The sequence below is a fragment of the Alosa alosa genome, chromosome 8 (assembly GCF_017589495.1).
Source record: "Alosa alosa isolate M-15738 ecotype Scorff River chromosome 8, AALO_Geno_1.1, whole genome shotgun sequence".
Lineage (NCBI taxonomy): Eukaryota > Metazoa > Chordata > Actinopteri > Clupeiformes > Clupeidae > Alosa > Alosa alosa.
Genome location: NC_063196.1, coordinates 6,590,723 through 6,661,640, shown reverse-complemented (window position 1 = coordinate 6,661,640; position 70,918 = coordinate 6,590,723). Strand labels below are relative to the sequence as shown.

Below are 70,918 nucleotides of genomic sequence, written 5' to 3'. Positions count from 1 at the left end.
CAGCAACAACAAAAAACATGTAAAACGTCTATTAAATTCATGAAGCCTTGAAAAATCCTACGGCTCTATGCATACACAATACTATCCGGATCTAATTAGTATAGTAATCAGACTTGGAATTTCACCATTCTGGGGGCAAGGCCACTTGGCCTTCAGTTGGGCATATTTGGTGGGGGGCACAAAGGCCACATGTCAGGGCACCAAGGCCAAAGTTAACTATACAGTAGTAGGCTATAAAAATGATCAAAGTTGTATTTAGCCTATTCACTGCAGTAGACCTGCATGCATCACTGTATGAAACATTACAAAAACATGAAACATGACATATTACATATAACTGTAAATCATCTGATCATCTAATAAAAACAGATATCTAGGCTATATATAAAATTTATTTTATATTTGGCCTGCTATGAAATCATGTATTGAACAATTTAAATTTAAGCACAGCTCAGCTTTAAGAAACTCAAATAGCCAAGATGCATGCTTAGCATTTTGTGATCATTAAGGCTACTTTCACAAACACTTAGTCAGCTGTCCTCTGATTTACCAATATCTAGGCGATATTTGTAACATTTATTTTGTATTTGGCCCGTTATGAAATCATCATGGAACAATTTAAACACATTGTAAAACTTAAAGCCCAAATTTGGAGACAGCCATGCATGTTGAAATTTACTGCAAATTCAAAACTGGATTACTCTGGAACGGCTAACTATACAGGGGACTGCTTTACACCTTTGTGTTCGGTAAGGTCTGCTGTTTATTCTGATATGTGGTTTGTCATGTGTTAAAAGAAGGGTTCGTGAAGTATTCCACCGAGATGAATGGGTAGGGATATCATGGACGCAAAACCTTCAGTAGAATGTATGATTAAATTGAATTATATTTTTTCTCGCGAACCGTTCAACACAGCAATTATCGGCTAACATCGTTTAAAAGCTGAGAAAAAGCTCTTTCATGTGATACTTGTGATGTCTGTGTGATGAATAGGCTACTTCGCAAATAGTAGTTCAACTGAGAAGAATGGGTGAATTTAGACGCACTTTCTTTCTTGCGCTGTCACTTTCTCCACTGCGTAAAAGACTAAATTAAGTTGCGCTGTGAATGCTAAGATTATTTTGACAGGCCACAGGCTAAATAAAAATTATATAGCTATTAGTAGGACTTTTGAGACAGAATATTGAAAGAAGGGGGCACCAAGGCCACCGTGGCCTGTAAACCTATGATTTTCAAAGGGGCTTCACGGCCAACGCAAGGGGCTACGGCCAACGCCATGGCCGTCGTGGCCGCCGTGAAATTCCTACCCTGATAGTAATGCATATTACGTTTTGAAGTTTGATTCTTTTCTTAATTTGTGCAATTGCCTAGTGAATTCTTAGCCAATTGCTTATTTTTCACTTGATTGGGTTGAAAATTGTACATGCAAGAAACCATAACGATGATTTGAAATATATAGCCTACATTCTCCTACAGTCTCCTAAATATTGACCCCTCAGCTTCAACACTGGGGGGAGCTATTCAGCCTGTTCAACTCTGAATCTGCATTGACCTTAGTTACAAAACATCAACTGGTCAACATATGCGTCAAAATATGCGTGGTCCCCTCATAAATAGGCTTGTGTTTAACTTGAGACTGAAACTGTTTAGTTTACCAACGCGCTAGCTGAAAGAAGCGTTTGATGTATCAACGTCTCAGGGCAGCTCACCTTGATAATCTCTTCACAGAAACTGTGAACTGACTTCAGGGACGCCAAATCCAAATGCTTGATGACAACCTCTCCTTGGTCAGGACCAGCCGTTTTCTTGATTTCCACTGCTGCTTCCTCTGCCTTTCCCAGATCCCGACACGCCATGATCACACGGGCCTGAAGTTTCAACAGTTCAGCGGCAGTGGCTTTCCCAATGCCACAGTTTGCTCCAGTCACAATAATGGTCTTTCCGCGCATCATTCCGGTTGGGAAACAAAGCAATTTCACCGATTTGCGCTTCGAAAATATCCTGCGGGCAATGAGTAAAACTCCGCCACCGAGCACAGCTGTTAAAATAATCGCGGCTGACATTAGGCCAGTGCTAAATTTCCTCGCCAGAGATATGAGACAGTCGCCGCGTGAAAGCTAGCAAGTTCTGTCACCGCTTTGTTTTGGTCGAGCAAGCGCATGTGTGGTTCGTCACTTCCTGCCTGTCACATGTTAACAGGCTAGCCGCAGAACAAAGCAGAGGATAAAACAACTATTTTGTGTACAATATGTATTTCTTCTTAAGTAGCTTACACATTATAGGCCTATGTAACAAATACAAAACAAGGAAGCACATATTTATAACAATTAAGAAAAAAATAAATATAGCTGTGAAAATTAGAATCTACTAGTAGCTCCAGGGGAGGCAGTAGTAACAAGGCTAGCCTATATCAGTATGTCCATGGAGATGGCCTAAATGCTGAGCAGTGCAAAGTGATTCAGTGTAAGCAGCTGTGGTGGTAAAATAAGATGTGGACTGTAGTGTGCTGTTGCCATTGTGCTGGTGTTTTGGCAGGCTTCCAAAAGTCGAGGTGCGTTGTTAAAAATGTATTGTAAAAATGTGAAGACAAAAAATCTTGTTCCTTAGACTCTATACTAGCAAAATATGCGAAAAAATACATTTTCACATGAAAATCCAATGGGAGCCTATTTTCCAAACACAGCGTACTGTACTATTTGGGGCCATGGCACTGGGCCCAGTTTCCTGAATGCATTGTTAGCAAAAGTAGTGGTGGTCCCTCTTAACCGAAACCATCCTAAGAACATCATGAAAACACTGGCAGATTTACTGCATTTGTGATCCAAAGTAGCCTAGTCATAGATTAACCTGACTCTCGGCAGATGAATTTCGTTCCGCCTAGCTCCACTCATCCATCTGGGATCGCTCCATTGGAGAGGTGTTTCAGAAGGCTTTATAGCTCCACTCATCCATCTGGGATCGCTCCATTGGAGAGGTGTTTCAGAAGGCCTTATCAAAAATCCTTGCATATGATTGGATAAGCCACTTGTCCGTCATCTTTATTGACGTGCTACTTCGACCACTCACATCGAAGCCAACCCGTGACGCTTGCTTCCTCGATGCGTTGTCTGAATCAAAACAGTCTCACAGTCGCTTCTCCGCTACGTCACATCTATGAAACTCCCGCCCTGCGTCCTGATTGGCTCTACCATAAAATCTGGTGCCGAAATCACTCTCAACGGAAGCGATCCCAGATGGATGTGAGTGAGCTAGGCGGAAAGAAATTCATCTGGCGAGAGTAAGGTTAGTCATAGATGGCTAAGAGAGTTTGAACTTGGAACTTCGCACACTTACAAATTATGTTTTGCAATGAATTAGCTTTTAGCTGAAAATATGCTCCTATATTTCATGCTCATAAAAATGTGATTTTGAATATGAAAGGTGACATTAGCAGAATCGTTTCGGATTTCAATTGTCTAGTCTATCTTTTTATCAAAAGCTTTTTGATTATTGATTATTGAATATTGAATTTGAATATTATTATGATTATTTGTGTCATACGCATACCAGGGGATGATTTATATTTATATAATGCAGAGGTCAAAGTTGTTCTAGTTTTAGTTTGTACATTTTAGGCAAAGTAAGAAGTAACGTTAGGAATCTCTGATCAATGTGATTGGTAAGGCCTGGGGACAGAGTGGTAATTTGGTAATGTCAGGGGACATCACGCCACAGCTTCCATTTGAAATTTGGACCTACATGACTAGAGATAAAAATAGAACTATGGTGTTCCAGACTAAATTTCTCTGAAAGAAGATCTAGTTGGGCGGGTCCAACCCTGCCAGCTTAAATGATTACCTCCCTATAGCCTTGACCTCATTGGTGATAAAATGTTTTGAGAGACTTGTGAAAGACATTATCTGTTCATCCACACCTGGCTTATTAGACCCCCCCAGTTTGCCAGACCAAATAGGAGTGCTAATGATGCCATATCCCATCCACACCACTTTCTCTCACCTGGATAAAGGAAAGGAAATTATGCATGCCTGTTGTTCATTGACTATAGCCAGAGCCTGTCTACGGAGAGCCTTGGCAGTTCCATTAGAATTCCACTGGGGATGATCGCGGGCGAGCGCAGATTGAATGGGGGTCTATGGAGCTATCTAGATGGCTAAATGTTTCTCTTTCACCTGCTTGTCGTGGAAGAATCACAGATTTTATTGTAGTTTATGCAAGTTCAATTTGGATTTTAGATCTAAAGTTAAATGAATGAGTACTTATGTCCTTTTCATTTCTTACAGGTTGGGTCGTTGTTGCCCATAGCACGCTAGCATTGTGCTAATGAATGACGTCATTGACACGTTTGAAAGGCTTTTTAGAACAATTACATGACTTTAAAAATATAGCAATCAACAGTGTGTTTTTTTGCCTCCCCTTTCGAGTGCAACATACAAATTACTAGACAAAAAAATATGTCCAGAGAAAAGTGGATATTGAGGGGTAAAGCTCCATAGACCTCCATGCATTCTGCGCTCGCCTGCGAGCGCCCTCACGTGGAATCTGAAGAGGAACTGCAACCAGTCCAGAAACCGGAAGTAACCAGACAGTGCCAATTCACTTCCTATTAGACATTCTCTGCTATAGCTTGGTATTTAACACCATTGCCACCACCAAACTATAGTCACAAAGATTAAATAACTTGGACTTAGCCCATCTCTTTGCTCCTGGGTTCTCAGCTCTCAGGATAAATGTCTCTGCACAGAGTGGTCAGATGTGCTGAGAGAGTTGTCAAGACTAAACTACCTGCAATCACATGGCATTTACACCAGGCATTACCAGTCAAGGGCAAAGAAAATATTAATGGACTGTCACCACCCTCCAGAACTGAAAGCTTCTTTCCCTAAGCCATATGGGCCATGAATGCATAACTGTCCCAGCATTTTTCCTTTATTTTATGCCCATTAAAGCATGTATTTAGTTGTACTTATGTACCCCCCCCCCCCACCACCTTTCTTATTTAGTGTTATTTTATTGTTATTTTATGTCTTGCTCTTCTACTTTTTCTACTATTTTTTACCCTTTGCATAGCGTGGAGTTGCTGTCACAATCCCTCATTTCACTGTTTTTATGTTTCTGTGCAAATATGTAAGGGATAATGGACGACACGGTGGTCTGTTCACAGAAGTTAATGCACGGTCGAGGTTGTAAAACGGCTCCGACGCGAAGCGGAGTGCCGTTTAAACCTCGTAAGTTCATTAACTTCTGTATATGCTACAATGTTGCCATGTTCTGAACGTCTGCATTTTACAGCTCGGATGCAACGTGACAGTTCATTTAAACTTAACGAGTTCAGCAAATTAATATACAAGTGTGATACGGCCAAAAAAAAGGATCTACATCATAGGTGTGCAAATAACATACGGTTAATGGTCGTTCTAATTTACGTAGGACAATGGGAAAATTAACCAAGCAGTGGAATAAGCAAGTGACAAATTAATCTCTTGAATCTTGAATTACGGCATAATTTAGCACTGTTAATATGGACAGCTCCCGTAAGGAACTTTTTTTAGTGCATGCATGTTGACGCTACTGTATGAGCATGTTCAGGAAGGGGAAAAAAAAATAAATGTTCGGAGGATCAATTTGATAAACATCCATAAGAGCATAGGTTTATTGTTATGGTGGAGAGTCTCTGCGAGGGACAGATTATGGCCAGATGTATATATATATTGTACCATTCATTATATAGTAAGTCATGGAAATTAATTTTTTTTTGTTAGGGAAAAATCATGGAATTTTACATTTGACTTTGACTGGGAACCCTGAGGAAGGCTTTGAAGACAAGATGGAGGATTTTATACTTTATACTGAATAAAGTATAAAAGAGATATACAATCTATGAGGGAATTGATGGGAGATGGTGGGTGAATCATATGTAAATGATAACCTGGTTTATAGGCCAAGTATACTTGCGTCGCCGTATAAAAGGAATTTTGACTCTGGTCTCTGTGTCACACGAAGTGTGAGTTTTAAACACCAGCCTAAATTAATTAATTAATTCCCACTGTTGGAGAAATGGAAGAGCCAGAATAAAATCCCTTTTTTCAAATTGTATTACTATTACAAAAAAAGATTAAAAATGCCCAGCAAAAACATGTAATAAAAGAGAACACTAATTATTTCCCTCGTAATAATAAATACCCCCAATTATACAACTAACCCACAGAGCCACCACCAAAAGTTCAGTCAACTTTGTCCATAAAAAGCATGCACGAGCCGCAGCAGTTTAAGGGCTAAAGGTTTCACGAGAGTCAATATAGTCCAGATCTGCAACACGCTATCCTATCTATTGTCTTTGAACCAGCGGGGCCTTATAAACCAGGGAGAGAGAGTCCACCCAACGCCAACCCAGCCGCCCTAGCTGAGCGTCAGGCCAAGCGGGTCATTAGTAGGCAACCGCTCCCACAAGCCGACTTCAATTTCCCAGGAGGCGGTCCACTGGTGTGCGTTGAGCCAGCTCCGCAGCCGCGTGCGTCTCTGGCAGGGGAGGCTTCCACTACGGCAGAAAACAACCCTTGATCAGTGGCATACCAAACTGACACACGCGCCAGCAATAGTGTTAAGGCAAGCAAGGGTTTGTACTCAACTTAGGAGGGTGCGTTAATTCACTCTGCCAACCACTTCGGTCCAGAACTTTTCGATCTCCGGCCCACTGCCTCGGTTTCGTTGTCGTTGCTGGAGTCAATGCCTTCCACCTGCACCTTGCTGCCGTGCTGCCTCATCTGCTGGCGTTCTGCCCACTTCGCCACACCTCCGCACCTATTTGTCAATTCAGTCAATCCGTTGTTGCAGCGCTGCGTCGCTCATTAGAGGGGAGAGTCAGCTGACGATAATAATCAGCTGATTGTGGTAATCAGCTGGCTGCACGCAACTGTAGACCCACAACTTAAAAAGTTCAGTGTCCCATTAATTATAATAGTCACAGCAAACAATGCTAAAGAACACAGAAAACACAGCAAAGGAATATCCACTGCAAACAAAAACACACCATATAAATAAATGAAAACACAGCACACAATTGGGGTCGACGGTCACATAGAACACAGCTGAGGGGAGCTTGCTTTTGACATTACCCCCCCTCTTTAACAGAGGTCGTCCCGACCATCTACTAACAGCGGTACCGGGCAGGTGGTAGGCCCGAGTTTGTTCTTTGGGAACGCCGCACACTGGGGGCGTCTAAGTCATTTGGTAGGGGGGCTTGTACCCCGGGGGAATCAGGTGGAGGAATCAGTGCTGGTACCCTGACATTCTCGGCCGGCTGTAGGTTGGTAACAGTTAGTCTTGGCAGCCACCATGTGGGAGGGGTAAGGTAGAAGGCTGATCAACAGTCCTGGGACCTGGATCGTCTGGTACCTGGCGGTCCTGCAACACATTCAAGGGACAAGGTCGAAGGTTATTGCGGTGTACGGTGCGGTTGGGACCATCTTTACCTTCGGGCCTGAGGACATAGATGGGGTGGTGTTCCCGCAGCTGGCTAACCACCACATACGGTTCAGGGGACCACTTGTAGTTCAACTTTCCTCTGGCCCTTCTGCGGAAGTTACGGACAAGTACCCGCTCTCCGGGCAACAAGGTTGCTGGCTTGGCCCGCCTGTTGTATCTTGTCTGGTCCAACTCTTGTCTATGCTGGGTCCGGGTCTGCACAGTTTGGTAAGCATGACTAAGGGCTTCCTGATGTTTCTTCACCCACCCCGACAAGGTGTGGGACCCTGCCACCGGCTGCAACCCAGTCGCCCAGTCAACAGGGAGTCTGGCATGCCGCCCAAAGACTACATAATGGGGAGTCATCCCGGTGGTGCTGTGAGTGGTGTTATTGTATGCTTGGACTAGGGCAGGTAGCCGATTTGGCCACTGGGATTGTTCGGTTTCGGTCAGAGAGTTAAGCAGTCCCAGCAGAGTCTGGTTGAGTCTCTCACATGCACCATTACCCTGGGGATGGTAAGCGGTAGTGCGACTCTTCTGACAGCCATACAGTTGGCAAAGTTCCTTCACCAGGGCCGACTCAAATGCTGCACCTCGGTCAGTGAGGACTCGTTCTGGACAGCCGAAGACTTGAATCAGGTGCTTATACATGGCTTGGGCAGTCGTACTGGCTGACTGGTCTCTGGTGGGTACTGCGAGAGCATATTTGGAAAATAGGTCGGTCATTACTAGAATGTACGGGTACCTGTCCTCTTGTCGCCCCAGTGAAAGGTAGTCCATGCCGACGACTTCAAACGGATAGGTAGTTGTGATCGGTACCAGGGGAGCTCTCACTTCTGGGCCAGTTTTGGTCAGGACACATTGGGGGCAGGCTGCGGTCCATTCCTTCACGTCCTGAGTCATCCCTGGCCAGTAGCAGCGCTGTCGTAGGATCGTCAGAGTCCTGTCAGCACTAGGATGGCCCATGCTCTGATGGTAGGCCTCCCACGTCTCTTTGGTAGCCTTCTCAGGGATGACGACTTGGAAGCTCTCCATTCCAGCACCAGTCGCCTTATACAGCCTTCCCAAGACCCCATCTCGGACTACCATCTGGTCCCATTCCCGGCGCAGCTGCTTTGCATACGGGGGCAACGGTTCGCTCGACTCAGCTGGTGGCACCTGCTGCTCCTTCCATTGCCGCATCTGGTTCAGCACTGGGTCCTGTTCCTGTTGTTCCGCCCAGGTCCGGTGGTCGTCCGCAGCTACCTGGTTGACATGGGCGGGGGTGGCGTTGTCACTGTGTTGCAGCCTAGACAAGGCGTCTGCATTCCGGTTCTGGGTCCCTGGGCGGTATTTCACGATGTACTTGAAATTGGCCAGCTGCGCCACCCAACGTTGTTCCACTGCGCCCAGGCGAGCAGTATCCAGGTGCACCAAAGGGTTGTTGTCTGTAAACACAGTAAATTCAGCGCCATACAGATAATCTTTAAATTTTTCTGTGACTGCCCATTTCAGGGCAAGTAATTCCAATTTAAACGAACTGTAATTTTGGTCATTACGCTCGGTTGGTTGTAGACTTCTACTGGCATATGCAATTACCCTTTCTTGGCCACCCTGCACTTGGGCTAACACCGCTCCAAGACCTTCAAAACTGGCATCCGTGTACAGTTTGAATGGTTGCGTAAAGTCCGCATAAGCCAGTATAGGGGTACTAAGCAAGGCTTCTTTAAGCTGTTCAAAAGCTTGCTGGCAAGATGGTGACCATTCGATGGAGGCAGTCTTGCTGTGTGTGGCAGTGCCACGGGTGAGGGCATTCAGAGGGGCAGCTATTTTTGAGAATGCAGGTATGAAGCGGCGATAATAGCCTGCAAAGCCAAGGAAAGATCTCACCTGCTTCACATTCCGAGGGGTTGGCCAGTCCTTCACGGCTTCAGTTTTAGCTGGATCCGTGGCTACCCCTTCCTCACTGATGACATGCCCCAGGTAGGTTACCTGGCGCTGGAAAAGGTGGCACTTCGTTGGCTGTAGTTTCAGGCCATACTGATGGAGACGCTGGAAGACCTCTTCTAGGTGCTGTAGGTGGCTACTGAAGTCAGGAGAGAAAATCACCACATCGTCCAAATAAATGAGCAAATAGTCATTCACTAGGTTGCCTGCATTAGTCTTTGAAAGGTGGCGGGAGCGTTACATAATCCAAATGGCATCCTATTGAACTCATACAAGCCACAAGGGGTCGTGAAGGCAGTCTTTTCTCTGTCTAAGGGGTGCATCTCTACCTGCCAATAGCCACTCGCTAAATCCAGCGTGGAGTACCATTTTGCAGCTTTAAGTCCCGTCAATGACTCCTCGATACGAGGCAATGGGTAAGCGTCTTTGTGGGTGAGTAAGTTTAACTTCCTATAATCAACACAAAATCGCCAGTTTCCATCTTTCTTTTTCACGAGCACAATTGGGGCGGCCCAAGGGCTTGCACTCTCACTCACCACACCGTTGTCCAGCATATTCTGCAGTAGGGCTCTCAGCTCTGTGTAAAGGCTTGGTGGAACTGGACGATACCTCTCCCGGCTTGGGGCTGCAGAGCCGGTCGGTATTTGGTGTTTAACAATGCCAGTACAGCCGAAGTCTTCATCATGGCGGGCGAACACGTTCACCCACTTCCGCAGTAGATCAGTCATCTCCCCTTGCTGTGCAGCGGTCAGCCCCTCTCCCTGTAAGGACAACACAGGATGCGAAGCAGTGACATCATCTTCCCCAGTGACCCCAATTTGCCTCACCTCTACCTCCACAACGTCAGTCGCCACACTGTGGAGGATCAACTCCCGCTCTCCTTGGATATCGGATGGTTCCACTTCAGTCACCTCTGCCAAAGGCTGCCGCTGCGGGACCTCCACCGGGTAGGGGTTGGGATTGCATACGCGACAGGCCACCTGTCCGCCCTGTAGCGTAGTCACGATGCGGGCCACACACCAGTCCAAGCCATTGTCAGGGAGGGGTTCTACAATCACTCTACAAGACTGGTTAAGGGGGTAGTCCGGTACCTGCGTCCACATGATCATTTCAGACTGGGGTGGGATAACAACTGGTGATTGTCTGGGCAACTTTGCTATGCCCTGAAAGCGGGGGGCCGGGGGCTTGGTGGTAATCCTGTGGCACTCGGTGAATGCCTTGGCCCATGCTTGGCCTTCGACTAGTGGCATGGTGGTCTTGAAGGCAGACAGTCCAGGATGGTTTCCCTGCGCAAGAGCAGACCACACAGGTTTAATAATGTTCATTCCAAGTACCCCCTGCTCTGGGCCCAGGCAATCATCATTCACTATAATTACCCCCTTATTGGGGACATGTATACTTCCCACCGTACAGTCAACCAGCACATAGCCCACGTAGGGAATTTTCAAGCCATTGGCCGCGCGAAGCGTCAACCAGGGGGTCTCATCAACATTTGTCAAGCAGGTGTTTTCGAGGTACTTCTTAAACAGGCGTTGGCTCAACAGGGTTACCTGCGAACCAGTGTCAAGCACAAAAGGTATACACTGTCCATTTATCTTTATATTAACATATGGGCACTCACCGATCAAAGCAGACTGGCGTTGCACTATGGGCTCTGTGTCCTGGATGACTACCCCCACTGCTTGGCCCTCAGCCGTAGGGGAACTTAAAAATCCCGTCTTCCTGATGGCCTTTGGGGGCAACGGCGCTGCACATGTCCTGCTTCGCCGCACACTCGGCAGGTGGGGCGGCCCTGCGCGTCCCACTGGTAGGAGGGTGCTGCTGCCTGCCGCTCCCGCATCTGCCCGGCTGGTGTTCGAGCCGTGTGTTCTCTGGAAGGGGCCCGAGGCGCTGGGGGCAATTCCCTAGTGGCCAACTGTGCCTTCATTTCTTCCATGAGGTTAGCCGATAGTGTCTTCATCTGCTCCTTCATTTCACCTATTAGCCCCTGTCGCAGTTCCTCACGTATCTGGTCCTTCAATGACTCTAGGTCTGCTTTAGTGTCTCTATGTGTGGGGGCTGTGACTCTATGAGAGAAGGTGCTGTCTTCGTCCTCCTGTAGCTCGCGTTCCAGGGCCCGTGCTTCGCTGCAAACGGTGGCGAAGGTCATGTGTGCATCTCTCCGAATCTGCCGGCTCAGTTCTTGCTTAATAGGCCCTGTGCGCAAGCCCACCATCAGCTGGTCTAGTAAGAAGTCATCCCTCTGTTCCGTGCCATCTGTGTCTTGTTCCCGCCATCTAGAGAAGAGTTCTCGTAATCTTAGTATAAATGCATTTACATTTTCATCACTTCGTTGTTTACAATTAAAAAAATTTGCTCTCAGCTTTGCCTTAGTAGTTGGTTTGGAATAAAGGTTTTTTAGTGCTTCTAGAACTTTCTGTCCAGTGTTCTTATTTTCAGATTCTACAAGATGTAACTCTCGCTTTGCCTCTCCTTCCAGGGCACCTAACAGGAAGTCCGCTTGTTGTTCAGGATTTAGTCCTTGGGCCCTTAGCATCACCTCCACCTGACCCCGCCATTCTTCAAATTTTGTCTTATTCCCATCAAATTTTGGAATCCAAGCAGCTCCCATAAACCAGGGCATAATAAACTGTGCTGTAATTGGTTGGTTACTACCACCTTGTGGGGCAGGTTGGCTACTACCGTCTTGTGACCCGTTCATTTTCCAACAGTGGGGCTGGTATCCTGCCGACTACGCCAGTAAAAATATGTCACACGAAGTGTGAGTTTTAAACACCAGCCTAAATTAATTAATTAATTCCCACTGTTGGAGAAATGGAAGAGCCAGAATAAAATCCCTTTTTTCAAATTTTATTACTATTACAAAAAAAGATTAAAAATGCCCAGCAAAAACATGTAATAAAAGAGAACACTAATTATTTCCCTCGTAATAATAAATACCCCCAATTATACAACTAACCCACAGAGCCACCACCAAAAGTTCAGTCAACTTTATCCATAAAAAGCATGCACGAGCCGCAGCAGTTTAAGGGCTAAAGGTTTCACGAGAGTCAATATAGTCCAGATCTGCAACACGCTATCCTATCTATTGTCTTTGAACCAGCGGGGCGCGCAAACCAGGGAGAGAGAGTCCACCCAACGCCAACCCAGCCGCCTAGCTGAGCGCCAGGCGGCGGGTCATTAGTAGGCAACCGCTCCCCACAAGCCGACTTCAATTTCCCAGGAGGCGGTCCACTGGTGTCGTTGAGCCAGCTCCGCGGCCAGCGTGCGTCTCTGGCAGGGGAGGCTTCCACTACGGCAGAAAACAACCCTTGATCAGTGGCATACCAAACTGACACATGCGCCAGCAATAGTGTTAAGGCAAGCAAGGGTTTGTACTCAACTTAGGAGGGTGCGTTAATTCACTCTGCCAACCACTTCGGGTCCAGAACTTTTCGATCTCCGCCCACTGCCTCCGGTTTTCGTTATCGTTGCTGGAGTCAATGCCTTCCACCTGCACCTTGCTGCCGTGCTGCCTCATCTGCCGGCGTTCTGCCCACTTCGCCACACCTCCGCACCTATTTGTCAATTCAGTCAATCCGTTGTTGCAGCGCTGCGTCGCTCATTAGAGGGGAGAGTCAGCTGACGATAATAATCAGCTGATTGTGGTAATCAGCTGGCTGCACGCAACTGTAGACCCACAACTTAAAAAGTTCAGTGTCCCATTAATTATAATAGTCACAGCAAACAATGCTAAAGAACACAGAAAACACAGCAAAGGAATATCCACTGCAAACAAAAACACACCATATAAATAAATGAAAACACAGCACACAATTGGGGTCGACGGTCACATAGAACACAGCTGAGGGGAGCTTGCTTTTGACATCTGCATTTATCCCATCCATGAATTAGTGATACACACGGAGCACGCAGTGAGGTGAAGTACACACTAACCCGGAGCAGTGAGCTACCTTGCTATGCTCAGGGAGCAGTGAGAGGTTAGGTGCCTTGCTCAAGGGCACTTCAGCTGTGGATGTGGGCATGGGAGAGCAGTGCCCAACCACTTCCCCCGCCCATATTTTTCCTACTGGTCGGGGATCGAACTAGCAACCCTTCGGTTACAAGCCTGAAGCCCTAATCAGTAGGCCAAGGCTGCCCCCATATGTTTGAAAACAAACGTAGAGTTGTATACACTTGTAATGCAAGCAGTCCAAGCAGAATTGTGCTGCAGTGGACTGGTCCTAATGATGGGGCAGCCGTGGCCTACCTAGGGTTGCCGGTTCGAACCCCGACCAGTAGGCACGGCTGAAGTGCCCTTGAGCAAGGCACCTAACCCCTCACTGCTCCCCGAGCGCCGCTGTTGTTGCAGGCAGCTCACTGTGCCGGGATTAGTGTGTGCTTCACCTCACTGTGTGCTCATTGTGTGCTGAGTGTGTTTCACTAATTCACAGATTGGGATAAATGCAGAGACCAAATTTCCCTCACGGGATCAAAAGAGTATATACTTATATTTAATAGCAGGGCCGAAGTCACCATAGACATTGAGGGGGACATGAGAGCGCCACTGACAGTAGAAAACTTTTTTCTACTTTCAAATCTCTTCTCAATCCTCCACCACCACCATCAACTATTTCACTGTCAGCAGATGACTTTGCAACATTTTTCACTGAAACTGGACTCTTTCTCTCCTCTTGATGAGGAAGCAGTCTCTCAATTGCTTCAGCGAAGCCCATTGGATCCTGTCCCGTCCACTCTTCTACAGTCTATCTCACCCGCTGTTCTACCAGCAGTCACACATGCTTCACTCAGTTCTGGAATAGTTCCTTATTCTTTTAAACAGGCTAGGGTTAATCCAACTGAGGTGAAGAACTACAGACCTGTCTCCCTCCTTCCTTTCTTGTCAAAGGTTTTGGAGAAAGGGGTCTTCAAGCAAGTTTGTGACTTTCTTCATCAGAATAATCTACTAGACCCTATGCAGTCTGGTTTCAAGAGTGGTCATTCTACTGAAACTGCTCTTCTGTCTGTGACTGAAGCTTTGAGAGTAGATAAGTCCTCTGCTCAGTCATCAGTATTAATTCTTAGAGATTCTCTAGATTTATCTGCAGCCTTTGATACTGTTAACCATGACATTCTCCTTTCTATACTATCTGAACTGGGAATTTCTGGAAAAGCTCTTGACTGGTTTGAATCTTACCTTAAATGGCGTTCTTTCAACGTGTCTTGGCAGGGACAGGTATCTAAGTCTCATGACCTCACCACAGGTGTGCCTCAGGGATCAGTATTAGGACCCTTGCTTTTCTCTATTTACACCACTTCCTTAGGTGAGACCATTCGCTCCCATTTGACTATCACTGTTATGCAGACGACACTCAACTTTACCTGTCTTTCCCACCTGATGACTCTAGCGTTTCCCGCCGGATTTCTGCATGCCTTAAGGATATTTCAGCCTGGATGAAAGATCGGCACCTTCAGCTTAATCTCTCAAAAACAGAGTTTTTGGTGTTTCCAGCTAAAACAGCTATTCCCCAACAGATTAACATCCATCTTGACTCAACTTCACTGACCCCAACTAGATTGGCACGTAACTTGGGCATTGTAATTGATGACTTAACTTCTCTGAGTATGTAGCTTCTATTGCAAAATCATGTCGGTTTATGCTTTACAACATTAGGAAGATCAGACCTTATCTGACACAAGATTCCACACAACTTCTTGTTCAGACCATGGTCATCTCTAAGATGGACTATTGCAATTCACTATTAGCTGGCTTACCCGCTTGTGTAATAAGGTCATTACAGCTGATTCAGAATGCTGGAGCATGACTGGTCTTCAATCAGCCAAAGAGGACACATGTAACTCGTCTCCTAGTTACTCTCCATTGGCTCCCTTTAGTAGCCAGAATTAAATTTAAATCTCTCACTTTGGCCTACAGGACACTGACTGGATCTGCTCCTAGTTATTTTAATTCAATAATCAAGCCTTACATCCATAACCGCCCACTGCGGTCTTCTGATGAGCGTCTGCTATGTCGACCAGTCATAAAAACTGGGTCTAATTCAAGACTCTATTCCTCAGTGGTTCCATGTTGGTGGAATGAGTTGCCCAGTGCTCTCCGTTCCTGTGGTAGTTTTGGGTCGTTTAAGAGGGGTCTAAAGACATTCCTGTTCAACGTGTACTTAGTTGTTTAAGCGCTTATGTGTTATGGTTTGTAAAATATTGTTTTATTTTCATTAGGCTGTTGATTAATTTGACATTATTGTTTATTATTGATATTCTCCTTAATGTAGTCTTACCATGTCATTGTTTTATATTATTGATTTGAATGGACATTATTGTTTTATTATTGCTTTTCCCCTCATTTTCATTGCTTATTTTATTAGGCTACTGATTGAATTGATATTGTTGTTTAATTTTACTATTCTCCTTATTATATTTGACCAACATTCTAATCTGTTCCCTGTTCAATTTTAAATATTATGTTGTTTTGTATTTGTGTATCACTTTGGACAAAGGCGTCTGCCAAATCCATAACCATAACTATAACCATAACGTGCCCCCAATATACGGGACATAAAAAAAAAAGAAAGAAAGAAAGAAAACGCTATACTGCAGGAAACCAACAAGCACCACAATCTGAAATGTAGTCAAACGTAAATAACGCACAATTTAGTGACCTACTGTATGGTTCCAGAGAGAGTGCCCTGGTGGTTTTTCGTTAGTGGCGTGCACTATCAAAAGCTTCCATTTACTGTACCATGATGCGGTAGGGCTGTCAACAATATCGCTGAAGCTACTGGTCCAATTCTCACAAATCTTGTTGGAAAGGTGTAGCACAGGCTAAGGAAAGCCCGTTATTTTTTTCGGAGCCGATAAGACTCAAAGGGAACTTTGAAGCATTTTCCATATTGTAGGCTATCCTTAGCCTAGAAATCTAGACACACCCTAGCGGCGGCAAATTAATTTGCTCAGCCTGTACGTCTAGTAGCAAACCATAGGGATTTCTATTGGCTGACGCCGTGGACGTCATCCAATCACAGCGCTCTATTTTGTTAGAGAGTCTTAAGGCGGGCTTAACAGGATGACGACAGTCCTGCAATGGTGAACAACAAGGAAGGTGGCTATGGCGAACGAAGAGCGGTTGTTTGAACCGGCCTTGGCATCAACTTTGGAGGAGTTGGACTTGTGCTTTTCTTTGAAAGTTGAGCAACACAATGCACTTTCGAAGTGGATGTATTTGCCGTCTTGCCGACAGGATAAGGTAAAAGTTTGATATATCAACGTCATCCTGCTCTTTGTTCTGATTGGTCGTAGCGCTGGCCTATGGCATGCCTATAGGCCCCTTGGATTAAGCGAGGTGAATGGGTCGATTCCAGACTATACATTTCAATGATATAGGATGGCCCGCCCGGCTAGGCTATCCTCGCAATGATAGCGAAAATGAAACTTAATGCCCATTTATTTTAAATGATGAATTTGTGCGTGCATATGTCACTGATTTTTTTCACGTCTTACAACATGTAATGCATTCATTTGCTAGTAGTAATGTCAGAAATTATCCAGTTTATAGGCCTCTTAGAAATAGTTGAAGAGTTCAGATGCAAAACCCTCTAAATCCGTCTGACCACATTTCTTTTAAATGAGCATTTAAAATCCGGTTCCTATAGGTTTTTGCATAGAAATCGATATTTCAGACCAGGAAGATTCAAATGTGGCGACGGCACACAATTTGTAAAAAAAAAACGTTTACAATGCACTGGCGGTGATAGCCTACACTTAATGTGAATCGCGGACAATAACCAAAGAAAGGAATTTGCACCTCCATTCACCAAGTAAGGGCTGTAGTAGGCCTAGTGTTTCTACATGTTGGCACAAAACGTCATTTCTGTCAGAAAGGAGCCTATAATGCTCAGGGTAACATGAGGTGATGCAGGCAGAAGAGGGGCCTTAAGGCCCATTCACACCAAAAACGATAACTATAACTATAAATAAATATCGTTCTCGTTAATATGAATGACGACGTTCACACATAAACTATAACGATAACGACATGAAGAACGATATCGTTGGGGATCACTTTCAGAGCGATTTTCACAACGATAAAATGCTAATAGCCAATCAGAACCCATCGAATTTTAGCCCTCACATTTATTAACACAAACAGAGACTTTGTTTATCGTTGTTCAGTGTGAACGCTTTTATCGTTATGGTTATAGTTATAGTTATCGTTATCGTTCTTGGTGTGAATGGGCCTTTAGCCTATTCCTGAATCCTGTCCCTTTCAACGTTAAAATTGTGTGATTAGCCACCAGCATAATATAATCAAAATACAAAATCTTATTATGCTTTAGGTCCAAACCTGTGAGTCTAAGCCCTAGTTTTAAAAAAATATCTTCAGGTGTAAGTAATTAGTCAAAGAGCCATTGTATTCTGTGTAATATAGAGGTTAATAAAGATACTCTAGTTTGTAATGTTTTTTAAAATATTAATTTGGTAGACAAATGGAGTCATACCATAGGTCTATGTCCAGGAATGGATTAAAGGTCTCATCTCATGGTTTTTTCATTAATGTTGCAGTGGTCTGTAGTATTGATGAATGCCCTGTGAGCCGGTTTTGGTGAAAAAAATGCTGTCCTGCGTCTGTTTCATGCTGTTCTAGTTTGGTGGGGAAGGTGGGCGGGAGGAACGACTGGATTTCTCTAGTCATGAATATTAATGACATGCTAATGAATTCACCTCTGATTGGCTAACAGTACTGTGACGCTTCCTCCAGTGCGTCCTCATCCGATTCTGCCTGTGCTATACGTTAGACCGGCACATCCGGGAACTTGACTCGTGACAAACGTTCCCGCCCCTTTCGGGGGGAAAACAAACAACCCCTCTCATTAACTCCAACGCAAATTAGGGTCAATAAACGTAATTGCAGAAATCGCAGGGAGTAAATAATAACAAAAAAATACCACAAATCAATATGACCACTCAATACATAACCACTTTGCGGTCGTTGACCGTGAAAGATACCTACAAAAGCTTAATTCAATTAATATAAAACATGTCCCTTCAGTCTCCCGAGTAGGCTACGAAGTGGTGCAACAACCCCACTCAGTGACCAGAAGTGTCATACGGTCTTCTCTTCTTATGGCTTGTAGCCATAATTTTCTTCTGTCAGGATTTTTTTTGAGGACATGGTAGGCAAAAGAAACTCAGGGAGGGGTTCTTAACTGTGTGGTTGGTACATGTCTACCGGTTCACTCTGGCTTGTTCTGAGGGAATGTTTTCCCCTCAAAAGGGGCATGGCGCAAACAACCTGCTCTGTGTGACACGGGTCCGGTTGTAAGTATGCTCCATATTCAACTTTACAGTGCTAAAACCTGGCTAAAACTCGAGTCAAAACTGTTGCACAAAATGTCTTCGGAGATACAACTTCATGTGTTTGATCCTAGTGTTCGAGTAGGAAGAAGAACCGCTTCCTGATCGTTTGTTGGTGAACGTTGGTTTAATAGAATGGTAACAATTGCCTGTCAGCTTAAAATTTCTCCTAAAAGAGGTAAACGTTTGTGACAATCGTCATCTTGCTTTCAAGTAATAAACAGTTGGAAACGTTTTAAAATAAAGACCTATTTCTTTACACAGTCAAAAGTCTTTGCAATCTTCCTAGTAGATATTTTACTTCACAACACAGGTAAGCACCCTAAATGCAGTTCAGCCACTGACCTAGCTTGCTAATGCTATCGGAATAGCTAGATAGTTATGGTTTGAATTCCATGATACTATCATTGAAAGACCACTTGGTCATAGCCCAATATATATATAGATCTAAATGCAAACACGCCTACCTAGCTATATTTTGCCGGAATTGTACCAGAATGCCTACAGAAGCAGAGAATGTGTGCTGCAAGACTTCTCCGGTAATGAGAACTATGATAGCCTGACATTGGCAGAGGTTAGCCTACTCAAGTTGTTTTCTGTCACATATGACAGAAAAAGTAGCCTACTATAGGAATCTTATAGTATTTTGGGACTAAATATTACAGTAATCTTATAGCAATACTATAGTATTTGGACATACTATAGGTACTATAAGACTACTATAGAAAAACTATAGCGGTTACAGGATATTATAGTTATTAGTAGTACTTCTAAAGTATGTCCCAATTATTCCTATAAGATTACTATAAGATTCCTATACTACTTTTTCGTAAGGGGATTGCTCATGTGGTTAGAAAAATGGGCAACACCAGTACCCCTGTTGTCTGTATGACCCTGTACCCAGGATTAGAACCAGTCTGCCTTAGCATAATGTACTCCCTTCAAAATGCACTAAACATTCGACTATGACGACTATGGCCCTCTGTGAGACAGAAGATATGAAAGGTAAGATAAACCTTTAGCTTAAAAGGGACAAAAACTGATGAAACTTCTAAAACAAATATACAAAACAGGTCAATTTTCTATAAACAACTTTATTATATTTACATACAGCAGTGGTACTCAAAGTGTGGTCCACAAGCTATCTCAAGTGTTCCACAAGTAGATGTGGTAAAATATAATAGATGAGTTGTTTGCAATATTGAACCAACTTGTATGTAAATCCAAACAGTTCTGCAACACTGATGTAACCTATGCCAGTTTAAATCATATGAATCCTCTGACACCATAAGCAAGGTGCAAAGACAATAAGCAAGGTGGTTCAGTAAGAAGGCCTATTGTGTAATATACTGTTGAAGTAGGTCTACTGTTTTTTTTTGCTAGGTGGTCCGTGAAACACTGACAAATAGTAATATTGCAGTCTATTAAAATAATGCAAACACAAAACAAGAACATCCAAACTATGCACAGAATTAACAATGTCCTCTTTTTGCCAGACGATGCAGACATCTGGCCTACAGATCCTTTGTAAGATGGTGCTGGGATTATTTAGGGAAAAGTTTGTCTGAGTTGGTCTGAGTTGTTGTTTCGGCTTGTATTGTCCTGGGGATCCGAAGGGACAACACACAAAACACATTCGTTGGCTGTGATGATTTTATTACATTGCTCTTTAATTGCGCTGGGCCATAGGTGGAGCCATCAGGTGTTATTGTGGAGATGTCGCTTTCATCCTCCTCCTCCTCTTGATCAACCCGAGGTCTTCTAGCTGGCCTTGGATGAACAGGCTTGATGGCAGTAGAGGTAGCAGGCCCCCATGCCCATGGTGTATCTGAAGTGCTTGTATCAATACTCATACCTTTCATGAAGTATTCTGTTTGGGTACCTAAAGTAAATAAATGTGTATTACTGTCAAGTTACAAGATACTAATAGTACACAGGACATTCACTATCTCACAAAACTGTACTGGCACAATGGAAACAAAAATATTTTAGTGACTGTGGTAAGGTGTATGATGTACTAAGTAGCATACCCACAAGAAGACATTTGGTAATATCAATTCTATCTGTTATGCAATTCATGGGTTTCATCAGGTCCATTTACACAGGTGTATTAATCAAGCATCATGCAGTCTGCATTCATAATCGAGGTGCTTGATTTTATACACCTGTGGAAAGTGACCTGAAGAAACCCATGAATTGACTTTCCAAAACATTGACGAGCACATAAGAACCTGTATTAGCCTACTAGAAAAAGACTTCTAGAAACTAACTAGCACAACAATAAAAGTTAGATCACAAACCTTTGCTTCTAACGTGATGACCTAATGTTGGCTAGAAAGCTGTGTAGCCTGACATGAGGATGTGCTCTGGAAGACATACAAAACACTAAGTAAACAGCAAGTAATCAAACAAAACATCATTGTATGTCAATGTAATAATGGCAAGAAGACATAAATTAGACTGAAGTGTATATACCTGAGCTCTAGTGATAGCAACTTAGCCTAATAGTGCAGGGGTATTGTGTTTTTGATTTTCCCTGTTTAGACTAGAACAATACCCGTACTTAGTTGAGCATAAAATATTGTTGCTAATATTATTATTTGTGGTTTAACGCTTAGGTTAGAAGATTATAGGTTCAACAAGCTAAATCTCTGGGTAGTGTGGTCAGTTTCTTATGAGTGTAGCTACACCAGGCTGCACGAACTGAAGCATTCTGTTAGCGTTATGTACTGCAACAATTAGCTTCCAATAGGCCTAATCAATGGAAGTAGCTACACCTGGTGTGTTAGTGGCCTGTAGAGGCTACGTTCGGGAAAATAGACCATTCCTCTAATGGATTTTACCAGAGCCCTTCCTATTAGGCATTCTCTGATTTTACACGTCGCGAACAGAACACTTCAGTTACGTGCCTGGTGTAGCTTCCTGTAATATAGGCTAGCCTAAGCCTAGCTTGTACCCTTTTCATGCATGCTAACGTGAAGAATATGAACATGCTATTTTGTAACAGACGTTAGGTGGAAAAGTTTGTTTGTACTTACAGCCTGTGAGCTGGTGGTCGATCGTCATGACGGTACAGAACCAGGTTTTCAGAACATCGATGCAAAACCACTTTCTAAGGCAGTGAGTGTTGTCGAAATGATTGGAACACAGAACTAATGTTGCACTACTTCGGTGGTGGTGTTCCAACGATAAATCCAAACCATTTCTTCCTCAACTCATGTTTCTAAGGCAAGACATGCAACGTTGATGTGTTATTGCCAGAAATAAAACAGGCACGATTTGTTTTCTGCCATGTTGGCAACTTGCTGTTAGCTCCTACTAGCTGCAGAGAGACAATCCCCTAGCAGCAAAATCTTCCAGTCTTCCTGTAGGCGGTCACAAGCCAAGGTGGGCGAGGCCATGAATAGTCAGTTTCCCTTCGGCGTCATTGGGAAGGGCTTTTTCTGATTTGCTTGTTTTTCCGGGTATTTTCTTTCATTGGCTAATGCGGGCAATGGGGGTAGAAGATCATTTTCACGTGCAGCATGCATATGCAACTTGGAGTGAGCTATAGTATTTCGAAAGTAACAAATATTAAACGGTTTCTCAGTGAATGTGACCTTTAAGGCCTATTCACACCAAGAACGATAACGATAACTATAACCACAACGATAAAAGCGTTCACACTGAACAACGATAAACAAAGTCTCTCCTTGTGTTAATGAATGTGACGGTTAAAATTCAATGGGTTCTGATTGGCTATTAGCTTTTTATCGTTCTGAAAATCGCTCTGAAAGTGATCCCCAACGATATCATTTTTCATGTCGTTATCATTATAGTTTATGTGTGAACGTCGTCATTCATATTAACGAGAACGATATTTATTTATAGCTATCGTTATCGTTATCGTTCTGAACTGAATGGGCCTACTGAATGGGCCTACTGGGCCGAAGAGCTCAGGGGGCCCTGAAGCCCAAGCCTCTGTGTGAAGCTGCTTCTTCTCCACCTTTCAAGCAAGCCCCCGGACCCCCTATCTTATGCCCCCTATGCATGTCCGTCAACAGTTTGGAATACCCTAATTGACTAAGTGAACTAATTACTTGTTTGTGATTTTTAATAATATTTTTGCATGCAAGGAAATGTATTGAAATTCTGTTTGGGGGTCCCCCAAACCCCGCCACAGATTTGGTCCCCCCCAATGTTGACATCATGACTACGGCCTTGCTTAATAGAATGTGCAGACTGGTCCAAATAGCAAAGCTGAATGATCTGACTGGTTCAACAGGTGAAAGAGGACCTTGCAAATTTTGTGAAAGGCAAATTTTGTAAATGTGACAGTAGGATTTAAAGACAAAATTAATTTAGAAGATATCAAACCATGTGAGAGAAACATGCTGGAACCTGTTGTAGCAACATCTTATGGGTTATTAGTTTAAAATTGGTATAGCATCTGTATGCTATATGCTAGCATCTATATTATGAATTAGCCTACATAATTTCATTACTGGCCGTTCATTGGCAATTTGCTTGGCTGTAAGTGGACACTCTGTTGACTGACCCAAATTGAACTAATGGCGATGTGAGCACACCTAAGCAGTTGTAGTCTCGACGGCTTTCCAGGATTAGAAGGATTTGAAGGGTTAAATCCTGTTGACAGAGTATAAAGGGCAGTTTAAGAGTACGATTTATCTGACTTTTATCCCCTGTGTTATCCCCAGGAGCAAAGATTTTGTAAGGCAGATGAGTAATAACACCTAACCAGATTGTCAAGCAGCATAAACACCTTTCCTTACATTTTGTCAGTGTTTTTTTTCTAATGAAGATGGATGGTTAGATATCAATGCTTTATGATACATCCAGAAATAAGCAGAATGAAAATTAAGAAGACCTGCATAAGTAGTCTGAAGTCTTTGCAGATACCACAAGGTTATGGCTGGTTCCTTCAGGAACAAGTTACATCTAGGGATTTCTTTGACGTAATCAGACTCCAAATTCTGCAAACAACTGAGTACCCTCCACCACCACCACCACCACACACACACACACACACCACACACACACACACACACACACACACACACATTAACTCTTTGCTTTTGACAAAACCATTTCCATCAATTGTAAGATGAAATAATAGTCAATTAAAGACCTCTTGTATTCTATTGAACCCAACTGACAATGGACTGCTTTCCTAAACTACGTGAATTGTTCCTTCCTATAAGAGTAGGACTCCGTAAACACAGAGTAAAATGTAAATGTCCTTCAAGAACTGGCGTCAGGTTTGCCCAAGTTGTTTTGTGGCCGTTTTTGGAGCCTGGGATGTCCACAGAGATCACATTTTTTACAGTGTATTCAGGACACAGGCAGATAGCAGATGGTGAGGTGAAGTTTGCTGGAAGTGACAAAAACTGTTTTAGCCTAAAAAATGTATGACATCACTTAGTGCACCTTTAAGGAATAAGGTGGATACGAATACAACTGGAAAATGGTGTACGTAAATACTAGTGGAGAGCTACCACCAATGCAGCCATACCATTTATTTTCCAACTCTAGGGTTGTATATCTTACCAAAACTCATTATCAGACTTGTCTGGCACTACACAAAAGTCTGTTCAGACACACACACAAATAAACCTAGGTGTGCACACAAACACACATACTGTAGACATTGGCACACTACAGTAAAATTCTAGACAAAACACAAAAAGCAGTGTATGACCACTTTATAATAAAAGTAATATGTGGATACAGACATGCATTTGGGTGTCATCAAAGAGTAGGCCTACTGTCTGTTGTTGCAGATTTGTCTTTCTAGAAAGGTAGTGCGCACATGTTTGTGACTTTGTAAAGACTATGAGGATGGCTTTAAAACACAGTTTTTGTACAACAAATTTTGCAGGAGCTACAGGGGTAAGGTTGATTCAGATAGTACATGACATCAACATGTATGTGGCCATATTATGTATCTGTTAGTTTTTAACATTTCAGTCTGAGTCAGGTAAAGCGCTATGGGACCTTTTATTATATATATAGGCATTGATGCTTTGCTGAGGTACAAGATCAATGAAAACAGACAGGGTTGAGTATGCTGTGACCATAATTGTCTTTCTTAGTGTATTTTCATTTTCTTCTGAACACAAATGATAAACAGAGAGAATGTGATCACAGATGTGATCACTTTTATTTTACTGCTGTACTCATATGTTGGTGACCATCCTTTCTATCACATTTTTTTATGTTTCACAGCATTACGCAAACCCTGCAAAACAAATACGTTTTAGGACATACTGTGGATTCATCTTATCCTCTCCTTCCCCTTTCTCAACTAACTGGATTAGTCAGGTGTAGGTAAGACCAGAGAGTTACAAGCATTCCTTAATCCAAACATTTGCTGTGGAAAGATAATCAGGATTTAGAAGATCTTTGCTGCATTTCTCTGTATACAGCGTATAAGCAGTTTATAGCTCTACAGTATATATGCAGAATCCCCTCACATGGATCACTTCTTCTGGCCAGCAAGTGACAGGAAGACACTGCAGTAAAGATGGCGAAGGACTTCTACCTGTACGAGAACATCTCCAAAGTCAGTCCCTTTGAGGGCCCACAGTATCATATCGCTCCAAAATGGGCGTTTTATCTACAAGCGGCATTCATGGGCATGGTGTTTTTCTTGGGAACGCCACTCAATGCCACCGTGCTTTTCGTCACTGCTAAATACAAGAAGCTGCGGACGCCTCTGAACTACATCTTGGTGAACATCTCCCTTGGGGGATTCATCTTCGATGTGTTTTCTGTCAGCCAAGTGTTTTTGTCCAGCCTACAAGGATATTACTTTCTAGGTCACACAATGTGTGCACTGGAATCTTCAATGGGCTCAGTAGCAGGTATATTGGACGAGCTTCTTTTTGTATGCTTCATTTGTATATTTGTATGTTTTTAATGCATGTTTTTAAAATATCTGCATTGCACTAGCTAAAATATAGTTTAGCTATTTATCATCTCTAACAGTGCTTTTTGAGTGTAGAATCTAAAATAAAAACAAAAAAACAATGTGTTTCTTTGCAGGCTTGGTAACAGCATGGTCGCTTGCAGTCTTGGCAATTGAGAGATATATTGTCATCTGCAAGCCACTTGGGTCTTTCAAATTTGGAACGGGTCATGCAATGGGTGGAGTGGCCTTCACCTGGTTTATGGGGATTGGATGTGCAGCACCACCCTTCTTCGGCTGGAGCAGGTTGAGTATAAAATAATTAATCGATCTAATTTGTGTTCATTTGTGTAATCATTCTTTTCCCGGGGCGTTCAGAATCAAAAGGATACCTATGCAAAATGCAAAATCCTATATACGGCTGTTTAAATATTGTTACATGGCTTTTCAACAAGACAGTTTTTCACCTCATTGTTGTTTTTTGTAGGTACATCCCTGAAGGCTTGGGCTGTTCCTGTGGTCCTGACTGGTACACGACCGGCACAGAATATAACTCGGAGAGTTACACATATTTCCTGATGGTCACTTGCTTCATCGCCCCTCTCACCTGCATTATCTTTTCATACTCACAGCTTCTGTCCGCCTTGAGAGCCGTGGGTTCTTTCTCTTGATCATCATATTTCAGAAAAGGGAAATATTCTTGACCTCTGTTGTACAGTTTTCTCCAGTTTACACTATTCAGTTTGCAGTATTCTACATTCTGTTCTACAGTTTTTACCTTGATCCTCCAGGCTTAAAATGGGAATAGTACAGCTTCAAAAAATTTTACCCACCTCTGTTATAGGTTGCAGCTCAACAGTCTGAATCGGCATCGACACAGAAGGCAGAGAAGGAGGTGACCCGGATGATCATCATGATGGTGTTGTCCTTCATCGTGTGTTACACGCCTTATGCTCTAGCTGCGCTGTACTACACCCTTGACCATGAGTCAGAGAAGGATTACCGTCTTGTTACTATTCCTGCACTTTTCTCCAAGAGCTCCTCTGTTTACAATCCATTGATTTACTGTTTCATGAACAAGCAGGTATGGATCCTATCAATAAATACATATAATCCCTCGCCCAGACAATAATGACTTGCCATTGTTAACTTCAACAATTTCTTAACAACAGCACAAGCAGATGATCTTGCCAGCTTTTGTTAAGCTATCATTGTATACTTTTTACTTTTTATTTCAGTTCAATGCATGCATTATGGAGACTTTCTTTGGAAAGAACATTGATGAGGCTTCAGAGGTGTCCAAAACTGAGGTCTCGTCTGTGTCTGCTGCTTAGGACACCATTTCAATCTCCCTTGACTGACTTGACTCACTTGAAGAAACCAGACATTTAGTACAACGTGGAAACTGATTCAGCTGTTTGGTATCTATTTAGAGCAGTCACATGATTCAAAAACCTGACCCTCAAAAGCCACAGTCAGGATGCTGCCTGATATTTTTGGATGCAGGCTTTATGCCCATAGAATTACTTTGATGACGAAGTTTGAGTGATGTTTGGACTTTAAGTTTGAACGATGGTTTCTCCAGTAAATACCTGATCTTTTTGTATATGTATATAGTATGCTGCAATAAGAAAATGAATTAAAAAATATATTAGATACTAGTATGTAAAAGTAATACTGCAAAAAGAAAATGAATAAAAACATATTTTAGATGCTAGTAAAACCACAAGAAAGCAAGTGTTCAACTTGCATAAGCAAATTGTTCAGATGGTTTTGTAAAATACTGAGCATCTGTCAATTAAACAGTGTTGAGCACTAGTGTTATGTGTTCATGTGTGTCTGTTTGCTTGTTTGGTTATTTATTTGTTATTTTGTTTGTCAATGGGATTATGCATACTGGTCTAAATGTCCTGAAACATGTAACATGGCCCAAGGAAGAACCTCTTTTATTTTGGAAAGTGTAACTACATTGCACAGGCGTCCATGATCTGCCAAATCCATTTTTCCTTGGCCCAGGGTTGATTAATCCTGTTAACAAGCGAACAAACCAACTAGCAAACATGGGACATCTGTGTCCAGTCAACTTGGTGGAGCAATGCACTCTACTAAACAAGTGCTTACTTATTTTATATTATTTATTTGGCTAATGCTTTCATCCAAAGCAAACTAACTATGTTGATTATTACAAGGGCCAGCCTCCCCAGAGCATTTCGGGGCTAAGTGCTTAGCTCAAGGGCACAAAGGTGGCAGCCGGGAATAGCATCCTCAGTATCAAAACGCACTGACTGTGCATTGAGGGGCACAATTAACACAATCAACTATTAAAAAATTAATTTGTTGAAAAAGAATGCTCACTCTGATTGTGACAGTAACGGGCAATCGATGCTTAAAAATAATTCAATTTACTCCTTGCTGTCTTTATAAAAGAATCTATCTAAGAAGGTTTTATAACTACATTGTAGTAGTCACTCCAACTGGTCAGATTTGAACAGGTGAACCATCTAAATGTGTTCTGTAAGGATTTAAAAACAAAATGTAGTTTGAAGATAAACCAAACCATGTCAGGCTGATTTCTTTGAAACATCTACATGCTACAAAAGCACAAAAACTACTGACCATAGTCTCAACATGACGATTGAATTACTCAGTGTCACAAGATCGATGGCTCCAATGTCACTCCCACCACCCACGTCTGTAACCTTCGACCCCACACTTTTCTGTTTATGTAAATGTGTCCATGTACCTTGTTTGTTTGTTAACTTGTTGTTTGTGTGTAACTTTTGTATCTATGTGAAATTGTGAAGAGTCTTGAAAAGCGCTATCATTTTTTTTTTGATTATTGAAAATTATTTATTATTTTATAATTATTATCATCATTGTTAACATTACGATTTAAGGGTTAATTTCAGCAGATTTCAACTGAAGTTGTACTGCACTTAGACATGATATGCGATCAAGCTTTGCAAGGCTATAAGTAGTTGAGGATAACATTTAGGAAAATGCTGATCTAGTTACCTAACCCAGAGAGCTGGTGAGGACAAACATCACTGATTACATTCACCGGTTTCCCACAGCCAGTCTGGTATGTTCTAGTGGTATGTGACAATAGGGCCTTTCCCCCCACTGTTGTTGTGTAAATCTTGTCAGCTATGCCAATGGCTCTCCCTGGTGGCAGAACATGGGCATTACCAAAAAAACCAAGAAGCCTTTTGTCACACATTCACATCTTTATGTAAAAAATTCTGTGTCAAATCAATTCTTCTATGAAACAGGTGCTCAAGAAAATGAACAATAGAAAGTATATGTCTAAACAGTTGTTAGTAATAACAAATACAAACATACTATAGAATCTGACTCCTAAACCTTAGCAGGTAAAAAAACACTTGGGAGTTGTCTCAAATCTCTATATGTGAATTTCAAATCATCTAGTTCTATTCTAGAGAGGTATTTCTTACCGAACGTGAAGCCTTTGCCACACTAACACTCAGAGACTTAACACATCCCACTGACCCATGTCCGTGTCCTTATCATATCGTTGGCAGATTACTCACATGGCACTTTGCATATAAGGTTTTCAAAAAAAGTAACACCATATATTAACACAAGGGCAAAGAATCTTACAAAAAATATATCCAAATAATGTAGAAATACATTAACAGGTTATTCTCAAAATGCACACATCTACGTTCATGCCTTTGGAAGGGCACATACGGTTATTTTTTTTCCATTTCTCTAGAAAAGCAGACAGCAGCAGACTAGCTAGTGGTTGATGGACTACAAGTCCCCCCCCACACACACACACACACACACACACACACACATACACACACCAACAAATATGGCTACAGGAAAGAGAAGACGGAGAGTATTAAAAGAAGTGGTCAAATGGCTATGGAGCGAAGTTAGAGATGGAGATCCACAGTTGCACATCATCGGAAGAGAAGAGCTGGGTAGCCTGGTGTGTGGTGCTGGTGGCCGGGAGGCTGAGAGTTAAAAGACTCAAGGTTGGGGCTCAGCGTTGGGCTCATCATAAATATAACTTCCCACTCCTCCAGTGTTTACACCTGTTATGAGAAAAATAAATAATTACAAATTCAAACCAGTTACGCAGTTAAGACACTTGAGATGTACCTGTTTAAATTTATCCATAAAAAATCTTAATGATGTACATTATGTTTTGTTGTTGGTTGTATATCTGATAGGAATTCACTGAAGTGTGATGTTCTGAGGTACCTTTGGGTCCAAACAGGACAGCATAGCATGGTTTGTGACAGTAGGGCTGGCCATCATGCTGTGAAATACATCAAGTAGAATAAATTTCATTAGTTTCCACTGCATTGCAGACACAAAACACACACACACACACACTCACACACATACAAACTCACCTCTGCATGGCCCCCTGGTGCCAGAGTCTTGCTACACCTCTCACAGCGCAAGCAGGGACGGTGCCAATCCTTACCAAGGGATGTCACCTTTTCAGCTAACACACACACACACACAGAGAGAGCGAGAGAGAGAGAGAATACTCAAACTGGGTTTCAACTACAACCAAATCTGACAAATCCAGCTCCAAAGTTTATGACTGTGAGGTGTCGGGAACCTTCAAGTAAAATGTTGTTGACTACATCTGGCTTGTAGAGAAATGTGACCTTAGATTTTTTATCACGCCAAATAAGCAGCTAAAACAGGTTACTGTTAAACTACTGTGTGAATCCAGCATCGAAACTTCCACATGACAGTCATTACATTTATAAATTATGATCCAAAGAAAGGATCATAGGGACATTCAAAGTAGGCCCATCAATATGTCTCTTAACAAAAGAGAAAAAATGCAAAAAATATTTTGGTATTTATGGGTCTCCTAGCAAAAAAGGTTCCCGACCCCTGGTCTTTGATAGGTTTTGTACAGAACTTTTACATGACCTGCATTGAAAGAATAAAGTTGTTTAGACTCACCAAAATACACTGTCTTGCTGCATCGTGGGCAGACGTTTGGCTGTCCAGCGAAGGATGTGAAACTTGCAGCTGGGGAGAAATCATCCAGATTATGAACCCCTTCATCTTAATTGCAGCAAACTTACACAATTGCAATAATATTGAGGTGTATGTATGTATGTATATATATATATACTGGAATGTTTTTAGAAGATTAGATTCAGAATAATCAGATTGGTCTTTTTTCTGAGTGAGTGAATATTTGAAAATGGTTGTCAGTGGTGATGTCATAAAAAATACTGTGGACGATAGTTTAATGTGAAAAAGTTTTGAGGGGAAATTATTTTACTAATCTTCTCCCATTTTTATTCATGTTCTACCAACACAGATTTGTCCCTCGATCAGGCATTTCCTCCCAAATTGCATGTCAAAGCAAGTTGCCTACAATAACATAGCAGCAAAGAGTCATAGACTTCATTCAGATCAGAGATGAAATATGTTGGCTTGAGATAAAACTGTGTGACACTCCATGACATTGTGCTAAGGGAAATCCACAGGTGGTCTAGACTGTCATCAAGCTCCTTTTGCCTTTCCTACCTTTCACTGGGCCTTTGGGGGGGGCGGATGCTTTCTTCTCTGCCGGCTTCGGCTCAGTTTCCGTGGGAACGCTGGCAGCATCCTCGGTGACAGGGGTATCATAGACATAGGAGCCAGCTCCTCCAATGTTCACACCTTCACAGACAAAGAAATGTGTGAAATTGGCACAAAGAAATTTAATTTACATTAGTACATAAAAATCAATAACAAATGGTGATATTACATGCTAAACTGACAATTTACATTTTATATCAAATCACATGGTAAATGAAATGTTAACAGTAATTCAACTAATTTTAAGTAAATAAAAATTTTAATTTTGTTGTCATCATCTAATTATTGACCTCATCAATGCAGTAATCCAGCGTTAACTTAGAGAGCCACTATGAGCCATCATAGAGATCGACCTGATAAAAAGCTGTTAAGGGTACTGTAAAACTGCAAAACTATACTGGCTGAGTGAATCCAGTAAAATGGTATGAACTAAATATTTAAATCCATTTTAAATTCATTACACTCCCTGCTCTAAGCGATGCTGGGTAACGTCACTTCTGTTATTATTCAAACAAAACAGAGAGCTAGCTCGCTACTTCCTCCCCCTCCCTCCCGTGCAATTGAAACTCTCCTAAATGAGCATCTTGTCTGTGATTTGCTGGAACAGTTTGTTATGTTTTTATGGGCTAGGTTTGCCCAGGTTGTTTTTGTTGCCGTTTTTGGAGCCTGGGCTGTTAACAGTGATCACATTTTTTTACAGTGTATTTAGGACACAGGCAGCTAGCGAATGGTGAGGTGATGTTTGCTGTAAGTAACAAAAATTGTTATAGCCTAAAAAGCGTGTGGCATCGCTTAAAGCACCTTTAAGCACAATTATTTTAAGGCCTCGTTATACAAGATATGAGACAATAATCATGAAAGAAAATGTTAGCGTTCTTTTGTGTTTACATTGCAGACGTATCACACAGGTACATAATAACCTTCTGACACCAATGAGTAATTACTGTAAAATAGATTGATGTACTGCACCTTTTGGTCCATAGAGGGCAGCATAGCATGGCTTGTGGCAGTAAGGTTTCCCATCATGCTGTGTGCAGAGAGAAGCATAATGTCTAGTGAGACAAAGCATTTCACAACATGTGGGGGAATTGCAGATATAGTTCACTCAATTTCTTGACGAAAATAAACTATGGTGATGTAAAAGGTAAAAATATAACAAATAACAAAAACATATTTGATCTTTAAATTACCATTATAAGGTGCTATTGTTGTCATTACATTATCGTTGTCATTATATATACATGTACCCAGTGATTAAACTAGCATTAGCATAAGTTTATGGCATTAATGAGAGTGAATAGCAGTAGCAGTGTGGGTTATTTGAGTTATTGCACTGCTTCTCTGTCTCTGTTTGTTTTATAAATCCCTTGGCTTCTCTCCCCCTGGCTCCAGGACTTGCAGTGTGTATTCACCAGAGCTGGAACTCATCCTGGAGGGGATGACTCAAGCAGCTAAATGGAACACACTAGCCCAGTCCCTCATTGGGTGACGGGTTTCCATGGGCACGCTGGTGTTACTGATATGACAGTGAGGGCTGATCCTGGGGGCTGACTGGGCCGTCACGGCGCCTGGTCGCCGCCCGTCTCTATTACCCACCTCTGCATGACCTCCAGGGATCAGCGTCTTGCTGCAGCGCTCACACTTCAGGCAAAACTTATGCCAGTCTTTCCCCAGGGATGTCACCTTCTCCGCTGGAGAGAGAGAGGGAGAGAGAGAGAGAGAAGGAGAGAGTATTTTGGGGGACAGACAGAGAGAAGATAAAGGAGAAGCGATAGGGAGTGCAAGCAAAAGAGTGAAATTTGATATCAGCGTATCAGCTTGAAGACCATTTTCATTCGCCATCTGCCCATTGCAATGCATGGATAGTTTCTGGACCATTTAACAGTCTCGGTTTTCATTTCATTTAATGGATGCTAAAAGAGTTAGTGATACAATAGAATACAAAGCTAAATGAACGGGCTTCACTTGCTTTGACTATGTTTAATGTAAAATACATTGTGTCGTCCAAGACAAAAAATGTTTTTGTTATCATTATCGTGTACACAATTACAGGTTAATTTAATAGATTTACTCCACAATGCCACAACCCATTGTTTTAGTGCCTTTTAGTCTGATGAGTTCTGCATGCTTGTGTGACTTGAAGATGTGTCAAATGAAGATGTAATTTAGGAATTGGCTTGATCAACTTATCTGGGATGTTTTCACTCTAGGGACACACCCAATAAATCAACTACTGGTATCTGTGTTTTCTGCTGATTTTTACCTAATCTTTCCCTAATTCTTCTGAATAAGTACAAGATGTTTAGTGACAGTAAACACAATGGTTTAGACAAGGAATGTTAACAGTGAGTGACTCATCAGACTCATCATTTGTTCAAATAAAACCTGCTTTAAAAAAAAATATATGGCCTTGTTTAAACTCAGACATCCACATGTATGCTCCTCCTAAATGCAGCAGCATCAACATAAGCATGCTTTCCTTTAGCTATTACAAATAAGTAAAGCTAAATTCTTATGCAATGGCCCATTTGAAGGGAAAAAAGAAGATGTGGTGCATAAATTAGGGTGGTTTTAAGACTTAACACTCAAATCAAATGGAAATGGCATGATATGCAATCAGAGAATTGAACCCATATAGGACTAGGCTACTAGCATCCTCTCATGAAACTGCCACTACCATTCAGTCTCAGGGAAAGGATTGCAGATGCACAGAGTACAGTAAGGCATCCCATCAGTTTAAGTGTTTTGCTGAATCCGTTCCAAAGGAAGACTCGACTGTAGTGCACATCAATTCACGCGCACGCTCGTGAGACATTCCAGTCCACCTAAATTCTGCCTACTTCTTTAAGCAGTTGAGTTGCCTATGCGATGTTTAGCCCATTCAGTCTGGTAGGCTAATGATCTAAATGCAAATGCCTTCAACACCAAAACAATGCAGATTTAGGCTCCTCATTTATCATTATACTGTACATAGTTCTATGAAAGGGAATGCTTTTCCATTAGCAGGTCTTTTAATGTCACAAGCGATGAAAGTTGCTCCTTCGCCGCTTAGGGAGCTGTCCGTAGTCACTGGTACTGAAATTATCCTCGTCTCTAGGATTTTTACTTCACCAAACCCTACTGCAAACCTGGTGTCGCTGAATGCTTCCTCTAAACACGGTGCTAGGTTCGTTTCGATAAATAACATGGCGCTCCTCTTCGTTAGTTAACTGGATTTGCTTTCGTGCATAGTTAAGATAGCTCGGTTAACGTGATTGTCAGTGGGGGGTTGTAGTTTAATCTGTCTAACAATTAAACAAACACATGGTGTCCATATTGCTCTAAACCAGCATCCGCTCATTTGGTTTCCTTAACTGACCCCAAAGCGCACGACTTCGGCAGAAAATGAGCAGTGTCGGAGTTAGCCTACCACGTCGATAAACGTCGTTGCCTAGATAGCCTACTGGTTCGGTCGCATGGTTCAGATGAACTAACCTTACCTTACCTCGACTGCATAAACTGCACCTTTGAATTCTCCCCACAGTTCGTCTTGTTTTTTTTTTTTTTTGGTCAAATTAGCTAGATCTTGCCATATTCGACTCTAGCCAGGCTTTCCCATGGGCTAAGGTCCATTTAGTAATTTCGCTTTAAGCAATGTCCACTACAATGGTCGGTTGCATCCGACCCCATGCGAAACGATGATAAAGAACGTGCATGGCTGTCACTTACCAAAGTAGACCGTTTTATCACATTTAGGACATTTTGACGCCATCGTTGTCCCGTTGAAATGGACTCCTTGTTTTTATGAGTGGCTGAGTGTTAGCTTAAATTGCGAGTCTCATGGGCGGTTTCACTTACTCCAGCAAGAGATGTTCACGTGAAGAGAGACTGGGATGCAAATGCATGCCTCATCAAAGACAGAGCTTTTTTCTGCGACCGGGGCCACGCCCTACCGTTGACGTAATGTTGGCTAGCAATTTTGTGGCCATGCGCCAAAATGATAAAATGGCTCTTTAATAAAACATCATAGGTAGGCCTATATTACAATATTCATCCATCATTGTGGGACAGCAGTGTGCAGATTAATATCCTTCATAGTCTATTATGAAACCACTGTGACACCTATACCCTGTGATCTTTTCAGCAATAACTTAGAAAAAGGTAGTCAAAAGCAGCACGCCTATGTCTTAAAAACACACTAGGCCTACTGCTTGTAATTCAGCCTCGTATCATGGCCAAATTACGGCGATATCCTTTACCAACCCCACTCTCACTCGTGTCATATTGCTTAAATATTCAGGTTTTATATGCTATATGTTCCAGTATTACAAGTGGCTTAATGTGCCTATGATGCAACATCTGGCCACTTTAACTGTTATAGGCCTATTTTCAAAAAAATAAAATACACAGCAATAAGACCTGCTGCATTCTTTAAGAAATATGCAAAATCTTAGCATGTCTGTTTTCTTGATATCTCTGTCTGAACACAGCTTCCCCCACATTCTTTTTTTGGTGTGTGTGTGTGTGTGTGATCAGTTTTGGAAGGGTATAACCACCTCATTACCCTCAACCCTGAAAACCAAGAGCTTATAAACATGATGTCATCTCAAATCCTTATCACATTCCCCTTCATCTCATTATCTGTCATTGCCTATATAAGCCTTTATTTCTAGGTGATTAGCCTTACTGAATGCAGGGCCTATACGACGGACCACCAGCCTTTCAGCACCCGGGGTCTGTTTATTTCCACTTTGCGTGGTTGTTAGGTTACGGGATTGGCCGCTCCTGTGGAATGTTAAGTGACGTTGCACAGGACCCGAGCCAGCGCCACTCCTGAGGGGAACACTCGGACTGTGATAAATGCACGCTCTTGTACTACAAATATTCTACATCTCACAAGAGCCTCAGATCTGTCACTCTCCTCCATTTATGGTGTGAGTTATGGTGGCTGGGCTCGTTTGAACCGGACAAACTGTTGGAGTTGTTGCACTAAAAAGGTGACATGAGAAAAATTATTAGGGCCTACTGTTTTGCAACGCAGGGTCTTGACATATATTTCTGTCATCCTTGAGGTGAAAAGAGGTGACTTGGGAATAGAACTGTATAATGGTGTTCATGACTGAAGAAAACAATTTGTCTCCCTCACAAACAGGTGTTTTCAATATATTCAGTACAAAAATAGCCCAATCTTTAAACATGGGCTTGCAAATGGCAAAAGGTTGACCCACAATTTGCTGTTGACTTTTAATTTCTGTCCAGCAAAAGGTTAACATCCACCAGAAAATTCCATTTATGCATGTAGTATTTTTATCTTTGTTTAAGCAACACACATAAACAGTAGCGATATTGATGGAAACAATGTCCATTTCCCTTCCACAGAGGCACTCTTGTGGTCCCAGTGGACAGGAAGAATGCAATAAGCCTAAAATAAACATTAACAATTTACGTCTGTTCCTTGCTTTTTGGCAGACTTGAGAGAAAAGGAGAGAAGAGAATGGAGATTCAGAGAGAACAGTAGGGAAGACAAGGTTAAAACTCTGCACCCTTGAAAAGAGTTTGAACTAAAAACTTTTTTACTTTTGACACCACATCATTTCCCTTACATTTCCGTTTCTTAATTTTCATCATGAGTGTCTGTCGCACCCTTTCAACCTGTTCACTTCCCTCCTCCTCCATATCAAGCTGGGTGGATGCCAGTTTTCCATGCCGCATTGCTGGCTCTTTAGTCAGCAGTGGACATTGAGAATGCATGAGCTCTGACAATGACAATAGCCTTTATCTCCTAATTCTACTCCGCTAGCACCCCTCAGCCCATCCCCCCCTTTCTATTTTAACAGAACTCCCAAGACACACACACACACACACACACACACACACACACACACACACACACACACACATACACACGCACACCTGTTTGGTGGAGTGAAAGAAGGAAAGTGACATTCTGACCCAAACATCCACACACACTCACACACACACACACACATGCACACACACACACACACAACGGTGTGAGAAGGAGAAACTGGACATACCCAGCCCTTCAGTACAGCGTAGGTACTTATCTCTCTCCCACTCTGATAAGAGGTGACAGACACTGCATGCCAACCATACATGGCTCTCACAGTCTCTCTGATTCTCTGTCCCTGCAGACTGATACTCTAACACACTGACATGCCTCATGGCAAGCCCACAGAGAGAGGGGGCCAAGGTCCACAGCCTGGGGGACAGCTATCGTTTGAGGGATGGACTTGCTGATGCATTTAGAGCACCAGGGCCCAATTTTAATTGCATGTGTTATTTCAACAACAATTTCTCTGCACCACTGTACATTAGACTTTATTTATTTACTGTACATAGATACAAGTAAATCATTTACAGTTTAAAGATGAAAGCATATTAATTCTGCCTTTTGTATATCACACTCAATAGTAGTTGTAGCCACAGAAGAAAAAAATCCTTAATTTTAAATCTGAGAATACATTTCTTACTCTGTGATATCACGGCCTGAACGTAAGGAAATGACCACACTGAACGTAAGGAAATGACAGCAATAGTTTAGAAGTTAGGTGAACACATTGATACCAGTTGCCTCACTGACCATAGTGAAATCCTTCCTAAGATGATTGTTGAACATTGTTTATTGTTTATGTAACTATGTTGTCTGACCCTATACATTCCTCACCCTAGGTGAGGACATATACTCATTAAACATGTATCTTTCTAAAACCGGTCCAGCAGGTTCACCATGTTCATTTGGGCTCATTTTTAAACATGCAGGGCCCCCTAGTGTGTGGAAAATGTTCAGTGTATGAAAAACCGTCAATGCATTTTCATCACATTAACATTAAAATCTAATTATTTTCAAAGTAAACCATGCCACATTGTTGTAGTTATAGTCTGTAAAACTACGTTTTGTTTTCTAGAAATTACATAAAACTTATGATCAAAAAGTAGTTAGAGTCTCATTAACTTGGGGCTGTCATCTTGCATGGGTTCACTCGACTGGGAGCTTCAGTATCATTAGCAAGTGTTCTACTGTGCCAATCCTTTCTCCTGCCAATAGACACGACAAGGACGTTTTGTGCAAAGTTATGCAACTCTTCCCTTTGGCTGCTTGTTGTTTTGTGGCGGACAGGAAGCCCTGCGAGGAATGAAGGTGGTGGAAGGTTCACAAAGAGAAACGGATGAAAGAAATGTTGTGGTTTACATTCTTTATTTGTCACCCATCCATTTCTGCATCCACCCCCACCCCCAAAAAATAACATTTTATACATAATTCACCAATTTCTTTTTTTTTAACCATTTGCAATTACATAACAACAATACCAGTGCAGAAAATATACATCATATTCCCAAAACTACATTCAAACCTTTTTTTCCTGGACACTAAGAAGACCAAAGGATAAAACACACAACGGAATAAAACACCCTTTCATCTGTTTGGACATTCAATTTGTTTTCAAAACACAAAAAGTAGCAAAAAGGTGTGCACCTTTGGACGAGACTCCCAGAACAGATTTCCTAAGCCTTTGCCTTCCAGGGCTAAAATCCAGTTTTTTTTTTTAACCCAGTTTTGAAGTCAGTCCTTCAAGAGTAGGCAGTCACAAAAAGAGGTCGGGACTAACCCTAGATCTAGTGCTTTGGTGGAGAATGAGAAAATTAAGAGAGAATCAAGAAAGAAAGAAAGAAAGAAAGAAAGAAAGAAAGAAAGGGAGAGAGAAAGAGAGGGAGAAAGAAATAAAGAAAGAAAGAAAGAAAGAAAGAAAGAAAGAAAGAAAGAGGGAGAGAAAGAGAGGTGAAGACACAGACTCTAACGATTTGTGAGATCTGAGTTGATGATGTGCTCAATAGAAAGACAACTTCCTCCTCCTCATTCACTCTGATTAAGTGTTCAACACACCCGAGGTTCATTTGCTCTCCGAGTGCAGAAGAGTAGAGACAGCCCAAGGGGCCCAGAGGAAGTAGAGAAGGATCCGTATTCCTCATCTGAATCATTACAGTGGAAAAGTGAGGCTTTGAGATTAAGACACACAGAGGCATATGGGCTTCAGATTTAAATTCCTTGACTGACAAGAAGATAGTGATTTGACAATTTTCGTACTTCAAATGTACACAGCATTATTTATAAATACAAATTTATGTATAAATTAGACAAATAAACAAAAGACTTGAAAAAAAATCCAACAATCCTGCATATCATACTAGTTCATTTAAATTGACAGGCTGATTATTCTCTAGATATTTGGTGAAAGGAGAGAAAGGGGGAAAAAGGCACAGCAAAATTGAATTTCAGGAAATAATAACCATCCCTGCGCATAATCTATCCACAGCCAAGCCTAGTGAGAAACAGACCTACTTGAATATAAATTAACAAACTGTATTGAAAGTAAGATTCAACTCTTTAAAATGTGTGCGCCTAGTACCTAGCATATCAAGACTTACATTTTAAATAAATTAAGGCTTAAAACATTTCTTCCCACAAAGGTGAAAGCAAAATGTTTCACCATTTTATGTCTGTTCAGACCTCATAGAGCAAGTGTACCCTGTACACCTCACAATAATAAATATATCTGTAGTGTATTTAGGAGATGTACACCCTTCTCACTCTGTTAACATTAAAAAAGGTTTCACCGGGAGAAGACCTTTGCTCTTTTGTTCATTAAGGCGCTATAAACCAAGGTAAAATGTCCCAGGTCCAAAGTCCTGCCCCCAAAACAGGCAATATTCAGACAAAGACTAAATACATACCCTCTCCACATATATGTTCCTTGAGAACTGTGGCCTTTAAAACCATATTAGGTTTAAAAAAATGACAAAAGAAAAACAAACGAATGAAAAGAAGAAAAAAAAAAAAAACACAAGTGGCCGTTGCCTTCTCTCTACCCTGCTGTTGCAGTGAGTTGTCACAGAGCAGTCCATATAAGGCAAAGTGAGGCGCAAGAGACGTGGAATGCTGTGGCAAGACTGGATCAATCACGACGTGCCGCTACTCTACACGTACACTAGGTCCCGCCCCGGCACAGCCTGCGCCACAACTTCCTGTTCGGTGGCCTCGGCGTCCCCCTCCTCCCCCTCGTCGCCCTCCTCCTCGTACTCGATGGGCTTGGGGCAGCTGTACGGGTAGCCGTTGTCGTCGAAGAAGCGGCGGAAGGTGAACTCGTAGAAGGCGTGCTCGGGGTGCTTGCCGTTGCGGAACCAGCCGTTGAGCGTGTCGTCGTTGCGGTTGCCGTCGGCGTCGGTCCCGTCGCCGCCGCCGGTGCTGCTCCACAGCTTGTCTGGGTCTACCGGGTCGAAGTTGGACGTGTCGGTGCTGTGCGTGATCTTGGGCACGTAGGGCGCCGGCTGCTGCTGCTGCCGCAGGTCTGTGGAGAAGTCCACCGAGCGGAAGAAGGGGTGCGCCTTGATCTCGTCGGCGCCGTTCTTGCCCAGGCGGTCTTCGGGCCCGCGGCACAGCTTGACGATCAGGTCCGACGCCTCGGGGCTCAGCTTGGCCTGAGGGGGGATGTGCAGTGTGGTCTGCCAGTTTATGACCTACGGAGCAGAAGCACAGCAAAGGGGACAAATCACAGAGCGTATGAGCATAAACAGACTTACTACGGAGTGGACAGGACGCTTGACTGCTAAAAATCAGACATACTTTGACCAGTCAAGTATAAAGGCAAATATGGTTTGTTTGGGCATTCTCAAAAATGCATTGAACACCCCTTGTTTAATAGTATCGCCATGAAGCTCAGCAATGCCTACCAACAAAACGTATTAGAAAATGCTGCTTTACCTTGACCTGAGTTTCCAGTGGTGTGGTGGCCAGGAAGGGCGGCTGACCCACTAACATCTCATAGAGGATCACGCCCACACTCCACCAGTCACACAGCTGGGTGTAGCCTGCGGAGAAGAGAAGCACTCGTGAAACACATAGCCGCTACTCATCAAACGCATAGCAGTCACCAACATCCACTGCTTTTGGACACGTTTGCATCCGGTCAGATTCCTACAGACAGGATGGAAAGGAGATGTACCGGCGCTGGACACAAGAAAAGGACACAGATGACATTTCAAACCCTGGGACAATGGCTGGGGCCTTGGTAACAAAAACAAACAAGTGGTTCGAGAGGAAATGTGTCTAAAGCTTCCACCGTATAAATAAGTGGACAAAAACTCATGTGACGTCACCCATAGGTTTTCAGAAGAGCAGGTATGAAGCTCGAAATAGGAGCCTATGGACGCCACCATGTTTATTATGCTTGCTGACGTAAGCTAACAGGCAGACAGACAGACAACACATAAATCACAGCAGACATTATTGTTTGTCGTAATAATTATTGGATAGTAGGGCAGGTTTAGAAACTTCTGTGGTGGCTTCATTGTTTGTTATCGAATATTGCCGCTTGGTCTGAACTCACACTTACATACCAAAAACCAGGAAAAACGGGCTCTGGGAAGCATAACATAGGACAGAAGGCAAAACTCAGTGACAGAGACTGCATGTTATTTAATAGGGTGTTTCCTATCTTTTGTCCAACCCTGCAGTGTCTGGGATTGTCTTACCAGTGCGTAGCAGCACTTCTGGGGCAATGTAGTTGGGCGTCCCCACCAATGAATGGGCCAGACATCGCTGGTGTTGCCGAGCAGCGCGGCGCTCCAGGGGCTTGAGCCGGTCGCCGCAGCGACAGTTGGCGGAGTCCTCCCACTCCTTGCTGAAGTCCATGCTGTCCTGACGAACGTGATCGCCTGCCGAGATGCCAACGACACAGCATCAGAAGTGTGAGGACAGTATTCCAGCACTTTAGAAATGCAGAACGTGCATCTACTTAAGCTATATAATCTAGTCCACTTAGAGAATGCTTTTGAATGCCTATGGCATGCTATATGTTGCTAGATTACATGGAATTCCATGCAAAACAAAACAAAAAAATTCATGTAATTTTTTTTGTCTCTCTCTCCCACCTGCTTCCTGTCATACTTCACTGTCCTATCAAATAAAGGCGAAAAGCCCAATATATATATATATATATATATATATATATATATATATATATATATATATATAACAATACTCAAAACCAATTATGAAAAACCTTAGTCTGCCATCCCTCTTAGCATACCTAACTGCTTTGGACTTACATATGCAAACTGACCAAATTAAGTAGTCTCCCCCGTCTCCCCCGCGTCCACTCACCGCTCTGGTAGTACTTGGAGTCATGGGTCCAGCGAAAGCCAGTGCACAGGCCGAAGTCGGTGAGCTTGATGTGTCCGTCGCGGTCGATGAGGATGTTGTCGGGCTTGATGTCGCGGTGGATGAAGCCCATCTTGTGCACGCTCTCCACGGCGCAGGTGAGCTCGGCGATGTAGAAGCGCGCCAGCTCCTCCTCGAAGATGCCCAGCCGGATGAGCAGGCTCATCATGTCACCGCCGGGGATGTAGTCCATCACGAAGTACAGGCTGTCCTTGTCCTGGAAGGAGTAGTATAGACGCACCACCCACTCGTTGTCCGCCTCGGCCAGGATGTCCCGCTCGGCCTTCACGTGGGCCACCTGGTTGCGGAGGAGCACGTCCTTCTTGCGGAGGGTCTTCATGGCGTAGAGGGCACCTGTGTCCACCTTGCGTGCCAGGCAGACCTCGCCGAAGGCGCCCACGCCCAGGGTCTTGATCTTGACGAACATGGACTTGTCCATCTTGGCGCGCTTCAGGCGGATGTAGTTGGACTCCTTCTGGCTCAGCATCATACGCATCTGTTCCTGGGCGTCACCGGATAGGCCCACCTGGGACACACACACAAACACACACACACACACAAAGACAGACAGACAGACAGAGAGGGGATTGTTAACCAAAAATAGGGTACTAGTGAAGATTTCACATGCAGGTGTTATAACAAAAGGATTTGCTTGGACACAAACACACGTTACATAAATAATGATAGACTGAATTCACTCGCACGCACACACACCCTTCATTCCAGGTGACTCATCACATTCTTAGATCATCTGGTTAAACACACGATGCCATGCAGTCACATGTGGATTCTTAAAATACCATGCAGAACTGACGTGTCAACCACTAACAAATGACACACACACAGAAGAGGTTATATGATGGGAAAACGCATCCAAAGGCTACAGAGATTTGTCATTGAAATGGGGAACAAAACATATATTTGCGTTGCATGCATTAATTATTTGTAACTCATCTTAATGAGAAAACATGAAATTCAAAATGCATGTAATTTAATAGCCATACATTAACTATGCAATGTTGGGAAACTATTACATTGCCCTGTATGTCTTGTGCCAAACTCATACATTAGTATATTAAATGTTAAATATATTACTATTTCATTACAACATTTTAGGACATTAATTGATTAAAATGTTGTCAAACAAAAGTAGCAAATACGCCTGACGAACATGTGGCTTACTTGCACAGTGGTGCATGTGGACTATTCAGGTGACAGCGAGGAAGAAAGCTTTTTACCTGCTACACCAGAGGTTAGTGACAGGACTGAGAGAGAAATAAAGAGAGAGATGAGAAGTAAGAAAGGTACAGCGGACTACATATGGCCTGTGGAGAGTTCCAGAAAGGAGAACTGCCTCCACCGACACAGAATGCCAGTAAGAGAAACAGGTAGGGGTGTAACGGTACACAAAAATTATGATTTGGTATGTACCTCTGTGTTGCAGTCACGGTTCGGTTAATTTTCAGTAAAGTAATCCTGTAAGTGCTGCTCGCCTAACATTCACTGACAATACTGCAGATGCATAACACATATAAGCTGGAATAGCATTTTGAAAAGGTGTGAAATGTTTTTTTGCCATTAATTAACTAAACTGACATATGGTCTGTCACTTAATATGCTTTTGTGGGAAATTGCTCTTTTTGACTGCATTCGGTACACATCTGTTCTGAACCCAACTTCCTGTTCTGTACCTAAACGGTTCGCTATGGATACATGTACCTTTACACCCCTAGAAACAGGAATAAACAGAAGAAAAATAGCAGAGGTACTACAGATGGACTACGGGAGCATAAAGAAGGTCTTTCAAAGGACCAAAAGAGTACTGACAAAAACTAGATCAGCATGTTTTAGGCTAAAATACAGCCAAGGACATCGGAAGCCTTCTGTGTTCTCACCCTTTGCATCTCGCTCTCCAGCTGTTTCTTCCTGCGGATCCTGTGCTGGTAGTTCTTGAGGATGTTCTCCACGTGCTGCTCCATGAAGAACTTGAAGGCCTGCGGCGAGTAGATGGGCACGCGCACCTCGCCCCGCCGCTCCTCATCTCGCTTGTTCCGCCGCACCGGCACCGGCGACGTGGTGATCTGCTTCTTCTCGCCCTCACCACCGCCACCACCGCCGCCGCCGCCGGGCGCCTCCGCCGTCTCCCGCTCCCTCTCCGCGGAGCTGCTGCTGCCCTGGTCATCGTCCGCTGCTGCCGTGGCCTCCTCAGGACCGGCAGCGCCTTGCTTGGAGCCGGGCTCGCAGGTTGGACACGGAGCTGATGGCTGCTGCTGGAGGAGGTGTTTGGGGTACGGTGGTGGGGGGCCTTGGTAGCTGGGCGCCTCGGCCACCATGGTCATCTGAGGCGGTCCTCCTCCACCCGAGGCGGAGGTCTCCTGGTAGGGGCTCGGCGGTGGCGGAGGGAGAGGCTGCTGCTGCTGCTGCTGCTGGATCCAGGGCGGGTGTGTGGGCGCCACGGCCGTGTGCAGCTCGGGCTTCTGCACGCGCATGCTCTTGACGGGCTGCAGGATGGGCGCCTGGGTGATGGCCGTGACCGTGGTGGCCGAGGGCTGGGAGCTGGAGGGGGCGCCCTGCCCGCGGCTGCCCACCATCTGGGGGCTGGTGAAGGAGTTGGAGCGGACTGGGACGTTGTGGCTCGCCCACGAGGGAGGGGGCGCCAGGTCCTGGCCACTGCCCCCCGCCGAGGACGCCTGCTGCTGGCCGGAGCTGTGTGGCGGCGCCTGGGCCCACGGCTGCAGGTTGTACATGTCCAGGTTGTGGCTGTTGCGGTTGGGGACCAGCATGGACTGGGGGAGGTTGCCACCGTTGACGTAGGGCGGCGACGGGGCAGGGCCACCACCACCGGCTTGCATCTGCAGCGCCGTGGGGCTCTGGCGGTTGCTGGGGTTCATGGGATACGGCGGCGGGGGCTGACGGTTGCCGCTGCTCATGGCCATGTTCTGGTGCCCCATGTAGTCAGACTGCGCAGGGTTGCCATTCTGGGGCCAGCAAGGGGGGAAGGTGAACTTGTTGCCCGCCGAGGAGGGCATGATGATGGGCTGCCACCCGACGGGCACCGGGCTGATGCCCCGCTGGTTCTGGGAGGGAGGCGGCGGCGCTGCCGGGTAGCCCTCGGACCAGCCGCTCTGGGGCACGGGGGAGATGCGCGGCCCCAGGTAGTCCATGTTCCCCGAGAAGCGCTTGGTGGAGGGGTTGGCGTCCCAGGAGGACGGGGGCGGTGTGGTGCCCCGGTTGGGCGGCGGCGTGACGCTACGCATCTGCGGAGGCAGCGGCGGGTTGACCCGCTGGCCGCCGCCCATGTGGGCCTGCTGGAAACCGCTCGGCGTCGGCGGCGGGCGTCCGGACATGTCCCCGCCTTGCGGACCGGGGCTGCTGGAGCGGTACATCATGCCGGCGTCCACCATGACCGGGCCGTGCCTGTGGGGGGCCAGGGACTCCTTGGAGCCCTTCCAGCTGGGCTTCCTGAGCACCGGCTGCTGGATGTGAGCCCCACCTACGTAGAACACAGAGGAACACAGGGCTCTGAATGAAACATCGCTCACACTCACACTTCCTAAACACAGTTGTGAGCAAAACAAAAGCGAATCGAGCGCTGCCGAGCCGACCCACGACTCAAATTACACTCATCTCACAACATTGCACTATGTGCCATTGTCTGATTGCTGAATACCAAGGAAAATACAAACCCCATCATATATGACAAAAAAAAGCATAAAAGGAGTCCAAATCCAACACAGCTCCCAGGGGGAGAGAGATGCCTACCTGGCCCTTTCATGCCTGCGTTGATGGGGCGGGCGGCGGCCGCAACCATGACCATCTGTTCCCTGATGGGGTCCTGGTAGCTCATCTTACTGATGTATTCAATGGCGGCCTCTATGCTGCGGCTGTTAGTCTGCTTCAGGGCACGCACTGCCATCTCCTGCGGCCGCCGACAGAACGAAGCACAGTCAGATCATTGAACATGGATGTTAAGGTCTGTCAGTTCGCTTGCCAAATGCCTTCGTTTTAATCATGTTTTGGTTCAGCTGAAATAGTCTTTTGAGCACTAAGCCATTGTCTGATTGTACCCAAATTGGATTAAACCTCTACTGCATTGTGCACACTAAATGAACACCATGAGTTACCCCCTAGTAAATGACAAATGAACTGATGAACACAGGCCAGGCCATAGACATGCAATACAAGCAAGCAAACAAATACATAAATGGACACAGATGCATCACGTAATCATACCTCTTCAAAGCCAGCTGAAATAAGCTGAAGCTTCATTTGCTTGTTGACATCTGAAGTCGACTCATACTCAAAAGGCTTCAGGGATTTTCGGATTTCCTGAAGGGCCTTGTAATAAGGATTTTTGGGGTTGCCACTGCGTCCCTGCTGCCTCGTATCAACAGCGACCATGTCCACTTTCAAGCCATCGGAAGGCCGTGGGAGATTCCGCAGACTTTCCCGGATCTCCTGTAGCATATGCTCGCTGTTGCCACTGTAGTTGCTCGTGGGGAACGTTTTGGGTCGCATCTGTCGGTATCCTTCGGGTTTCTCCCCTCTCTTCATGTAAAAACATGTATGTTGACAGCCAACAAGGAGAACGGGGTTGTGTGCAGCGCTTCCTTGCTGCCTGGGAGATGCGTGTCGAATGTCCACACGAGTGACCCGACCATTCACTTCTTATTACTCAGCTGCTGGAGGAAGACAACATACGTATTTAGGATGACAGTGTTAGCTCACGCCGTTTCAACTTCAACATGGATGTCCCTTCCATACCTGACAGATGTACTGTATAACAATAACACTGCAACTTTCGATCGATCCATTTCCCTTTCCCTTTTCAGATAATAGGTCCTTGCTAGCCATATCCATAGTGAAATGCATCTTACCACCATCATGTATTAAGCTATTTTACAACTTTTCAATGTTACTTCGCCACAATCAACTAGGCCGAGAAGTTGATTCAACATTTGAAGCAGCCATGCAAGTAAACACGAAAAGTCTTACTTTGATTCATTTATTCGAACACATAATAGTATTGTCACTACCGTGTTCCACAACGTCCCACGACCACTTCAGCTGATTGACTGACCGGGGGCCTAAGCTAACGATAGCTATCCTGACTAAAGCTAACTAGAACCAGATAATGTCTATTAGGAGACGGGCTCTGCTAGAACTAGTTTAGGTGCGGTCAACACTGCTCACTGCTCAGCTACTGCAGCTAACCCTCCAAGTCACTGGCTGAACTGGCAGGTGACATTTGAACAAGTTCGAGAGTTAGCCAATTGATCTCAATTTTGCGCAGTACCTGCTTGTATGTAGAAGTACCAAACGCTGGGACAGAGCTGACTCTCTTAATAGTTAATTTAATAATAGTTTTATAATAATGCCGATCTAGCCGTCAGCTACTTTACGTTAGCTAAAGTTAATGTGCTAACATTACCCAACTTGAATAACTCCACATTTGAACACTTCCTGTACAAATAAACAATTTTTGAAGATGGTTTATCACTAATTATGCATGCCATGTTTACATGAGCACTGACAACATAGTTTTCCCTGAGTGGTTATTACAATTTAAGTACAACTGAACTAAGTCAGTGATAGTTAGCTAACCAGCAAGCTAACAAAGTTAGGCTTGAACAGGGGCCTAAAGTATCCGATTAGCTGAACTGGCTAGGTACTAACATTAGCTTGTTAGCTAGCTATTTGTTGATACTCAATGTTATGCCACTTACCTGTTGATTTCCAAGGTGCTCCACAGATCTCGGCGTCTGGGGCAGTTTCATATAGAATGTAGTGTTATCATTTATAACGGATTTATATTTCCCAGTACAAGGTCTAAGGCGAGTTACAACAAAATATAATCCCAACGTCTTTGTATTGTCAGTGTCGCCAAGGTTTTCCAATGTCTCTCCTACGATTTACTGTTGCCCGGATGTTTGAGTACTTCCGCCTTTTCGCCACTAGAGGGTGATATGTTTTAATTTTCACCAGAGCCAGATATGATCATCTATCATGAAGGGTCTTGTGAAGTAATAGCAGTAATAACATTTTCAACTGAATACTTGCTATCTAATTCCTCATCAATTTCTCCATTTTGTCAAGCAATACGATGTGTGATTGTCCATGTTTGCTTGGTGTGGATGTAGAGTACAGCTTGATACTGATTTCAGACAAACTTGCAATCTAAATTATACCAAGATGTATAATAGAGTGACACATTTACTGAAGAAACCAACAATACTAGAAATACTTTTTGACATGTCATGGTTCATTATAAATGTACTTAAAAAAACATTGTAACTTCATACACACATCAGGAATAGCACACAATAAGCTCAAAACACCTCCAACACCTTGCTACAAGACAAATCCGGCTTTTATTTTACTGTTGCCCATGGTTATTTCAGCTGAAAATAATGACAGAAAAATTGCCTGACCCAAAACTGGAAATATGAAAAGATATCTTCACAAGTAATGAGTAAGCAATATGTTACAAAAATACATACAAAGAAACAAACAAAAAATACTTTAAGATAACTTTCAAACTGGAACCTGTCTGTTGACGTATACTGCCTCTCCATCAGTCCCACATACAAGGCATTGGCCAAGCACATCTAAACTATTTACAGAAAGGGTCTGACAAGGGAGCATATGGGTTGTTTCAAGGTGGCCTTTGCCTGAGTCTCCAGGAAGCCACACACTGATAATTGATTGGTTTCCTCCCGCTGGGGCAATTGCACTGCGGGATATTATGCTAGTGTTACGTCCACCTATGGGAAGAAATAGTGAAAGAGTGAAATGTACTGTACACATCACTAATGAGTTGAAAGGCATACAGCACTTTATTACGCTTAGAGGGGGGCATTTATGCAAAGCTCGAAGAACATAGATTTTTCTTTGCTGTGCTTCACACATACATTATACATGCATGCATACATACATACATACATACATACATGAAAACATAAATAATTTGTGCATGTTCATTCATTATTCCATTTCCAAACCAGATCCAAAAAACAACTTTTTTTTGTTCTTTTTTTGTCGTTTTTAAAACCAAAATGGAAAAACAGAAAAAGGAAAAACACCACAAAACAAAAACTTTGACATTCATTCATTAAATTAGTCAGAGAAATAAATTAAAAACTAAACTGAGCAGGTTCTGCTTTGAGCACAACCTTAGGCCTAGAAAAGCACTGTGGGGCACCAACGCGGTGCAGAGCGGTGTTTTTCCACTCTCAAAAAGTAAAAAAATAAATTCTGCATAAGGCTGAAGTGTGGCCATAACTTTGTAGTTCTTCTTGGCTGCCGTAGTATCAAAGGTTCATCAACCTTCTCTGGTGGTAGACTATCAGATGAGCAGAGTGCGCGCTAATCTTTTCTGATATTCGCTACAATTCCTAGAAAACAAACCACTGCTCCTTCGTTTTTCATTTTTTTAAATTTTGTCCTTTTTCTGTTTTGCTTTTAAAAATAGAAAAAAAAAAAAAAATTTGATTTGGAAACAGAATAATAAATGTACAAACCATACATGGATTATGCATACATGCATTGCTAGCTGGCCTTTCTGCTTGTGTAGTGACAATTACAGATGATTCAGAATGCAGCAGAATTTCTGCAGTTGAATACTTTTGCAACCCCCTGTACAAGTAAATGCTGCTTAAAAGATACAGTACGTCTGCATAACAAACATATATACAAGACTGTTGTGGGAGTTTGGCTGAGATTTCAGTCGGTAGGCACCGATACTCACTCTGCAGGAATGAAGGTGTGTCTGAGCTGCTGGAAGTTTCCCAGTGCAGCAAGGATCCATCCTCTGAGCACGTGAACAAGTGGTCTGGGTTGGAGGGATGAAAGTGGACTTCCCACACTGCAAAGAGAACAGTACATAAATGGCTACTTCCAATTCAAAAGATAGATCAAATTTAAATAAATATAATAGATAAAATAACAGATAGTAAATACAAATATAAATAAGTAATAACATAGATTAAATAGAATACAGTAGATAAAAGATACATAAATATAAAAACAATTCTCACTTTCGGCTGAGTGGTCCTCCATGAGCGAGAAGGGTATGTTGCCCTGCCTGACGTCCCAGATGCACAGCATGCCGTCCTGTCCTCCTGTGGCCACTATGTGCTGTTGGTTTGGGTGTCTGTCCACACAGTGGAGAGGAACTCGGTCGCCAGTGCTGCAGCACACAAAAGAATGACAACAATCAGCAATTACTAACCAAGAGGAACATCACTCAGATGACGGATCTTTTGGTTTTGCACAAGTCTATCCTTTTTTTCTCTCTCAATTTTCTTAATTTAAGAATATTGATGCAGTGTTGATTGACTGATTAGCAACTGTGTTTATTGGCCGATATCGCTATAAATAATATGACATTTAACAATGGCAGTGGCTGACGTTAATATGTCATGTTGCATCAATTCTACACCAGCTATATGTTGTGTTATGCTCAGACTGGCACATTCAGAGCTAGAGCTATAAAGTATAAAGGCCTAAACATTTTTTTGTTTGAATGGGTATAATTAACAACTAAAACAAAGTAAACAAACCAAAATATATCAGTATTTGTATCAGTGGAAAAATGTGAAATGTGTGCGAGTACGCTTACAGGGCAAGGATCTGTGCAGGTTCATTGCTTTGTTGCCTGAGGTCCCAGAGTTTAAGTTGGCCAATTGAGTTCACTGTAAGAACTTCAGCTGTTCTCAGGAATGTAACGGCATGGATTGTGCTGCTGTCTGCATTTTCTGAAATTAAAAACAATTGTTACCAAAAATATACAACTGAACAACTGACAGTAAATCTATATCTAAATAATATTGAGAACCGAGTTCTCAATAATAAACTGAATACATGAAAATACATTCCTTTTAGGAAATCTGAATATAAGAACAACAAAATAGTTGAATAACGGTGGCCAAATCTATGTAAAAGTCTATGCAAACGAAAGAACAGTTTTCAGACAGACCTATAGTGCGCAATACCCCAGTCTGGTCAGCTCGGAAAAGTATAATCCTCCCGTCCTCTCCAACCGACACCACCTCAGGGCTGTTGCAGACCACTCCTGTGCACGGGGCATTATCGCAGGGATAGTGATGGGCACGGTCCCATCTGTGAGCCACAGACAGGGTCTGTAGAAGGAAAACAAAGACTTGTTAGATATGAAGAATCAGGTTACTTGGGATATGAAGTAACATGTTGAGATGGATCCATTTGGACGCAAATATTCTTGATACGGTTCCAGGGAAGACAGAGAAAACAAGATTGGTATGGTACGTGTGGACTAGCCCTTTGTCAAGTTCACATTTACCACATCCATTCATACTGAGAGTTTACCTAGCCCTGTGTATAGTTCATATACACAGGATACAATAACATCAATGAAAATATGTGATTTAATTTAATACCTGGTTGTTCTGATGATGCCGGTAGATGGTCACTGCCCCAGATGAAGATGCTGTGACTAGTCTATCTGCATCTAAAAACTTGGGCCAACAATTAAGTGGTCAGTGTTACAGTACAGCAGATTTATATTTAAAGCAGAAGTTCTTACATGCCTTATTCTGAGATATCTGGTGCCTCTTTAATCTACTGGTTTTATCCATAGTTCCATTCCTAAATATGGTGCAAAAAGCAAACTTACTTGGAGATCAAGGACGTCTCCTTCGTGTTTTATTTCACAAAGTAACTGGGTATCTCCCTCGAACTCATCTTCCATACTAGCCACTCCATGGTCACCAATAGTCCACAACGACACTTTATTATCCTGGGAAGGTTAACATTGGGACATTAACACAACACAGTTAGCTATGTAACGTTAGCAAATGATAACTTTAGCTTTACGTGTGACAGCCCACCTCGTTGTCCCAAGAACCAGTGGCAAACATTTCTGGTTGCTGCAACGAAGCAGAAGAGACTGGTCTCCATCGAGTCTTGCTGATCTTCTGTGAGACGTACTTACCGATACTATCCATATTTGAGAACTGTATCGTTTTCAGCCAAAGTTCTACCTAAATAATCAGTTTTAAAACAGGCATGTTGCTTTTGACACTCATATCCCGCCTTCCTCCTTTTCAATGAAATTAAGGGCACATGTTGTATAGACTGCCACCTACTGTTTTGGAGTATTTAGACACTACTCCAGGGGAATAAGTGGTATTTGACAAGGTGCTACCAGAGCCCGTGCTACCAAAGATTGTTAAGGCGGAGCAAGATACTTCGTCGTAGTTCATGTCTATGGGCGCGAAATGGGGATCGAATCCTTTTTTTTATTTTTTTTATTGCAAAATAGTATAATACAAAGTGGTACAAATTGTATAAAATACAATTAATTAAATGTGTACAGCAAAGTAACAATGCATGAACATAAACAAATATTACAAACATTACCAGGGGGTACAGCATAAAATAGACAATACTTATAAATCATATAGTTAGGAAAGAAATATGTTAAATAATATACATAGATCGAGGGTTTTGAGGGCTTTGCAGTTTTTAGAGAATAAGATGGTCTTGATGTATTGCCTGGATTCTCGTTCAAATGCTATAAAGGACGGTTTGGAACTAGAAAATTTCATTTTGTGAATATGTGCTTTGGCTAGTATTAAAAGTAGATTGATAATATAGATGGTTGGATTTGGATGTCGGGTATGAAGAGAAGCCAAACAGTACATCTTTAAGAGATAGAGAGGAGAAAGAGAAATCAGAGAGAATATGTTGAGAAATGAAAGCACTGAGGTCTTGCCAAAAGGTACAAGAGTAGGGACAGGACCAGAGTAAATGTTCAAGATTCTCAGGAGCCTGCTGACAGAAAGAGCAGTCTGTAGTAATGTCCTTCTTGAATCTTTGCATAAAAGTCTTACATGGGTAAATTCGATGGATTATTTTAAAAGACACTTCTTTAATTTTATTCGTAATCAAATATTTAGAAGATAAACACCATACTTTCTGCCATTCTAGGTCAGAAAATAGGTTATTCCAGTATGAAAGCTCTGTTGGGATAGAGACCTTGTCTTTTTGAAAAAGAGTGCGTATTCTACGGTTGTTATTTATTTTATTAGTAGAGAAACAGATTTGGCCAATCTCAGTAACAATGGGATTTAAAGGTAATAAAGGGGAGTTCTGTGAAGAGTTTTTAAGAAGAGAGACAGCACCAGAAGGGATAGCATCAAAGAGCGTACTCCCTAGGAAGAATAGGGATGTTGTACCTGTGTAGAAGTTCAGTGTAGGACATTAAATCTCCACTGGAGTTGAGCAGCTGAGTAACTAGATAAATACCATGACCAAACCAGTTTTCTAAAAATAATGTTTTGTGTTTATATAGCAAGTCTCTATTATTCCAGATATAATATCTGTGTGGTGAAAGTTGTGTTTATATATCATGTTCCAGGAGAGAAGCATCTGTTTATGAAAATTAGAAAGACTTAAGGGAATTTTTTCAATATTATAATTACACAATAAAAGAAACTCAAGGCCACCAAGTTTAGAGAATAAGTAGTTAGGAATGAAGTTCCATATAGAATTAGGGTTCATGAGAAATTGCTTAATCCAATTTATCTTGAAGGTATCATTTAAAGTAGAGAAATCAAGAAAGTGAAGGCCACCGTGTGTATAGGAGTTCAATAAAACTGATTTTTTTAAGTAGTGAATTCTATTTTTCCATGTAAAATTGTAAAGAAGTTTGTCAATGGACATAGATGTTTGTTTGTTTACGTCAAGAGATAGGGCTGCATATGTCAGACGGGATAAGCCTTCTGCTTTGGACAACAAAATTCTCCCTTTAATGGAGAGGTCTCTCTGAAGCCACTGATTAAATCTTTTCTGTGTTTTTTCTATGATAGGATTAAAGTTCAGAGAGCATCTAGTGTCTTGTTTACTGTTGATAGTTAGACCAAGGTAAGTGACAGTTTCTTTAACAGGGATGTTACAAATGGATGGACAAGTATACGTTTTAAGGGGGAGCATCTCACATTTATTTGTATTTAAGTATAGCCCAGAGGCCTGAGAGAATAATTTAATTGTATTTATAGCTATTGGAACCTGTGAGGCATCCTTTAAGAACAGGGTAGTATCATCCGCCAGCTGACTAATGATGATTTCCTTCCCAGCAATTGAGATACCTTGTAAGGGGCTAATTTTAATGAAATCGGAGAGTAGCTGAGCACAGATCAGGAACAAGTAGGGGGAGAGTGGACAACCCTGTCTGACACCACGATTCACCTCAAACCTAGGAGAGGTCCCAGAATATAATTTAATAGAGCAGTTTGCATTTGTATACATAGTCTTAATAGACTCACAGAAATAAGGACCGAAGCCAAATTTATCTAGGGCCTGAAAAATTAATTTGTGCTCGACTGTGTCAAAGGCCTTACAGAAATCTAGAAATAGAATATAAGCCTCGTTGTTGCAAAGGTCATGGTAGTCTATAAGGTCCAGTACAAGCCTGATGTTGTTAGAAATGTGTCTATGTCTTAAGAAACCAGATTGGGTTTCATCAATTATCTGATCCAGAGTTAACTTTATTCTTTTAGCAAAAATCTGAGCTAGAATTTTGTAGTCATTATTGAGCAGACAAATTGGCCTCCAATTATCAATGAGTAGTAAATCTTTCTTAGGTTTTGGAATTAGTGTTAATAAACCTTGGGATAGAGAAGGTGGGAGAGTTTGATTTTTAATGCTTTCCGTGTACAGACCGTGGAGGAGAGGGGCTAGTTGTTCCGCAAAGGCAATATAAAATTCTGAAGATAGCCCATCAACTCCTGGGGATTTGTTGAGTTTAAGATGTTTAATAGCAAGTAGGATTTCATCAATTGTTAATGGAGCATCACAGAGATCTTTCTTTCTAAAATTGATTTTGTATTAGAGAGATGTTTTAAAAAGTTGTTGGCATTAGTCTCATTATAATCTGACTTATAAAGGTTTCTGTAAAATGAAGAACAGTAATTGGCTACCCTGCGAGGGTCGTCAGTGATATCACCGTTAACATTGAGTTTCCTGATAGAATTTAATTTGTTCCTGGATCTTTCTAATTGGAAGAAGAAAGCAGTATTCTGCTCTCCATCCTCAAGCCATTTGCTTCTTGATCTTACAAAGGCCCCTTCAGCTTTCTCTCTGTATATTTCATTTAGTTCATCTTGCTGTAAATTTAGAGTTTCCCTGTCACTTTCGGATAAATCTTCAGGCTTAATTTGAGTAAGGGCAGTTATTTTAGTAATAATTTTAGTTTCTTCTTTCTTTCTTTCTCTGGCTAAAGTGGATCCATATTCTCTTAGGAATTTTTAAACCTCAAATTTAAAGAGTTCCCAATTTCTGCAAAAGTTGTTATCTATAAGGGCCCTGTTTGAGAAACATTGTATAATTTCCTGGATCTTCTCGATTACTGAAGCATGCTTAAGGAGAGAGTTATTGAGTTTCCAATAAGAGCCTCTAAATTTCTGAGTGAAGTTAGCCTTAAGGGATATTTGGAGTGACACAGCTTTATGGTCTGTTAAGGGCGTTGTAATGATATTGCAAGTAATGTTACTCCTATCAAAGCGGTCAGAGATTAACCTGTAATCTATGTGTGACATAGACGTGTACGCTTTATTGCTCCAAGTATAGAGTTTAGTGTTGTGATTTTTCTCTCTCCATATATCAATCAAATTGAATTTTTGCATGAAAATAATCAGGTTGGGAGCCGGAGACTTACCTATACTTGGTGGCCATCTGTCTAATGAACTATTTAAGGTAATGTTGAAATCTCCGCCTATTACAAGCAATAAATTGGGATATTTAGATATCCAGTATAGGAGGCGGGCTTCCAGGACATCAAATAAGAAGTCATTATCCCGTTTAGAGTTATACCCGTATATATTGGCAAGAAGAAGAGGAATGTTATCAATACTAAGAATCAGTATCAGGTAGTGACCATGAGGGTCACTTTCTGAGTGCAAGACAAAACCATTAAAGTTATTCTTAAGAGTTGCAACCCCTGCGGATCTTTCTGACCCATGTGAAAACCATATTTAATTTCCCCATTGGGATTTCCAAAAGGAAATATCATTTAACGTAGAATGTGACTCTTGGAAAAAATAAAATTTCTGCAGATTTCTGCTGTTTTGCAAAGAGAAATAAAGCTTTCGTTTAACATTTTCTCGTAACCCCCTGGCATTGAGAGAAACAACTGATAAGGACAGTGTAACGAGTGAAAGGCGAGTAGAAACTAAAACCAATGTAAACAATTTCCACCCCCCCAGCAGAACAAACATGTTGAAGTATGAACATTTATTTGTACCTATGGACTGTATGCTATGAGTGCATGTATGTATAGTGTTATGTATAGTGTTGTGTACGTATTCACCCCTTGCAAGTGACGTCACATTTTGTTCGCGCCACAGCAAAATAGCCTAGTGGACGGCAAGAACACGAATCAAATCAATGGGTTGTAATGGGACATATCGCACAGCTAGGAGATTATAGTGAGATTTAACCGTAGTAATGCCCTTCCACGACTGTTGGCTTATTGTTTGGAATACAACAACATCCCATGTTCTTGCATAGATATATTTTGGTTTGTTTTTCTTTGTGTTTTGGGGAGTATTTCAACCACAATTGCATGCTTATCTCCTCAGTGTATGAAGCACAGCAGCGGTTGCTATAGCAACCATAGACTCTGAACAGGACGGCAGATAGCACTTAGGCAAAGTCTTTGGCAAGATCTGAATGTAAACAGATAATACCATTCAAGTTTTTTTTTCATTTCCTATTTCTTTCAATTCTTTAACTTAAGACATGTAAGAAGTAAGGTATTCGCTGGGCAACGTACAAACTGACGAGTTACATTAGCCCTAGCACTATGAGCTACGATAAACGTTAGCTAGAATAGCTAGCTTCTAAGTGTGGCAGCTAGTTATTATTTCATGTTCTGATATGACATTCTTAACGTTTTGACTATGTTACAACTGATAAACGTAACGTTATCTCCCCTTGCTGTTACCACCAGTTTTAATAACTTTACATTTGCGATCATGACCCATTTCATCTAACAACACCACTGGCATCTTCTTTGACTATCAGACCCCAAACAGCAATACATTGAACTACAAAGATGTTATAGTAATGGTGTTCAGTTCATCATAATCTTTATGACATAATGTAATTTGCCGTCCGTCTCCCATCTTTTTGCCGTCCAGCATGGAGCCGTCACGTGACTTAAGTCACGTGTCTGCAAGGGGTGAATTCTAATCTGCTCGTGATATGTACGTCTGTGTGAACGCAGATAGTCCCCCTGTATGTATGTACAGTATGTGAATATGCGGTGCAGAGTTGCTACATAGCTGAATAGCTACATAGCTAACCACTACTTAACGGTGCAAACCATTATGGGGGGCTTGCAGTGTCCATTTCGGCAGGTGCTTCTAGAAGAGCTGCTGGACGAATCTCTTCTCCTTCTATTATCACACGGGTCCCAGCAAAGTGGGCTCTCTTTCCTTCCCTCTTGGCAGCCTCGATCATTGGCCACAGTTTGGCTCGCAGAGCTTTGTCAGCTGCAGTAAGGTCTTCTGTGAAACGAAGTTTGTTCTCTGTGAGAAAACTACAGCCCTTAGCCTTCCTCCACACCAGGTCCCGTGTGGATCGGTTCGAGAAGCGGATGATGGTCGTTCTAGGTCTTTTTTCCTTGTCATTATATCGACCCAGACGATGAACAATGTCCACTTTAACAGTTTCCCGAGACTCTTCGATAACAGCACTGCAGATGTCGATAACTTTCTCTCTGATGTTTTCGTGCATGCTTTCTGGGATGCCGTGCAGTCTTAAGTTCCATCTCCGTTGATACCTTTCGGCTTCATTGACTTGCAGCTCTAACTCTGAGAGCCGTTGAACATTGATTTTGCATGTATTCTTCACTGATACCATGTCGGTTTTCAAATCATCAATTTCAGTAAATACGAAGTCAATTGACTTTTTTAAGGCATCGATACTGACTGTGTTATGATTGATCATGCTCTCTAAGTTATCAGCACGCTCATTTATTATAGCTGCAATGTTATATTGCAAGTCTGTGAGTGTTAAGTCACCTTTGAGTCTCTTCCCATCTGGTCTGGCGGGAGTGTCAGGGTCGTTGTCTGGGATGGGTAACAGCTCCGGACTCTTGTTGCGGGTGCTGGAGCAGGTGTAGTTATGCTCAGAAACAGTGGCAACAGTGGCAGCAGATGGAGTTTGGTTACCGTTCGCCATCTTTCAAGTTTCCCTCCTTGTGCCAATGACGCATATCATATGCGCCAAGACTTGTAGTTCTCTAAGTGGTCTTGCACAAAACCTCATATTACTCTTCTTCCTCATGCTGAATTGTGGCATTGTTCACGTGAAAAATTATCTTTAAAATTCATTAACAACATATGTAATATTCATGTCATATCTCACACAGGACCAGAAAATCGTTTCTATCTTTCCATTGACTCCCGTTCATATTTTTCGCTAAACAAGGTCCCATGGACCGGAACTGGAAAGGGTGGGACTTCACCACTCTATGGCCTATATGACACGGCCTTCCGCTCTAATGCTAAACCCGCTCCTCTACTTCCGGTGTGTTAGCGTTCTGCGTTCGTCAATAGTCACTGAAGCCGACAATATGGCAGTGTTTTTCACCCGGTCACTTCAGGACTTACCTAGGATGAATTTGAACGACATGAGTCGTATCATAGCTCTTAACTCTTCAACATCGGCGGCGATGAAGAACAAGGGTTTCAAACTGTATGTGACGAACTACATAAACTACGAAAGTAAGTTTACAATGTTGTTATTAGCCCTTAGCATGTAAGTTTTCCTACATTAACTTAGCAACTACCGATAGGCTAACGGTAACAGCAGTTCTTATGTTTAATGTATTTTGTGAGTTATTTGTGTACAATATAATATATTAATATTAACCCCGGTGTTAATCTCAGTTTCAAACAAGAGTCCGGCAGGAGAGATTACGATTAGGTCTGAGTGCTTCAGAACATAGTTCAAATTACAGGGGGTACTGGGGGGTACTATTACCCCCAAATAGACAGAAATATCAGTTTTGGGGGGGGTCAGATAATTTTTCTGATATTGTGAAAAAATATCATTACAGTTACAATACAAGTCAACTCCTATTTTCACCGTAGGAATATTTTAAAGCAACACCAAAGAACTTTCCCTCTGTCGCACGCATGCTATTTGTTTATCCAGCACCGGCTTTGCAAATAACGATGTCCACAGACAAGGTAGAATATTTTGCATGACTTATAAAAGTACGATGTATTGCGACATCAGATGCAAGTCAAATTTGTAGTTTCTTATGTCCACTACAGATCCCGATCTGGCAAACTTACATAGTGCGGTTATAGCCGATAGAGGGCCACGAAGCGAATGCATAATTGCCGTTCACCCTGTTACGAGTTGATGAACCACTGAAACGATTTTGGAAACATTATTTTAAAGGTACAAAAAACTCTTTGGTGTTTCTTTAATGTAAAGCGATTTCAGACACCCCTATTGTGGACCGTACCATTTTTAACCACCGTGGCGCTAGAAGCAACTGAGATAGAGAACGACTTCAACTTCACAAGCAAGTGTCAACATTGAATGACAAAAAGCTAGGTAAATTCCTCCAGTAGGCTAAATTCGGTTTGCTGCTGATGTGCATGGGTAAATGTAAGTTGCTAGCTGACATCTAGCTTGTTGAAAATTTGTTATTTTACAACCTTCATTTATAAACGTGTTTTGTTCTTTCATAGCTCATGTCACGTCTTCATACATTGAATTACAGGCTACTTACCCACTGAGGCTAGTAAAGTGGACCTTGGTTAGACCAAGGTTAGTTAGCAAGATAGGCTAATTATCTATTTAAATCAAGCTTTTCATTGTGGTTAGGTAAAATCAATTGTCATTTCCAAGGAGATGAACTCCATAGCCTATGTGATTATTCTCATTTTATTTTGAATAAATTATTGTGCCCTTTTGAAATTAGTTTGGCACAGATCCTGTGTTTTTTATATTACCAGTATGCACAAGAGGGTCTGATGTAGCTAAGCCTAGGCTACATAACATCAGTGAAACCTGTGGAAACATAAAAAGGCCCAAGTAGCCTAGGCTAAATAGTATGCTAGTATTTGAATGTTTTTAATTGGTTGGTATTGTTTTTAGATTCTATTATTTCATATTTTTAGCTTGATAAATGTAGTTTCATCTGAGAACCCTGATACTATCTTAATGAAACTAGGATTTTATTTTATTCAAAGAGACACTATGAGGAGAAGGAAATGGCACACAGACATTTTGGTGCTAAAAGAGTAAGCAGGAAATATTAAAGGTCCAGTATGTAGGAAATAATGGAAAATAAACTGTAACCATTCCAAAAATGATCACCATATGTTGTCAGAGAGTAAGGAAACACGATGAATTGAAGTAATGGCTTATTTGACAACATTACTCTAACCCGTAAAACCCATGAAAAAAAAAAGAGTTACGGGGCGGAATGTCTTGGAATTTTTGTTTATGTTTTGAACGATTCATTCTAGAATAAGCGATAATAATGGGCTAGCTGTCCCTCCCATTTGGGTTGCCAAATTAGCAAAGGCCAACTGTCAACAGCTGTCAGTTGTAGTCATGAACGCCTACGAGAGGCAGGCAAATTTCCAAAATTTAAACAAGAAACAAATTAAGTGGACATCGGAGGAGCTTCCTGAGATGGTGACGTCTTCGTCAAACGAAGAATATCAAGTCTGACGCAGAGCTGGCCATATTTCTCCACAACAGGTAGCCTAGGCTAAACTTCATCTGCATCGCTAACTTCAGCTAAATATGTTACGTTGGTTAGAGGGGTATTTTTTGTTTTCACTGTTTCCGTAATGTGTAGCTGGGTCATGGTTGGAGAAACGTTAAAGCAGCTGCAGGTCAACTAACGTTAGCTAAGTCTTAAAGGAACCGTATGTAAGAAATGTAATTCAATTAATCATAAAATGGCCCTGATTTGTCACTAGACATTAGGAAATCATGCTAATTTCAAATACTTATATCACTGACAACAGTAGTCCGGCCAGGATATCGTCATTTAAAAAAGTGAAGTTGCAGCCCTCAACTGATGTTGATGTTTAAATATTTGTGTTTTAGCCTGATCCACCACCCTCCACCTATCTAGTAATCACAAAGTCAGTAGTGTTTCGGCATCTGGGTTGCCAGCTCTGCTCTAGTTACCACATATGCGGTGTACACCGCTCTACAGTATTTTGAAAGTGATTGTAGTACCAGATTGTAGTACCAACCCAGAAGAGGCTCACGTCTGGTAGTCTTGAGAACGTTCACCAGTGTTTTGATTTTGGCCTGCAGAACGTTCGGTAACAATCCTACAAATCGCACCTTTAACACTAAGATCTACAAACAATTACATTAAAAGTGTAGGTGCAGTTAGGTTTTATACACTGTTCATATGTGTTACGGAAAGGGGTGCTCAGCAGACAGGAGAGGCAAAGGATGAATGCCGTAAGCAGGCCGCAGGGATAAAACAGGATATATAAGAACGATGAGATATTCTGTAGCCTACTGATTATCAGTTTGTCGCATGTTTAGACCTTGTGTGTGTTGCACAACACATGTTGCACTTGGTGATCACGGTGGGGATTGATATGGTAGTGTGACATGATGGTTATAGAAGAAGTGAAGGAGCAGTACCCCCCAATTATAGTGGGGTAATTCACACTCTGCTTCAGAAGTATGGAGAAACGAAAGAAGTCCAAGTGTAAGGGATCACGCAGGTTCATGATAAATTATTACTCAAATCAAGTTTCTGTGGCATTGCTAAAAAAATGCTCAACTATAGCCTAGAAATCTAGACGCTCCCCTAGCGGCAGCTGCCAGGGCTAGTCTAGCAACTCTCCGTTGGCTTGTGAGCTCCAGAAATCGAAACTTAATCAGGCATTGAAATCGTGTATAGAGTTGTTTGGTGGGCTTTACATAATGATTGATGGCAGAGTTGCAACGGTTTGACTTGAATTCCCTGCTACTTGAAAACAAATATCCTATTAAGTCCCTATTAATTGCAGAGGGAATTTGAAAGACAACTGATCATCCCACCCCTCGGACTGAGCACTGCGAATGGTGAGTGCCCAGACCCTACATTTTAATGTGGGTCTGGCTCGCCAGTCTAGCTCAACTAGGTATCTAGCAATATTTTTCATAGTGTGTATTGTCACATTTGTTCAATGTGATCTGACCCAGTATTGGGAAAAAAGGAAGAAAGTAAATCTCACAGAAACTAGATTTTGTTCAGAGTTCTCTTACTTCTTTACTTTCTTTGCTCCTACTTCACTCTTTAAAGGAATTATCTGGAGTAAAATGCACTTTAGATCAATTTACGGATGATTGGGAGTACATCCCAGATAGCAAATAGTAATTGAAACGATGTTAAATCAACATCCTGCTGTCAACGATAAAAGTCATTGAATCAACGTCGAACTCTGTTGATTCTTCATCATGTTGCACCCTCTATTTAACCTGGCAATAGCCAGATGAATTTCGCTCCGCCTAGCTCCACTCATCCATCTGGAACCGATCCATTAAAGTGTTGCTTCAGAAGGCTGGGCCTAATCAAAAAATGCTTGCATATGATTGAGTAAGCCACTTGTCCGTCATCTATTGACGTGCTACTTCAACCACTCACATCGAAGCCAACCCGTGGACGCTAATAACAGACTCACAGTCGCCTCGCTTATGTCACATGTATGAAACTCCCGCCCTGGGTCCTGATTGGCTAAACCATAAAGTTGGTTGGAGAAATCACTCTCAATGGAAGAGGTCCCAGATGGATGTGAGTGAAGCTAGGCGGAGCTAAGCGGAACGACATTCATCTGGCTAGGGTCAGGTTACCCTCTATTATCATTGAAGCAACGTTTAAATCATACCTAGAGATCAACAGGATTTCAATGGTATTTCGATTAAAATGGATATTGAAACAATGTTGAAATCCCAGCATATCAACGAAACTTCAATGGTACGCTATTTTAGTATAGGTTTAATCTGAAGGTCTAAATTAATATATTACAAATATTATTAGGCTATTTTAATTCTGCTTTATCAACAGCCAGGATGGGCTAGCAAAATATAGAACAGAGAAACTATAGCAGATCTTAAGGCTATAGCCTAGACTAGCACAAATGACACCCCACGCATTTTTTTTAAATAAACAATCGTTTTTATTGTATTGTTTCTTTTTTTTTTTTTTTAACGCGCTAACTCTGCGTCGGTCGTCCAGCTCCTCCTGCTCGGTCTGGGGCGTAGCGCAGCCACTTCTGCACAGCTTGTGCGAATTCATAGGTATTTGTCGTACTCAGTCGTTGAGTCAGTGCATCTAAAATAGAACACAAGCAAAATTACATTTCAGTTTAACATTACTATGCCTGTGAATGATATAGGCTAAACTTGATAACCTAGGTCAGGGATGTCAAACTCAGGCCCGCGGGCTGCTTATTTGTGGCCCGCGAGGTCATTACTCAATCTGTATTAGAAGTGGCCCGCCGCGTAGTTTATACATACCAAAAGACTCAAAATCCGTTGGCTTCCGGTTGCATGATGGCGCCAGTGTGCTTGTCGGCTTGCCGTCTGCTCCGTGAGCTCTTACCTGTCCGTCTGAAGTTTTGTCTGCTCATGCTTCTCCTCCTGCTGCACTGGAATTACTCCATTGCTCTTCGGATCTATGATCGTCAGTCACTTCTCCACATTAAGGACTCACTGGACCACTTTACCAGTGCTACTCCTGCCGTTCATCACCGGCTTCATCCCACGTTTATCCAGCCGCCCCTGGAGTGCATACGCCGGCTCTCTTGCTGCTCTGCCCACCGCAAGAAGCGTCGTAAGCTACGGGGCAAACGTGGAGGCCTTCGGGTGAAAATCAGGAGCTGGGCGAGACTTGCCCACTCACAGTCAGGACTAGGACCTCACCTGTGCCATGCCTTCTCATCTTCCTGACTCGGCGTTCGTGGGATCTGATCTACTCCTGTCATGTCTCTGCTGCTCCACTGAAGTCCTCCTCAACGCCCGTCATTCCCGCTCGACCGAGGCTACGCATCCGCAGTGGTGGAATAAACCCCCAAAACATTCGCTTGTTGGATTACTCTCCATGTCATCAAGCCGCGGCTCACTTTGTGGCTAAGGCAGCTCTTGTCAACTGCAGGTCGGTGCTAAATAAGACTTTCATACTGAACGACTTTTTCTGCCGCCATGACCTGGACTTATTGTTTCTAACGGAGACCTGGATTGTTGCCGGAGTTGGTGAGTCTGCTGCCTTTGGTGAACTGTGCCCTACAAACTGTTCATTTGTTAGTACTCCGAGACGCGTTGGAAGAGGTGGTGGCGTAGCTCTTGTATACAAAAATACCGTGAAAATCCGGTCGCTTCCAACAGAGACTTACAGTACCTTTGAACTTCAATGCATGACAGTGGAATCCAAAACGAACTCGCTGGTGTGTGTGTTGATTTATAGACCTCCTAAGCCAGATAATACGGAGCCCGGGAGAGCTCACTTTAAGTGATATTTTTTCGTGATAATTTTGTGAGCACGTTTTCCTTTAATTGAGTCCTCGAATTAATACAACGTGACCCCGTTGTAGGTCTAAATTGAGCTCTCAAAATATGTATTTCGTGCTCACATTTAGTAATTCCCGACATTTTCTCACCGCTCGCTGTGCTGGTGGCAACTTCATGTTACCTTGACATGGACTAGGCCTACAGCTGTCTGTAACAGTTCATATTGGTAATGTGATGATAACCGTAGGCAGCTAGGTGGTCATGGTTTATAGCGGACTTCTACTCTTTGTAGCAGGGGCACTGTGGTGTCAACCGCCAGCTATGGAGACCCATAATGGGGAAATTCTACTACAAAGGCTACTCGGGCTCTGTTGTAATGACCGGTTTCCACTATCTCCTGGATTGTTGACTTAACTGTGAGGTCTAGAAGTCAATCGAAGCACATCACAGCGACAAGCTCCCAAACAATTACAACACGTAGACCTACTGTTGGTACAAATAGGCTACTGCGTATTAGTAGTATAGCCTAATACCCACTCAATACAATAAGGTTCCCTCTAGCGCCCAATGGGCCTCACCATATAACCCACGCGCACACCAATAATGCACACAACGAGGTAAGCTTTGATACGGACTATGAAACGGGAGACATAAACAGTGGCGTTCACGATGCTCAGCTTCTCAGGCTATGTAGCCCAGCTCACACCGTTCGCGATAAACACCACAGCTCTGCATACACTTGGACCTCAACAAACACTCAAAACTTCGGCAAACATTCAGCTGGACGATGATGGCAGGGGCCTGTACAAACACACACAATCATCTGCTCTCCCACCTACAGCCTACCTACAGTGGGTCCCCGTTAAGTTTGGACGGGTTCCTTCAGGAATCACGCACCCCATTTTCTCAGCAGAAATGGCACAAACTGCAGTTGACACAAACAACCACAAGGTGTCACTTTTGAGTTCTGCCACTACTATTTTTGATACAACTTGACTTACTGCTTCCATGATGCATTTTCCAAGTCAGTAGAACAATCAGAGAAAGCTGAGCCATTACCAAACATGTATGATAATACAATAGCGTGAGTTTATATATCTTATACCCTATTTGTCACGGTTACTTATAGATTTGATAGTGTAGCGATAAAGCATGAGACTTTCAGGGGGCACGGGAACTTAAATTGATCCACGGTAGTTTAAAGCACACTTGACAAAACATTCTAATATGAAAATGTAGATGCAATTGTTGTAAGATGGTGCAGCTCCTTTAAGAAAGCACCGTGTGCTGGGATGGAGAGAGAGAAAGCGAGAGGGGATATGTGTTAGAACTTAGATGCGTGTGGAAAGTGCTGTTGAGACTGGAGAGAGTCATATTCAAAATAATGCAAAAAATAAATCTTTGCAACCGCAGCATGCCTGCTTGCCGACGTTCAAACGAAAAATATATCAAAGCACCTTTTGCGTTTGAATGTAGCACGAATTTAAACAGCTTGACAAATGATTTAGCTAATTGATTATAGCCTGTACAGCAATTGTTGAACATTTACCTGTACAAGTACATTGTAAGCCTACAGACCAATTTCCATAGTGCAAATACACAATAAACCTGGGAAAAGTTGACAGGTTTGTTTCGGACCCAGTGATTATTTGTGAAATTGTGCAAACGACAGCCTTTTCAAGGAAGGAGTCGTAGCATGCAAGCTCCCAAATTGGCAGTAGACTGAAGGCATCAATAGCCTAAATTGTTGGGACTGGGGAGGGTCATGCGTTTTTTCTCAATCACTTTGGAGTGTCACAGAAAAATGTCTTGCTGGCGAGGGTCACGTCTTTTTTGACTAACGCTCCCAAAACTCCTCCGGTAGCCCCTTAAATAAATAACGAACAGTCCCTAATTGATTATAGCCTGTAGGCCTACACCAGCAATTGTTGAACATATGTACAGGACATTGACAGTAGGCCAGCCTAACAAGCAGATGTTGCAAAAAAGACGCAATTAATCAGAAATAAATAATTTTATCTGCATCGCTTTATTTAACAAACTGCAAGCAACAAGAGGGTTGAGTTCGCTGTGAGGCCAAACCCAAGAGCAGAGCCTATCCGCTAAGACACTCGATAGGCTATAACGAGCTGTGTGCGCCTGGAAAGACAATAAGATGCTTTCTGAATAGCACAGCGAAGACGGCTCTGGTCATCCCATACCCTCCCCCCACTTCCTGTAGCCTACCATTATGACTTTGCCGTTTTGGGACATTAAGCTTTTTCACGTTAAGCCCCCCTCCCCCACCCCCTTCTTTCACAAGCGCGGGGCACAAAGTAACACTTTTTGGTAGACAAAGGAGGGTTCTCCGCGCTTCTGTCGTTTGGCCACAATCCGGTGCAGCCAGGCCAGGACACCAGGGGTGTCAAACTCATTTTCATAGAGCGTCACATCATTGAATTTATAAGTTACTGAGGGCCACATAATCGGCGAACATGTGCATGGTGCAACCATGAAATCGGTATTGCAGTATGGCTTATTCAAAATTGGTGTGTAATGGTCCTAACCACTTTAAAAACAGTGTGGCTGAAATAAAAACAAACAGCCTACAACAGTAACATTTTCAAATGCAACTTCTAGGCCTACAGTATTAGTTAACAACTGATCAATATGCATTCATGGACTGACATTGATGAGAATAAACTGCAGTCAATAATGTGCATAACAATGTCCATAACACATATCACCACTAAAATTAACTGTGGCTAAGAAAGGTACTGTGTGTGTGTGTGTGTGTGAGTGAGAGAGAGAGAGAGAGAGAGAGAGAGAGAGAGAGAGCTATGGTAATGCATTACACCCACCCACCCCCCACCCCCAAAAAACAAATTCACGCGCGTGTACAATATTTGTCCGTTTCCCGGTTTTAGGTCCGTGCATTGCAAAAAAAGTAGCCTACATAGCATAACAATATCCACATGCAATAATACAACAACAACGTCTACGATGACCTATTAATTTGGACAAATTGATACAGCCCTATAGCTAAAGTTACCTTTAGTTTTGTTCTAGCGCATCCGTGGACGTCTGGCTTTAAACAGCTGTAATCTAACGTTCTGACAAGCACACCAATTGCCTACCTTGTTCTTGCCCATCTGGAATAACTCCTCTAGCTTTGCTGTCTCCATCCTTTCTGTTTTCGTTGTTTAAACTTGTGATATCCATAACTAGTGAATTAGCCCAACATTGTGTGCTGATAACCATATATAGATAGCGAGTAAAAAGAAAACAACAAGTAGCCTAGTTGTGCCTGGCGTCATGAGATTCTGTCTTTAAAGTTTAATAATGTTCTGCACCTTTTACTAAAGAATAAAGAAAATTAAGAAGACATTTGAGCTGCACCGGCGTCTCTCCTTCTCTAACACTTTTTGGCTTTGGCTAAATATTTCTAAAATCATTTGAGTTTCACTAGTCACATGTTTTAACAAGCAACACTTGTTATTGAACTAATAACAGACGTGTGTCGAAAATTGACTTTATTTTCCATAATGGAGAAATAACATATGCAGAGTCTAACCAAGGTCAATCTTGCCAAAAAAGCCCTCAAACCTGAAAACACATGAGGCAAAAGTGCAAAACATCACAAAACTAACTAAACTAACACGCGCATATTTTTGTATTGCAATCATTGTAGCCTACAGTTGTAAACAGCAGCCAAACAGTCATTTTACTCCCCCGGATGCGCCATTATAAAGAACGTTTAACGTGTCCCAAAAACAGCTATCAATTAATCACCAAACGTCTTATAAACAAGTATTGCCAGGAGCAACACCTTGCAAAAAATGATACCAATAGGCCCAGGCCTATATATGGCTCTGCTCCTGCCTAGATTCGAACTCAGAACTGCCTGAAAGTTGCAGACCTGTTCTGGAAATACGTGCATTAACCCAGTGTTTCTCAAAGTGTGGTCCGCAAGCTATCCCAAGTGGTCCGCGAGCAGACGTGGTAAAATATGATATAGATGAGTTGTTTGCAATATTGAACCAACTTGTATGTAAATCCAAACAGTTCTGCAACACTGTCTATGTAAGATATGCCAGTTTAAATCATATGAATCCTCTGACACAATAAGCAAAGTGAAAATACAATAAGCAAGGTGGTTCAGTGAGTAGGCCTATTGTGCTGATATACTGTTGAAGTAGGTCTAATCTATTTTTTTTTAGCTAGGTGGTCCATGCATTTGAAAAAGTTTGAGAAACACTGCATTAACCCACTCGACCGTCAGACAACGCTATCTGCTTTGAGTAGGCCTATTGGGTAGGACTGTAGCCTACACTGGTTGCTGTGGCACAGTCTTGAGTGACCGAATTCGTTTTTCTTTGTCATATGAATGCTGTCATTTTGTTAACATTACTGTTAAGGAGATGCTGTAGGCAAAGTCTATATTTCAACCTCGTTAGTGTAGTAAAAGAAATCAGAACTATTCACAAGGTTTCTGGGCAGCATATTTATGTTCTGTTAGCAAGCGAACTTCTCATGACTGCCGACAAAGTAGCCTACTGCCAGCTGACGAAGCTCTCATTTTAAAACATTACTGAGAGACAGACACTGTACAATCAAGAAATCTTGCCACTGAATCCAAAACTATGTTTAACATTATGTACAAGGCTTAGGCTACAGTGGACTAGCATGTTGCAGGGGCTGCTAAAAACACAGAGAAACGCACTGAAAACTCGGCCAATCACAGCCCTTGCTGTCGAATGCGCCGTCTGGTTCGACCGTGGAACTCCACAGCGGACTATGCTGCCCCCAAGCGGCTGCAGTTGTACTTACATTCACCATGATTGTGAATGAAGTGTCAATTTTTAACTGGGACCCACTGTAGTACCCCCCAGTACCCCCTGTAATTCGAACTATGATCCTGAGGAGCTTGCTGCACACATTGAAGGACCGCAGCCTCCTCAGGAAGTACAGCCTGCTCTGCCCTTTCTTGTAGAGTGCGTCCAGTTCAGTCCAGTCCAGTTTATTGTCCAGGTGGAGACCCAGATACTTGTAGGTGCTTACCACCTCCACATTGACCCCATCAATGGGAACTGGTAGCAGAGTGGGCTTAGACCTGCGGAAATCCACCACCATCTCCTTGGTCTTTGAAATGTTGAGTTGAAGATGATTGAGTTTGCACCATTGTACAAAGTCCTCCACCAGGCTCCTGTACTCCTCCTCCTGCCCGTTCCTGATACACCCCACAATTGCAGTATCGTCAGAAAACTTCTGCATGTGGCATGACTCGGTGTTGTAGCAGAAGTCAGATGTATACAGGGTGAACAGCTAACATTAGCATTGGCTGTTCAGCTGGTCTCTCTCACCTCCCCTCTTGGGCGAGTTGCTGGAAGACGATAATCATTTCAGCCAAACAGGCAAGGCACAGCACCTTTTATCAATCGTCTTCGACCCCCCGATGGTACTGGGTTCCACATGACTAGGCGCAAAGTGGCCTAACTTTTACCAGCTTGTCTGTATTCTCTCCTCATGAACTGCACTGAAAAAAAAATGGCAAATTGCTTCAAAGCGGTTGCGAGATATCCGGACACATAGATCAGAGCTCCAGTAGTCAACGAGGCAGGGTACACGATGGAGACTCATGAGGATACTGAAACCAATTAAGCCCCTCATCTCCTCTGTTGTATCGTACCATGTGGCGGGAGGGTTGCTGGATGCAGCAGACACTATTTGCCATCCGAGCCAGTGGGGAGCTTGGCCGATCAGCTCTTTATATCAGGCCCCAGGTATTTATCCAGTAAGCAGTACAGTACATTTGTGAAACTTTACATCTTTACATCATACATACAGGTCAGGCTTAACACATGTTTATTTGTTTCCTGTCATTTCAGTTGGATTTTTGCTAAGATCTTAGAGGTAATGTGCATAAACTTTAAATTGCTGCTGTATCATTCTACATC

At 42.7% G+C, this 70,918-nt stretch overlaps 5 protein-coding genes across 8 annotated transcripts in view; 1 reads left to right on the top strand and 4 right to left on the bottom strand.

The window, feature by feature from the left end:
• rdh14b (retinol dehydrogenase 14b) overlaps nt 1-2,186 on the bottom strand; it is a 3,968-nt gene extending 1,782 nt beyond the window's left edge. The window contains exon 1 of the mRNA XM_048251067.1: nt 1,710-2,186. Within this exon, the coding sequence (XP_048107024.1) occupies nt 1,710-2,063 (354 nt within the window). The 5' untranslated portion in view covers nt 2,064-2,186. The remainder of the gene's footprint in view (nt 1-1,709) is intronic.
• A 16,476-nt stretch (nt 2,187-18,662) lies between these two features.
• LOC125299002 (ultraviolet-sensitive opsin-like) lies at nt 18,663-27,460 on the top strand. Its single transcript, XM_048250021.1, has 7 exons — nt 18,663-18,699; nt 24,961-25,062; nt 25,161-25,598; nt 25,780-25,948; nt 26,130-26,295; nt 26,487-26,726; nt 26,881-27,460. Exons 3-7 carry the CDS (start codon nt 25,259-25,261, stop codon nt 26,974-26,976), a joined length of 1,011 nt encoding a protein of 336 aa, XP_048105978.1. The 5' UTR covers nt 18,663-18,699; nt 24,961-25,062; nt 25,161-25,258; the 3' UTR covers nt 26,977-27,460.
• Nucleotides 27,461-28,849: 1,389 nt separating this feature from the next.
• crip2l (cysteine-rich protein 2-like) lies at nt 28,850-35,130 on the bottom strand. Its single transcript, XM_048250019.1, has 8 exons — nt 34,940-35,130; nt 32,828-32,922; nt 32,201-32,258; nt 31,178-31,312; nt 30,602-30,670; nt 30,031-30,125; nt 29,876-29,933; nt 28,850-29,706 (listed from the first exon to the last, which is right to left on the bottom strand). The coding sequence occupies exons 1-8, from the start codon at nt 34,980-34,982 to the stop codon at nt 29,642-29,644; spliced, it is 618 nt and encodes a 205-aa protein (XP_048105976.1). The 5' UTR covers nt 34,983-35,130; the 3' UTR covers nt 28,850-29,641.
• Nucleotides 35,131-38,420: 3,290 nt separating this feature from the next.
• On the bottom strand, nt 38,421-48,667 carry lats1 (large tumor suppressor kinase 1). 4 transcript variants are annotated; one of them, XM_048250016.1, is made up of 8 exons: nt 48,176-48,368; nt 46,683-47,131; nt 46,212-46,368; nt 44,345-45,942; nt 42,393-42,975; nt 41,762-41,944; nt 40,992-41,098; nt 38,421-40,747 (listed from the first exon to the last, which is right to left on the bottom strand). In XM_048250016.1, exons 2-8 carry the CDS (start codon nt 47,001-47,003, stop codon nt 40,208-40,210), a joined length of 3,489 nt encoding a protein of 1,162 aa, XP_048105973.1. In that variant the 5' UTR covers nt 47,004-47,131; nt 48,176-48,368; the 3' UTR covers nt 38,421-40,207. The 4 variants fall into 4 exon arrangements, 3 of the variants coding, with proteins under 3 accessions (XP_048105973.1, XP_048105972.1, XP_048105974.1); XM_048250015.1 differs by having other exon boundaries at nt 46,683-47,128; XM_048250017.1 differs by lacking the exons at nt 38,421-40,747; nt 40,992-41,098; nt 41,762-41,944 and adding an exon at nt 43,688-43,714 and having other exon boundaries at nt 42,878-42,975; nt 46,683-47,128; nt 48,176-48,667.
• A 134-nt stretch (nt 48,668-48,801) lies between these two features.
• On the bottom strand, nt 48,802-52,649 carry nup43 (nucleoporin 43). The gene is made up of 8 exons (XM_048250018.1): nt 52,316-52,649; nt 52,102-52,224; nt 51,866-51,943; nt 51,427-51,589; nt 51,070-51,205; nt 50,486-50,637; nt 50,197-50,313; nt 48,802-49,213 (listed from the first exon to the last, which is right to left on the bottom strand). Exons 1-8 carry the CDS (start codon nt 52,430-52,432, stop codon nt 48,984-48,986), a joined length of 1,116 nt encoding a protein of 371 aa, XP_048105975.1. The 5' UTR covers nt 52,433-52,649; the 3' UTR covers nt 48,802-48,983.
• Between the last annotated feature and the right edge of the window lie 18,269 nt (nt 52,650-70,918).

Bases quoted from the DNA above. Each gene is read 5' to 3' on its own strand.
- LOC125299002 (XM_048250021.1), top strand. From the start codon at position 25,259: ATGGCGAAGGACTTCTACCTGTACGAGAACATCTCCAAAGTCAGTCCC. The intron at 25,599-25,779 runs GTATATTGGACG...GTTTCTTTGCAG, and splicing joins TTCAATGGGCTCAGTAGCAG to GCTTGGTAACAGCATGGTCG. The intron at 26,727-26,880 runs GTATGGATCCTA...TTTTTATTTCAG, and splicing joins ACTGTTTCATGAACAAGCAG to TTCAATGCATGCATTATGGA.
- nup43 (XM_048250018.1), bottom strand. From the start codon at position 52,432: ATGGATAGTATCGGTAAGTACGTCTCACAGAAGATCAGCAAGACTCGA. The intron at 51,590-51,865 runs GTATTAAATTAA...TTCCTTCTACAG, and splicing joins GGCATCATCAGAACAACCAG to ACCCTGTCTGTGGCTCACAG. The intron at 50,638-51,069 runs GTAAGCGTACTC...TGTGTGCTGCAG, and splicing joins CCTGCACAGATCCTTGCCCT to CACTGGCGACCGAGTTCCTC.
- lats1 (XM_048250016.1), bottom strand. From the start codon at position 47,003: ATGAAGAGAGGGGAGAAACCCGAAGGATACCGACAGATGCGACCCAAA. The intron at 42,976-44,344 runs GTGAGAACACAG...TGTGTGTCCCAG, and splicing joins TGGAGAGCGAGATGCAAAGG to GTGGGCCTATCCGGTGACGC. The intron at 40,748-40,991 runs GTAAAGCAGCAT...TCTGCTCCGTAG, and splicing joins CACTGGAAACTCAGGTCAAG to GTCATAAACTGGCAGACCAC.
- crip2l (XM_048250019.1), bottom strand. From the start codon at position 34,982: ATGGCGTCAAAATGTCCTAAATGTGATAAAACGGTCTACTTTG. The intron at 31,313-32,200 runs GTGCAGTACATC...TTGTCTGTGAAG, and splicing joins TGCCCTCTATGGACCAAAAG to GTGTGAACATTGGAGGAGCT. The intron at 30,671-31,177 runs GTAGGAAAGGCA...ATTTCTCCCCAG, and splicing joins CCCCAAAGGCCCAGTGAAAG to CTGCAAGTTTCACATCCTTC.